Source organism: Carassius gibelio, chromosome A7, assembly GCF_023724105.1.
Source record: "Carassius gibelio isolate Cgi1373 ecotype wild population from Czech Republic chromosome A7, carGib1.2-hapl.c, whole genome shotgun sequence".
In the NCBI taxonomy this organism is placed as follows: domain Eukaryota; kingdom Metazoa; phylum Chordata; class Actinopteri; order Cypriniformes; family Cyprinidae; genus Carassius; species Carassius gibelio.
The window spans coordinates 17116314-17186528 of record NC_068377.1 but is presented as its reverse complement, the minus strand read 5'-3'; the positions used below and the strand labels follow the sequence as shown (position 1 = coordinate 17186528).

General features: G+C 37.7%; 8 protein-coding genes and 1 long non-coding RNA gene across 10 annotated transcripts; 5 read left to right on the top strand and 4 right to left on the bottom strand.

The window, feature by feature from the left end:
- Positions 1–19023: 19023 nt before the first annotated feature.
- On the bottom strand, positions 19024–37514 carry LOC128016680 (SHC SH2 domain-binding protein 1). Its single transcript, XM_052601373.1, has 13 exons — positions 37172–37514; positions 36721–36933; positions 36522–36637; positions 36197–36405; positions 34281–34376; positions 33601–33831; positions 33138–33315; positions 32534–32654; positions 29877–30008; positions 28948–29066; positions 28604–28690; positions 27774–27915; positions 19024–19864 (listed from the first exon to the last, which is right to left on the bottom strand). The coding sequence occupies exons 1-13, from the start codon at positions 37365–37367 to the stop codon at positions 19521–19523; spliced, it is 2184 nt and encodes a 727-aa protein (XP_052457333.1). The 5' UTR covers positions 37368–37514; the 3' UTR covers positions 19024–19520.
- A 332-nt stretch (positions 37515–37846) lies between these two features.
- Positions 37847–41064, top strand: LOC128016685 (ribonuclease P protein subunit p29). The gene is made up of 7 exons (XM_052601378.1): positions 37847–38158; positions 38361–38413; positions 38639–38862; positions 39007–39084; positions 39179–39240; positions 39376–39477; positions 40210–41064. The coding sequence occupies exons 1-7, from the start codon at positions 38152–38154 to the stop codon at positions 40344–40346; spliced, it is 663 nt and encodes a 220-aa protein (XP_052457338.1). The 5' UTR covers positions 37847–38151; the 3' UTR covers positions 40347–41064.
- A 1020-nt stretch (positions 41065–42084) lies between these two features.
- LOC128016683 (pleckstrin homology domain-containing family F member 2) lies at positions 42085–44062 on the top strand. Its single transcript, XM_052601375.1, has 2 exons — positions 42085–42628; positions 42793–44062. Exons 1-2 carry the CDS (start codon positions 42598–42600, stop codon positions 43686–43688), a joined length of 927 nt encoding a protein of 308 aa, XP_052457335.1. The 5' UTR covers positions 42085–42597; the 3' UTR covers positions 43689–44062.
- Positions 44063–47287: 3225 nt separating this feature from the next.
- On the bottom strand, positions 47288–49468 carry LOC128016687 (protein C19orf12 homolog). Its single transcript, XM_052601380.1, has 3 exons — positions 49309–49468; positions 48779–49048; positions 47288–48729 (listed from the first exon to the last, which is right to left on the bottom strand). Exons 1-2 carry the CDS (start codon positions 49466–49468, stop codon positions 48780–48782), a joined length of 429 nt encoding a protein of 142 aa, XP_052457340.1. The 3' UTR covers positions 47288–48729; position 48779.
- LOC128016692 (uncharacterized) lies at positions 49392–51301 on the top strand. Of its 2 annotated transcripts, none has more exons than XR_008184252.1 (2): positions 49392–49537; positions 50365–51301. It is a non-coding gene; the product is annotated as an uncharacterized LOC128016692 (long non-coding RNA). The 2 variants fall into 2 exon arrangements; XR_008184253.1 differs by having other exon boundaries at positions 50067–51301.
- Positions 51302–51659: 358 nt separating this feature from the next.
- LOC128016688 (protein C19orf12 homolog) lies at positions 51660–53028 on the bottom strand. Its single transcript, XM_052601381.1, has 3 exons — positions 52885–53028; positions 52531–52708; positions 51660–52432 (listed from the first exon to the last, which is right to left on the bottom strand). Exons 2-3 carry the CDS (start codon positions 52688–52690, stop codon positions 52167–52169), a joined length of 426 nt encoding a protein of 141 aa, XP_052457341.1. The 5' UTR covers positions 52691–52708; positions 52885–53028; the 3' UTR covers positions 51660–52166.
- A 306-nt stretch (positions 53029–53334) lies between these two features.
- LOC128016689 (protein C19orf12 homolog) lies at positions 53335–55476 on the bottom strand. The gene is made up of 3 exons (XM_052601382.1): positions 55000–55476; positions 54426–54603; positions 53335–53967 (listed from the first exon to the last, which is right to left on the bottom strand). The coding sequence occupies exons 2-3, from the start codon at positions 54583–54585 to the stop codon at positions 53702–53704; spliced, it is 426 nt and encodes a 141-aa protein (XP_052457342.1). The 5' UTR covers positions 54586–54603; positions 55000–55476; the 3' UTR covers positions 53335–53701.
- Positions 55477–55920: 444 nt separating this feature from the next.
- Positions 55921–59671, top strand: LOC128016686 (tumor protein p53-inducible nuclear protein 1). Its single transcript, XM_052601379.1, has 4 exons — positions 55921–56076; positions 57203–57361; positions 58042–58177; positions 58859–59671. Exons 2-4 carry the CDS (start codon positions 57232–57234, stop codon positions 59085–59087), a joined length of 495 nt encoding a protein of 164 aa, XP_052457339.1. The 5' UTR covers positions 55921–56076; positions 57203–57231; the 3' UTR covers positions 59088–59671.
- Positions 59672–62778: 3107 nt separating this feature from the next.
- Positions 62779–69464, top strand: LOC128016682 (G1/S-specific cyclin-E1-like). Its single transcript, XM_052601374.1, has 12 exons — positions 62779–63213; positions 63690–63743; positions 63887–63974; positions 64070–64132; positions 65120–65283; positions 65605–65740; positions 66631–66777; positions 66933–67028; positions 67164–67298; positions 68084–68195; positions 68304–68461; positions 68729–69464. The coding sequence occupies exons 2-12, from the start codon at positions 63727–63729 to the stop codon at positions 68843–68845; spliced, it is 1233 nt and encodes a 410-aa protein (XP_052457334.1). The 5' UTR covers positions 62779–63213; positions 63690–63726; the 3' UTR covers positions 68846–69464.
- Positions 69465–70215: the final 751 nt, after the last annotated feature.

The window sequence follows — 70215 nt, the reverse complement described above, 5'->3', positions numbered from 1 at the left end:
TTAAAAAGTAAAACAAAAACATCTAAATTAAATTACATTGTTTTAATGTATTTATCGTTTATCATTATTAGCATAACTTTTTGAATAATTAAATCATTTTAAAAACAATTTTTATAAAAAAAAATATATGATTATTATTATTATTATTATTATTCAGTGATTTAATGTTGCCATGAAACCTCAAATCACTTTGTCTTTTTAAATGCATGTTATAGATTTTACTGTGAATGATTTATCTATGTATATGTTTTTTATTTAAAAAAATGTTTTGATCTCATAATGGTTAATCGTTGATGTCATTGATCCAGTCACTGGATGTCAGCTGGTTCTTACTGTGAGAATGACTTCTCTCTGGTGATGTGTAAAGTAATTTTATGTCCACTCAAATGCCACCACATCAAGCTCATATTTGTTTGCCTTAACTTTTAATCAACAATAAATGCATAGATCTAAGTACACCCTCCATGTTTTTCTTTTTTTTTCGAGAATTTGTTTGACTCCTATTTGTCACAATATGGAAGAAAATATCTGTGGTTACTTTTGTTTCATCACAACTTTAAAAGTCAAAGCGGGTTTCAGAATTTCGCTGGTATTTGTACATGCTGGTGAAATTTTGGTACCGTGACAACATTACGTCCCACTAAATGATTAGCAAACCCCCTCTTTTTTCATGCCTAAATATTTCCCCAACATAAGCAGATGACATAAGTAATAGGAAGACCTTCAGCTGCACTTGACAGCACCCCGATTGAGAAGAGATTGCCAAGATTTATTCAAATGTCCTTGACAATGTAAAGAATGTCAGACTGATGGGAGCCAGAGGCCGAGAAAAACAAACAGAGGCTCGGACTGTGCCTTTCGGTCATCTCACAGTCTCTAGTGTCGATCAACCATGTTCAAACACCGCTGTGGGCCTATGGAGACACGCAGAGTGATAGGTAAAGAGATAAGGAGTGACACATAATGTGTATGGCATATTCATCATGCCAGAGTCCCATCCATCTCTGCCCATATCCACCCGTGGAGCGTGAATAAGTGACCTTGCTAAAAATAGACTGCTTGAGAAATAACAATCTGAAACTACAATGAAATAACAGGTGTCTATTTACTGGAACGATTTGTTTCACTTTTAGCTGCTAGGCCTCAGACGTGTAAGAATCGGTCAAAGTTCTGTTTCCTGCTGACTCAGAAATATGTTGCATTACTTACTTGTTTCAGGTTACAAGAAGACTAGAGACTGCAGTTTGAATTTTTTTTACTGCTATGCTTCTCGTTGCTGATGTCCATAATCTGACACAAGCATTCTTGACCCAGACAGCAAGCAGTTTCGGCCCAGGTCTGGCCCACATCTGGCCCACATGGATTTCATGCAGGCCAGATGTGGGCCGGATCTGGGCCAACACTATGTTGCTGTCTGGGGAACTTAATACATAACACTTACTTTTATGATTTTTTTTTATATATCAAATTTAGCTGAAGCATTTCTGGGTTAACAACAGAGTGTATGCTAAAACATTAAGGCCCTGATGTACTTCAAGCTAAATCAAAGAACTAACTGGTGGTGTTACGTCATTTCAAACAAAATTAGTGCAACAAAAAGTTTTTTGGAGTTTGTTTTTAGGAGTTAGGAGTGCCAAAAGAAGCTTTCTGGAAAAGATTACTCTGGCTGGTAAACATTTTCTAACTAAAATAGTTTTGTGGTTAGTTGTGGTCTGGGACTCCATCTTCTTTGACATGGAAACTTTTCCAGTTAATATCTTCTGTTCAGTTCACTGACTTCTGTCATCCATGAGTAAAAATACAAAACACACTTGAGAGCTGCTTTATAGTAGAAATTAAAGTTGTAATTCTAATTAAAAACAACACTGACACTGATTTTTCATGTTTAATACTGTAAAGCTGCTTACTTAAAAGCAATCTATCTATTTTCCGCATAAGAATGGCTGCAGCTATTTGTATGTTTATTGTGTCAATCACATCTATCTATTTTTAGCAGTACATAACAGCTCATAATGCTGCTGACTGGCGTCTTACTGTGTTATTTTAACGTCTGAATTATAAACTTCTACTTAAAAAAATATGGTAGATAGAGTGCTATATAAATAAATGTAATGTGACTTGACTGGAGTGTTGAATTGCACAGCTGGTGCAAACACATTTTCATCGCTAGATCAGATGCTTTCCTATCTGCTATTTTCTCACCATAATTTCTGGTGTGTTCATTTTGTTATTGAGAGGAAACACATAACATATTTTTATGCTTTCAGCAGATGTTTGCTAATAATATACCACTGTTTGCGTATTTCAAACTTATTTTCATCCTGAGCAAAGAATAAAACTGAACTTTGCCATGAGTATATAGAGTCCTTTATGCTTCAAACAGACCATGAAATGAGGTTCAGAATGACTGTGGATTTTATAATGCATCTTAGAAATTTAAGCTATGGTGAATCAAATGCAAAATCATGTGCATCTTCACCCGCCTCACGTACACACACACACACACTCGACATGCAGCGGCTGATCTTTGAAGTCCCCTGCCTCCATTCGCTTCTTCTCTGTAATTCCAATTAACATTGCAGTGAGTAATGAGTCTTAGAAGATTAAGCATCTTTATCCCCCTCACACTCACAGAAGAGTAATTATCTGAGAAGTACAGTGATACGTTATCTTCAGAAGTGACAAGAAAACAAATAAGCCCACGCACGGCTGTGCGGTTGCACACACAGACGAGAGATATTGGCGAATGGTCTCTCGCTTGTTTCTGAATGGACTTCCCCTGGTATCATCAGGGACCTGCTGACCACAGAGCCTCTTCCGAAGGATCGCCTCGGCCGGCGGTATCTAATGAATTCATTAAGGAGATAAGATTGTGCTTGTAAAATGCTAAGCATACAAGATCTGTGCACGTTGAATGATAATTTATTTTCAAAAGAAGATGGATGGAGGGGAATAACTATTATTAACAGATACAAGAACCTAACAATCGTTCTCACAGACAAATCTCTCACCATTTCAGATTTGTCAATAATATTACACTGTCATTTGACCATAATTTGAGGAGTTGATCTGAATTCAAGCCTTTTTGCCTCCTGCTGCTACCAAAAGAGGCTATAAAATCTATTTTAGTAGTGTCTGGGTAAACAGGAAAATGGAGGGAAAGAGACAGGACAGCATTCATTTTAAATCAGCTTGCTCTTAGCCTTGTGCTATTTTTCATTGGGCAAAAAGTGGTTTTGAGGCATATTAAAGTTGGACGTTTGGATAATGGATTTCACTTTTATGCTTCCTGCTGTTTTGGAGTACCATGGCCATTTCTAAAATTATGATGCACAATTTTCTTGGTTACTTTTCTTTAGCAGAGTTTGTCACATGCTGGTGTAATGATGAAGTGGGCTTCCAGAACTTTAATTCAAATAAAGCACAACATAACATAATTTCAGTAATAACTTTAATTTGCTTTTTTAATTGCATTACATTAAATGGCTTCCATTTTGACAGCTCTCCTACTTCCTTTAAAAGTTGTTTCAGAGTTTTCTTCCCTCTCTTCTGCCTTAGCACGATGTCTACATTTGCATCTCTGAAACAGAACTCTCTCTGGCTCCCCTCTTTCCTTCTGCATGTGTTCTTTCCCAGCTTCCTTTACAAAAAGCCGCCATCTCAGCTGGAGCTTTCCTCCATGCATACAGAGTCTGATGCTCCTGCAGGGAAGGAGAATTCTCCTCCCCACTGCCACAACAGAGAAGCCACATCAAATGGCAAACACCACCACAGGCTGCCTAAGCTTCAGACTGAGAGATATGAGCAGGAAAAAGAGGGAGCGAGATATAGGGAAGAAGAGAGCGGGAAGCATGTTGTTGTGATAAACTGCGCCCCAGTGCAAGCTTGTTTCTGCTAACTTATGTCTGTGCACTGCTGACAGATGTAAAAACCGATGCGCTTAGTTTAGCTCTATAGGTGGATATGTGTGTGCCGCTCCATCATTTTTAGACTCAGAAAAACATTTGAGTTTAATGCACTAAATATTCTTTGCTTTGTAATTATCTAATTATTGTTTCTCTAAACTGCTGTCAAAATTCAATTTAAAGATTGCAAATAATTTTCATATATATATATATATATATATATATATATATATATATATATATATATATATATATATATATATATATATATATATATATATATATATAATTTTTTTTTCTTTTTTTTTACAAAATTTGATTTATTCACTAAAACATTAAATAATCCAGACTGATATGATTTCCAATACCACAGGAAGAAATTGACACAACATTAACAGCCTAAAATTTGAAAAGGATATTAACAGATTAATAATAATAAAACCCTCAAACTTTTATTTTTGCAGAAAACTGCGGGGAAGTTTAGAAGTTTCTTAAATTTCCTTTTATTTATTTATTTAGCCAGGAGAATCACAATGAGATATTTATATCGCTTCTTCCAGTGAGACCCTGTCAAGATGTGTTGACCAGTTGACCACGTGTTTTAAGTGTCTGTGCCAACAATACGAATGATTTTCATATCACTCTATTAAAATAATGGAATCATATGTCCCAAAAAAAATGGTGGAACTGTATTAACGTGAAAGTGTAACTGGCACACTTTGCATTCTAAATTTAAGTTAAACTTAAGTATTCATACATTTTTTATATTTCAGTGTCAATATAAATAAAATATGTTTTTTTTTTTTTTTTTTTGTAATGTAGTGCATTTTATAAATTAAAATAAAATGTAGTGCATAATTAACTGCATTAAAGAGTGTCAAATTAACATTTATTGTTAGGTTAAAGTGATCATTTGAAAGTTGACACTAATGTCATATACTGTATCCATCAGTTTTGGATTTGTGACTAAAATCTCATGTCAGCTGGAAAAACTACTTCTATACAAAGATGACACAACGCCTGACATCTTTGATTATTATAAGACCTGTCAAAAGAGGTTTGTCATAAACAGACAATATAGTTTGAAGAGCAACCCTCCATGTGTGTTTTTACAATCCTGACCTGAAAAGGAATTAGCTAGCAGCATCAAAAACCCTGTCTTGAGCAGAACAGAATAGTGAAGCCTGTGGTGTGATGCCTGGCATGTCCAACAGCACGGCACGTGTCAAAAGAGCTCTCTTTATTGCCAGATACATGTGTCAGAAGTAACCACATGTTCATAATGAAAATCACAACTTTCACAGTACCACACGTCTCATCAAATCTGTGTTCTTCCCACTCAGAGTACATTCAGAGTACACAGAGGTAAGAGAAGAGTAGACTGAGATAAGACCAGCATGAAGGTTAACAGTAAAGCTAATTAATGCAGGTAGCCTGTATTCACTCGCTGGCTGCTCAACATGGTGTTTGACCACCCACTATTAATAAGCTGTGAAAGAAGGAAGACATCTGCCCTGGATTCACTGGGGCTAGGAAAGACAAGTGGAATATTTAAACAGACACCAAGCCACAGTCTGCTCAGTCTGGCAGATGAGAATATGTGAAACTTCATCCAAAGAAAGTTTCATCACTCCAAACTGTTCACAGACTCCCAACAGCATGGGAAATCACTTACATGAAAACATTTGCTATTAAAATCATGTAAATAATGCCACAGTCATCTGAACTTTATAATCTTTGCATAACAAAGCCAGTATTGCCGAAAGACAACAATTTGTATTGCATGTATTGATGCAATTATAACTTGTACATGCATGTTAACTTTAAAAAGCTACGAATATCTAACTGTGTTATCAGCAAGAAGTCACAAGGTAATGGAATTAGTGACAGATCTTTTATTCTTTGTTGTGATGTATATCCAAGTGTAACAGATTATTGGGAAAAAATGTAGTATGTTGAATTTGCTGTTCGTTGTTTGGATGAAAGGAGATCTGAATGCAAGTGAATTTTAAGAAAGCGGTGGCTTTATGCGAATGAAATGATTGGAGAAGTCTGGTGTACGTCATCAGAAAGAAGAAATATTACAAGGTCTAAATAAATAAATGTGCATGGATGAATAATTCTATATATTCATTAGGAAATACACAACGTTTTATGTGCTCAAAAGCAGCACTAAAAGAGTTGAACTGGAACTGGAAAAGACCATGCATTTATGCATACAGTCATTTTAATGTGCACCGTTCTTGTTGATTTGGGTCTATATCATTTGGGCATGGTTTCTGGTGAGAAATTTGCTCACAGTTTAATTTTTCTGGCTATTTAAAGGCAGGGTAGGTAAAAAATGTATAAAGAAACTTTCTTCCAAATTCGTTTAAACTTTCTATATATATCAATGCATAATTAAAATGTAAGTACTCTGATAAAAAGAGTATAAAAATTGAGTGACTCTAGACCGTTTAATCTGTATTAAACACAGCTCATTATTTCCATTCGGGACGAAACATAGGATTGGCTTAGGCGACTGTCACTCTCTCGCAACCATGGCAACCACACTTTTGCCACACATGACCTGCCCACTTGCGCGCATACGTTTGATTTGAGGAATTCAAGAGGCACGGATCCTAGGAATACCAAAACAATTGTAGAGAAACAGCAAGCAAAATTCACAGTACCGGCCTATGCAGTTAGTGAAGGCAAACCAGGCAAAAAAAGGAAGACAGTAACAGTACAAGAAAAGGCAATGAACAAAAAGTCTTTGGATAAACAAAGAAATAAAACGTGAGTTAATATCGGCGTGGCTTTTCAGCGATGCGAGAACTGAGGGAACTCAAGGGGCTGAAAAGTGACTCCTTGATGGCTTTATTTCTGCTGGACAGGTAAATCTTTATTTTTGTATTTTGATCATACATATTTTTTTGTTTATTTTTTCATGAAGCATGTGTCATTAGCACACGTAGCTGCATAATATAGCTAACATAACATTACTTAGCGAGCCGTAGTAGAGACGATAAATAATCTATAGGCCTAGCTCAAGATGATAGCTATAGCATGGCTTTGGAAGGAGCCCAGAAGGGAGGGGGTGGAGTGAATGGAAATAATGAGCTGTCTTTAAAACAGTCGTGAGAGGTCTGCAGACACTCGATTTTTATACTTTCTTTTTCAGAGTACTTACTTTTTAATTATGTATTGATATATAAATAAAGTTTAAACAAATTTGGAAAAAAAGTTTTTTATATATTTTTTACCTACCCTGCCTTTAAGGTGGACCTCTGGGAGTAAAAAGAAAATCCTTTTAGAATTTGCTTAACAATCTTTCTGGAAAAAATGCCAAACTGAATGTTATTTGTTACTCCTTGCATTACTTCTAGATGCAATTACTATTAGCCCTAGAAATTCTTACTAGTAAAATATATCTAAAATATATTCCCATTCATATTCAATTTTGATTATGAACATGAAATTATCCAGCTATATGGCTTCCTGTTTCACAGAAATATAAATACTAGGGAAACAAATGCCAAATTCCAAATTAATCACACAACACAAAGATAAAAACCAAAGAACATATTTCTGTTTTGTATTTTAAGAAAAGAGCTAGAGTAGTGAAAATTTTCTTTTCCAACATCAGGGCAATAATTAAGAGGTTCCAATCAACAGAACATTTTATGAATCTGCCTTGAAGAGGACATGGGTCTATATCATCCTAATGCACGGAGAGGAGGAAAGTTTGAGTGGCCAAAGACTCTTTGAGGATCACAGCTGGGAGAACTGCAGGAAAAGGCTGAGTTTCGGGGTCAGAAAACCTTAAAAAAATATATATAAAACTGCACATACACCTGCCTGCCTATACATATATACCCCGGCCTGAACCATCACAATTCTATACGAATTAAATACAAAGAAAATACACTGAACCAAACATCAGCGGCCTGTCTCTGTGTCACCATTGGAACTGAAGTGCACAGTCTATAATTTACTTAATAAGTAATGTTAACAGTTTAGCATTCAGATAAGTTACATCGCAATTATGGAAATATTATGGAATATTTGGATTTGTGCCGAGGTAGGATACAGTTGAATGCACAAGCCTTTAAAGGATATGTCTTTGCCAGTCTGTTAGAGACGCGTTCAGAATCAGCACATGGTCACTGTCTAGAGGGCTTGGTTTGTTTTGCAGGCATCCAGACAGGAAATATGTTTTAGGCTTACAATCAGGGTTAGGTGCTTCTACACCCTTGTAAATCAGCTATCACTTCCCAATGATTTTAGGAATAAATTATGGTTAGGGTTAGGTTAAGGGGTGCGGATTGGGTTAAGTCTATATTTTTGGACAATACTAAAATTGATGTTGATCCAGGTACATGTTTCAAAATCATGGTGACCCACCGAATCGAGATGCCCGTACAGTGATGGTTCGATATGAATACATATATCATTCATATGTATGTATGTGTGTGTTAGTACATGTATATGCATATATATATATATATATATATATATATATATATATATATATATATATATATATATATATATATATATATATATATATATATATATATATATATATATATATATGCATATACATGTACTAACACACACATATATATTGGCAAACGTTTTAGGGCGTCTGTCTTTACATGCACATGATCTTTAATGACATCCCATTCTTAATCTGTAGGGTTTAATATGGAGTAGGTCCGCCCTTTTCAGTTATAACAACTTAAACTCTTCTAGAAAGGCTTTCCATAAGGTTTAAGAATGTGTCTATTTGAATACTTGAGCATTCTTCTTGAAACGCATTTGTGAGGTCAGGCAATGATGTTGGACAGGAAGGCCTGGCTTGCACTCTCCACTTTAATTCATCCCAAAGGTGCTCTATCAGGTGGCGGTCAGGACTCTGTGCAGGCCAGTCAAGTTCCTCCACACCAAACTCGCTCATCCATGTCTTTATGCTTCATGTTGGAACAGTAAGGGACCATCCCCAACCTGTTCCCATAATGTTGGGAGCATGAAATTGTCCAAAATGACCACTCTGCTTGTTAATATGTGTACCAAAAGTTTTTACAAGAGGTGAGAAAGAGCCTTACTTTTAAAGAGCACAAAATGTATCAGAACGTGCTGTAACAAATTGGTGAGCACACTGAAGTTAAAAATAATTTCTATAAGGCTCATATTTCAGTGTTCTGTCTGGGAGCATGTCCAAACAGAAGGTGATGGTTTTCTGACCGCAGAAGGGACTGTGGCTGTCAGCCACCTTGGGCCTTTAAGTCTAGATCCAGCAGATGGTAAAGGGCTCGGGATGCTGAAACCTTAATGAGGGTAAATGGAAGAAAGAAACAGTGGCCAAGAGACAATCTGCAACAAACAGAACTGAGAGAACCGGGAATAGTAATTGTGCTGCAATGAACCCTGCTTGGGGACAATTTGTATATATATATTAAAAAAAAAAGAATACAAAAATATTGGTAGAAAATGTGCAAGATTAACATATTTCTTATTCCATAAATAACTAAGCTATTAACTTTACAGTTGAAGATATTCAAGAGTTTATAAGTTTACATGTTCTAAGAGATAACAGATGAAATAATAGTAATGCGGCAACTTTGTAAAAACAGTCGTAGTAGCACAATCCTGAAGCTGTTGTATAGTAATGCTGAATATGGTCTAAGAAAAAAAAGAGGCCAACAATAAGTCACACATAATAAGAATTCCATGGCTCACTGCTTCCCCACACCACCTGTTGTGGCCAAACTCCAAAAATACAAACACTCAACCTGTTCCTTAACTCTGCATTGTATACATGACTATAAAAGTTTATTTCAACCTGTCCCTTAACTCCGCATTGTATACGTCTATAAAAGTTTATTTCAACAGATTTATTATAAACAAACATTAATTGAGGTACAATATATGCACAAAAAAGTCCTCAGTGAAAACTGATTTTGTTCAAGTAAACACATCAAATCAGGTAAAGAAAAAAAAAAGTTAACTATTTACAAAGACCTAAAGAGCATATCTTTGCAAAAAGGTTTACTTGCAAACAGAGATGTATAAAGTACTAGAGAACCATACTTGAGTAAAAGTACAAGTGCTCTATCAAAAAAGTGACTTGAGTAGAAGTAGAAGTGCTCTTTAAGCACCACACTTAAGTAGAAGTACTAAAGTATTCAAAATTTTTTGTACTTAACTATTGCAAGTAGTCTATTTTAAAATTTACTACTCAAGTACTGAAAGTAAAAGTAGAAGTATTGTGTTATGTAGCTATTAAAGAAAATAGTCAAAAGTTTGAACATATTGTTTTTACTATTTCAAATGATTAACCTAAAGGACAATAACAATTCCTTTGACTGTAACTTCTTGTAAACAAAAAACAGTTACTAGGGTTAGTTAGCCCAATTTGCAAAATTATGTCATTAATAACTTACCCTCATGCTGTTTCAAACCCGTAAGACATCAGAGGGTCATTTAGAATTTTTTGAAGCATCGAAAATACATTTTGGTCCAAAAATAGCAAAAACTACGACTTTATTCAGCATTGTCTTCTCTTCCATGTCTGTTGTAAGACAGTTAAAAACAAAGCAGTTTGTGATATCTGGTTCGCGAACGAATCATTCGATGTAACCGGATCTTTTTGAAACAGTCCACCAAATCGAACTGAATCGTTTTAAACAGTTCGCGTCTCCAATACGCAACAATCCATTAATGTGCTCTCTGGATGTCACCACTCTTGTGGGTTATGTGTGAAATGTGTGCCATTCTGCTGGGTTTGTTATCGGATTAATTATTCATGTGAACCATGTGGCAGAGCAAAACCAGAGCAATCTCATTCAGTGCACAACAATTTATTCACTTCATGGAAGTCGATGTTGAATACATGACATCAGATGTGTAATTCTAAAAGTAAATGAAAAAATTGTAATATAAATGTTAATAAATGTATTTTATATGCAAAAGTGAAACTATAGGTCTGGGTCATGGCACACACACACATATATACACATACTATATATATACACATACTATATATATATATATATATATATATATATATATATATATATATATATATATATACATATATATATATATATATATATATATATATATATATATATATATATATATATATATATATATATACTATAACTACATAAATGTGCTATGCAAATAGAATACATCTATGACAGGTCTGTTCTATGGAGGTAAACATTCGGTGATCCAGGAAGCATTATTTCTCAAGCAAATTATTAATGAGCTTATATCCTGCAATCATGAAACGGTGTGAATTAGTCTCAGCAAATCATGTCTTACACACTGCCATAACTCCTAGATAGTGTGGAATAAAAATGAGCTTGTTGTACACCAGTCAATGTCCTAGACGTGCTAAATGTTATGCACAAAATCATTTTTGTGGCACCTTTACATAAAACAAAGCTAAATAAAATATATGACCATTATTACATGATGAAATTAATTTGAGCCTTGTGTTTTAGTTCTGATATTCTTTCTAAATTTAATGAACCTGGCAAAAATGGTGCAACGGAGAGGCCAGATTTTCAAAGAGTTTGAAACACAAAATTGTTTTGATATGTGTCAAAAATCATATTTGGGTTCTTGGGGCTGACAGCAAAGGAGGAATAAGAATGAAATAATTTCATAAGGCTATGGGATGAATGAAGATAAAGGGCAAGTGTTTCAGTTTGGTTAGGTGTATAACATCCAAAATCGAATAAAAAGGTTTCGTCTTCACATCTCCCTCGACTGTTATTCAAGATTCTTATATTCTTATATAAAATTATGTTATTCCTATGCAGAATTTATTAATTATTTGACATTTCAATCAAATATATTTTTGACAGACTGAAAACTGTAAGTACAACTTTGTTTAGCAAGTAAAAACGCTGTGGATCTTTGTATGTAGGCATGTGTTTACTTGATAAATCACAATTTTGTGGGTTCTTTAACCAGGTCTGGTGTTTCAACTTAAATTTTTTAAAGGTGCAGCTTAGCAGCATCTAGCGATGATGTCACAAATTGCAATTAACGGACTACATGAATTACTCCGGGATATTGGTTTGTTTGAACTCAGAGGGAGTGTCAGCCACATTAAAAAAGTTAACAGCTTAAGTCATTTGTGGATTAATGTGTATTGGAGACGGAACCGTTTAAAACGATTCAGTTCAATTTGGTGAACTGGTTCAAAAAGATCCGGTTACATTAAATGACTCGTTTGCGAACCGGATATAACAAGCTGCTTTGATTTGAACTCTCTCACAACAGACACGGAAGAGAATACAATGCTGAATAAAGTCGTAGTTTTTGCTATTTTTAGACCAAAATGTATTTTCGATGCTTCAAAATATTCTAACTGACCCTCTGATGACACATAGACTACTTTGTGTGTACGGTCTACTGTCCATGTCCAGAAAGGTAAGAAAAACATCATCAGTTTCAATGGAGGGACTGAGAGCTCTCCGACTAAATCTAAAATATCTTAAACTCTGTTCCGAAGATAAATGGAGGTCTTACTGGTTTGGAACAACATGAGAGTGATTTATTAAAGACATAATTTTCATTTTTGGGTGAACTGACGCTTTAACCATGGAGGGGGACCAGCAGTATATGTAGATAGAATGAAAGATAGTATGTAAATAGAAATGGCTTATTCTAAGGTAATTAAAACAAAACAGTGAATTTTGTAAGGTATTTATACACCACTGAAAACATAGATTTGTATGTTACATTGAATTTCTGTAAACAGATTTTAAAAAAGTTACGCATTGCACCTTTAAAATACTGAAATATTAGATCACAATATCAGTGCCTCTCACAAATGGTCAAGTCTATAATTATAAATGCGTGAGGCATTGAATCTCTCCGGATCCCCTCAATATTCTTGTCAAATTTTCACCAGACACTGACTATAAGACGATACTGACTTGACAGAAAATCTGTGAAAGATAAGTTTCACAAGAACTCTTCATTACAAAAATATTAGGACCCAGAATTTGACAGATTGACAAAGTAATCTACTTCAGAAAACCTTTAAAATGGGTCAGGCTGAAGAAATGTAGAAATTTATAGCACTCAAGACAGCATTTAAAGGGGAAAAAAATGTAATTTGTGACAGGATGGGTACTGTAGATTCCAGAGCCAAACTCATTGAACTCACAGCGTGAGCGGTGATGGAAGTATACTCATTTTTCCGCCATCCCTGGCTGCTATACCTCCTCGGAGATGATGAAGAGGGGGCTGATAGAGAAAGGTGGTGTTGAGGGGGTGTGCATGTCGATAGCATCCAAAACACACTGGCAAGAAACGCAGAATATGAGCTGACAATTACAGCCTTTAATCCTGAACAACAGAATTGGACCCCCCACCTCGTCCCGCGCAGAGTGACAGATGGTGTGAGATATTGCAGTCAGTGAAGCTTGGAGACTCTGTCAAAGTGATTCTCCAAGTGTGCGCAGACTTCATTCATCCGAGCGCGTGCAACACGTTCAGCCTCGTAACCTTACACCTGACCCCCCTGAACTAATAATAGAGAGCTGTGATGAAGGGCATGAGAGAGGAGCAATTTGAGCCTCTCATGAAGGAATCGATTTAGTATTATCTCTTGCTGTTCGCATTTCTAGCTGGAAATGTATTATATTCAGATTTGTGCCAGTGATGGCTGGTGGATTAGGGTGTCGATGAGAGGTTTTTATTTTTTATTTCCTTTTACTCTGACTCCTAATAATTGAGATAAGTCACTTATCTTGAGTGGCTCCTTTACAGATTTGGCAATAACAGTCTGCTGATTGGACGCTCGAGTCAATATGAAGATTTAAATGAAGAGGTCCATTGAGGACTCAAGCCACTCATCAACTTTGGCCTGGAGATAATGGGACGCCATCTGTGACAGGTTTTCTCAGAACAAGCTCAAGCACACATTGCATGAGGAACTGATTCTCCGTTCTATTTCAGATGTACTCTATGTGCTTGTACCACTTCTGTCAGCAGAGCAAATGGATTTGGAACTTTTGCTTTGACCAGTGTAGACAGCCTTAAGCTGTTAAGGCACAAAGCAGAGTGACATAACAATGGTCACATCCGGTATAGACATGCCCTGCTTCCAAATATATCCACTTATCTAATATAAAGTAGATGCATTCATTGATCGTGGTTGATCTTTATTCTCAATGAAGCCCGACTTGGAGCAGCATTCCAGAAGTTATGCTGCATTCACGCCATGTTGTAATTACTGGACAAAACATGATGTTCTACTTGGAGCCATTCACACCTTTGGACTCTAAACTATCACATAATCAATGCCTAAATATGAATCTAAACACAAATACCACCTGAATCTGAGGTGGTCAGGCGGTTCAAGTTGTAGCACCCAGAAAACTCTCACTACACAAGTTGTAATTACAAGTTCTACGAGGAACACTTTTTAGTATGGTATCTCATAATGCCCGTAATTATGATATGGCGTGAACGCACCTTTATTTTCAAGGATGTGCATGGAAAAAAACAGAGAACCAAATAGTCTGGAACCCAGCATAATTATGCATCTGATAGAAAATTCACTGTCCCAGAAGAGGACTTATGATGTGATGCGAATGACACCACAAGTCACATGATAACATAACAGATGTTGCTCTCCAACAAATGCAGTAAATCAGAAAGTATGCAATTTTGTGCTATGCATGCTTATTTTGTGCTGATTTTTCTATAGTGAATGCAATTGTTCTGCTATTAAAGTATGAATGAAATGGGGAGATTTGTATCAGTCTCGCAGGAGTCACACTGGCAGAGTGCTGTTGTTTCAAATATTATTTGTCCATCTGCAAAAGTCCAAAAGTTATTAGAGCCATACAGATGAGCAGCTGAATCACAAGTGTGATAAATTACACAACAGTTCAATAAACAATAGATTCATACGGAGTAACTTTTTTTGACACGATATCCCGGATTACTTTGTCTACTTTTGATCTGCCAAACGAAATAAATCCAAAGATAGACACAGCAGGAGCAACATGTATTAGCGATTTATTACTGAATTAATTAGTATATTTGAATAAATCAAATGAGTAAACAATCCAGTGTCACATGATTCAATGACTGAATGCTCAAATATAGACAAAGCTGGGTGAATGAAAAGTTGAACAATGAAAAGTTCCTGCACAGCATTTCAAATTTCAGGACCCTAATACTTGTTTGAAATTATTACTACTCCATACTAACAATGTTTCTGTTTCATATAACACTACTACTAAAAAGACTCAATTAAATTGTCTGAGAAATTATAATTTCCAGTCATTGTTAAAGGTCAGGCAACTACTCAAAACAATTTTATTCCTGACATTATAATTGCTGTCACTACATTTCCTTAGATCTCTCCTATTCAATAAATTTGTCCAGTTTTAATCGAGTTCAGCATAGAGCTAGACCAACAACCCTTTATTTCTGTCAAACCTTTATAAAACACATTCTCTTTCTAATTCCACTAAGACGTTTTAAATAGCAGTTCATCCTAAAAAAGTCCAATCTCAAGAGAAGGACGATGCTCCCTGACATTTAATTAACAGACAGCATTGCTAATTAACAAGACCATATTCACTGCCATGCTGTATTTAAAGAGAATTTACTACTCCAGAATTCATATCCAGCATCACAAACTTTGGAAGGTGAAGCCCTCATTGTCACAAATTAATGAGCACTGGTAGATACTGTAGGTCACCTCAGTATCGAGACAGAAGACAAGGGAGAAAAACAAGCAGAGGGTGGTGATGTTTACAATTTTAGAGGACACGCTGAAACTAACTGCACCCTCACCTTCAGTCACCCTTACCTGGAACAATGGATGCCACTATTGCTCCCCAGACTGCTCGCTGATCTGAAGGACACCACTTTAAAATGGGACACTTTTTAAGAGTATTCCATGGCTGCAAGCTCTTGCTTTAGTCTGTCCAGACTGTGACACCCTTTTGAAGATAAAACAACTGGCACAGAAGAAGCCTGTCACTTATTTCCCCCTCCATTTTTTTTTTTTTTTTTTGTTGCAACTAAAATATGCCAGAAAAATCAGCAGAAGAAAAAAAGAAATCAATAATACCTAGGTCCTGTATCCCCACTTCAAAAAGGAAGGTGTATACAATATGTATTTATATATATTTTTATCATTGATTCCACTCAAAGACTTTGACCTATACAACAAACAGACATCCTGTGAAACGGAGAAGAACTTATGAGAGGGTAATAAATGGGAAGAAAATTATTTCCCATTTGTCTCCTTTAAAAGACAATGGGGCTTCCCATCACACATTTCGAAGTGTTGCAATTTTTAGACAGTGGTTAAAAGTGACTGTAAACATGCTAGTACCAAGTCTAAAAAGGCACATTCATTAATTTCCATGAATGAATTTGGTATAAAACTGTATTTGACATGGTGCTAGAGGCAGAGATGTATAGTAACGAAGTAGAACTACTTCACTACTGTACCAAAAGGCGGTATCTGTACTTTACTAGAGTATTATTTTTTTCCCCTACTTCCAATTTTACTTCAGTACATATTTTCGATGAGTTTAATACTTTTACTCCGTTATTTTTGTTATGTGCTGCATCGTTACTCGTTACCCACATTACCACTGCCAGAACTGTAGATGGCAGGTTTTATGAAGCTGGCGCATCATTGAGCGAATCAAGCGATTAAGAAGACTGCGCGTGCTGACTGAACTGCTGTGAAGAGAGAGATGAACACCGAGCCGAACCAGATAATGACTCGTTCACGAGTGAAGAACTGGTTGCATCGGTGTTCGGATCACCAGTAGTTCTTTCTGACAGTTCGATTCAATAAACCGGTTGAAGAAAACAGTTCACCGGTTCTTTTGCGCTCGACGTAATGACGTCATTGTCGATGATTGCAAGCCTTCAGTTTACCTGGGCTCATAACATTAGCACAGAATCAGTTCAGAATCAATCACCAAAAGAATCAGTTCGGTCCAGCGCTCTGTATGTCGGTTTGCTTCACGCTGAATCACACATGCGCAGTATCATCCGCTCCTCGGTTCTCGAATCGGACACGAATTCGTAAACGGTTCTTGACCAGGGGGCAAGGAACTCGACCGGAAGTTGAAGTCGGGTGGGGGCTGCCATCTTTTAGCAGAACTTCACTTGCGTTAACATTCCCATTGACTCCCATTCATTTTGGCATCACTTTGACAGCGAATAACTTTACATCTGAGGCGTTTAAAGACTCCGTTTGTCCATTATTTATTTCTAAAGATACACAACAATGTATAAAGGGCTCCATTACCTTCTATGTTACATTATGGCCCTGTATAAACAGTTTTTGTAAAAAAATAGGCTAACGATTGTGTCATAACCACTCGTCTCTCTGTCGCATTACCGTACAGACAGGAGAAGAAGCTCGCAGGCAATTAACTTAATATGGCGTACTGGCGTTACATTTTAAAATACTATACAAAATAATGAATCAGAATACTTACTCCTGCTCACTCCCGACAAAGAACTCCCCGCTCAAGTTCACCGTCTCTGCAAGATTAACGATGGCAGTTTGCACCCACAGCCACTTAGAAGATTTACATCTGTCAGACAGGTTGCTGACGTCGTCAAGCTTCGTTTGAGTCTGCGCGTCAGAAAAGGAAGTGCTAAAAAACGCTAAAAATGGGCTTCACTTGTCTCAATTGAGTTCCAATGGGGTCGCTGTGTCCATTTCTTTTACTGTCTATGTTCTCGACTCGTGAACGAGTCAGTCTTTTGTTCATTATCTGGCTCGGCTCGGTGTTCATCTACAGTTCTCTCTTCACATCAGTTCAGTACTGTTTTAGACTTTGAGTGCATGCATTACTCAGCGATATTGGCTTGTTTTAACTCAGAGGGAGTGTCAGCCATATTAAAAAAGTTAACAGCTTAAGTCATTTGTGCATTAATGCGTATTGGAGACGCAAACCGTTTAAAACGATTCAGTTTGATTTGGTGAACTGTTTAAAAAAGATCCGGTTACATCTAATGATTCGTTCACGAACCGGATATCACAAACTGCTTTGTTTTGAACTGTCTAACAACAGACACTGAAGAGAAGACAACGCTGAATAAAGTCGTAGTTTTTGCTATTTTTTATATTTAACTGACCCTCTGATGTCACATGGACTACTTTGATGATGTTTTTCTTACCTTTCTGGACATGGACAGTATACCATACACACAGCTTCAATGGAGGGACTGAGAGCTCTCAGACTAAATCTAAAAGATCTTAAACTGTGTTCCAAAGATAAACGGAGGTCTTACATGCTTGAAACAACATGAAGGTAAGTTATTAATGACATAATTTTGCAAATTGGGCGAAATAACCCTTTAATCTGTTTTTTGTTTACAAAAAGTCAGTCAAAGGAATTGTGATTGTCCTTTAGGTTAATCATTTGATATAGTAAAAACAATGTTCAAACTTTTGACTACTTTCTTTAAAAACTACATAACACAATACTTGTACTTTTACTTTCAGTACTTGATAAGTAAATTTTAAAATAGACTACTTGCAATACTAAAGTACAAAAAATGTTGAATACTTTAGTACTTCTACTTAAGTGTGGTGCTTAAAGAGCACTTCTACTTCTACTCAAGTCACTTTTTTGATAGAGCACTTGTACTTTTACTCAAGTATGGGTCTCTAGTACTTTATGCATCTCTGGCTAGAGGAGGTGTAATGAACTCAGAACAGACAAACCAATAACAGTCTTAATTGTTCTTCATCTCATTTCTGTCAATGAATTTGAATCGTAAAATTCCACATTAAGGTACTTCAGAGATCTTGCACTGCCTATTTGATGTTCATTTATTCCCACCTAAAATGAAAGCCTCACAGCTGGCTCTTGCAAGTATGGCTAATTCAAACGACATCTTAAAGCAGACAAAACATTTTTTTTTTTTTTTTTAGATAGCATGCTGGATTATGAAATTAATCAAACAGTCTTCATTATAAAGAAGTGTAACTTCAATTTTCTGGGAATTAATCAAAGATAAATTAATAAATGTGATTCACATAATGGACGCACAACCTATAACTCTTACTCTTCCATGCTTTTTTGTTTATAGAGTAAACTACATAAAGCAGATTTTATTTCCATTTATTCAGTAAACGACAAAGCAGATTTTTTTCTCATTTGGAAGAATAAAACATTTTTATTTTTTACAAAATATCGTGAGACAATTATGAAAAAAAAAAGCCTGCTTCTGCTTTTTAGTGACTATATTAACCATCAAGCTAGAGTGTGGACAAATTATGAACTGTGTGAACTCGAGGAAAAAAAAAAAAAAAAAAAAAAAAGTGTGAACAACATATCCAAGATGCTAGTCTTTTGTGTTAATACATGTACAAGTGATTCTGTTTAAAAACTTTTTGATAAACAAAAACTAAATTCAAAAAGTCATAGGATAAAAATAGACAGTTTAAAAGGCTACACATTTTAGCACATTTAATTCATTTGTCATTTCACTCACATAGTAATTAATGAAAGCTCACAAAATGAATGAAGCAAAATTGAAGAAACACACAATAAATAATTAAACACTAAAGTGTGTCTGTGCATGCTTAAGGTTAAAAAGCCTTCAGTACAGAAAGGTGCCAAAGCTTCCCTTTCCATTGTGCTTGAACTGATTTCCATGAATGGAAATGAACATTTCCTGTGAGAGCAGATTCTCATCAGCCTGCATGGCCCCTAGTGCTTTCATCCGGCTCTTCTGGAGCCTGTGTTTCTTGGCCGATGTGGCAACCAACTCTTGTTTGATGGCATCATTTCCCTCAGCGAAGTCTGGAGAGACTGTGTGGCCATGTTTGATGGCTGGGCACTCTTCCTCCACAACAATGACAGGCACATCATCATCACCACCATCACCATTTATGTCTGTCTCTGATTTTACTCCTGTGTCCTCAGATTCTTCCTCTTTCTCATCTGACAAAACAGAAGAGGCACACAACAGGCTTCAGATTAGATTAGATATTGGCATTTTTAATCTAAAACCCCAAACCTTAAACAAAACAGTTAATCATAACTAGAGAGGTCTACTGTAAATATAATTTGAACAAATAAATTAATCTCAGTTGTGACGCAGGAACAGTTCAGAAACAGTCGTACTGGTTTGAAACAACACGAGGATGAGTAAATGACACAATTTTCATTTTTGAGTGAATATTTCCAGACTAGAAAGCAGGAAGCACAGACTCCTGCATCTACACAAACGTCTCAGGCTATGCATATAACCATGGTTCGCCAAGAGGGAACGAGATGTTGCGTCCTCTGGCGGACACTATGGGGAATGAAATGCCAACTATGCCATGCCATGACACATGGTAAGAGAGCACCAAGGATCGACATACACCTAACCTTTCCTCAGAAAGGGGGTAAGCTACTGATGCCCCGGGCCACTCATACAGGTGGCTGAAATGGGAAACCCAGATTCAGATGAAATGTGAACATCCACATCAAGTTAAGAAAACAGCTACCCTCAGATAGCTATGTTATATGAGAAACACCATAGCATGATAATACAAGGAACACAGATAGAGGCTACCTACTTAGAAAACCTAGCTCGGAGATAGCACAGTCTAAATAAGGGCTCCAGGGGACCACTAATTAAAGGGGGGGTGAAATGCTATTTCATGTATACTGAGTTTTTTACACTGTTAAAGAGTTGGATTCCCATGCTAAACATGGACAAAGTTTAAAAAATTAAGTTGTACGTTTGAAGGAGTATTTTTGTTCCAAAAAAACCTCTTCAGGTTTGTCACAAGTTTCGGAAAGTTTTTTTCGAGTATGCTCTGTGTGACGTTAGATGGAGCAGAATTTCCTTATATGGGTCCTAAGTGCGCGCTCTTCTGCCACATCAAGTAAACAACATGTGATGTTGTCATCAAACTGCACTTTCCACATGTACAGCTTAAAAAAAAAAAAAAAAAAAAAAAAAAAAGACGACAAAGAGGAACTTAGTCATTTTCCAAAACCGCTAAGCAAATATATACAGTTTCAGTACATACCACATAGCATACCGCCTTTGCTGAAGCTGCTCTTGTTAAATTTCAGCCTCTGGATCTGTGTCACAGCTTCCACATGCTCTCAACTCAAAAGCCTACTGGCGCTCGTGATTCTTTAGCTCCGCCCACACGTCACGCCTCTAGGCGCTCGTGTTTTTCCGGGAAAAATCGGTACAGACAATCTTTCTCTTATAAATATAATAAAAATAAAGACTTTTTGGAGTTATGAAGGATGCAGTACTACTCTATAGGTACTCAAGATTAACAGGATATTGAGTGAAAACGAGCATTTCACCCCCCCTTTAAGGATAAGAAATTTAGAGATTTTGAGATTTAACCTCGTCTAAGCAAGATGATAGAGCTATCATGCCCAATGGATCATTCTTCTTAAAAGGTCAATAGATTTGCTTGTTGTCGGCATGAAGATGAATTGACACCCAAGGTTTTCTAAAAATGGAACCCAGAGGTAGCATAAACAGGTGCAATAATAAATAAGAATTTCAGTAATTCAACACAAATTGTGAAACTTGTGTATTAAATCAATTCAATGCACACAGACTGAAGTAGTATAAGTCTTGGGTTCTTGTAATTGTGATTATTTGGCTCAAACTTAACAAAAACCCACCAATTCACTATCTCAACAAAATAGAATATGGCGGTATGCCAATCAGCTTAAAACAGGTTTTCTGAGCCTTCAAAATGGTCTCTCAGTTCGGTTCACTAGGCTACACAATCATGGGGAAGACTGCTAATCTGACAGGTACAAATAAAGTGGAGGCCAAAATAGAGCCTTGCAGAAGGCCACAGAGAAGAGAAGCAGTAAATGAGGAAAATGCTCCTAGTCTAAACACATATTTTCTGTTGGATAAAAATGACTGGAACCACTTTAAAACTGTGCCAGAGAGACCCACCCAAGATTTAGTATATCGACTCATATAGAATGGTTAATAAGTGTCAAAGGCTGCTGATAAATCTAAAAGAAAGAGGATAACAGAGTTACCCATATCAGTACCTAAAAAATATGTGGTTTAGTACTCGGGCAGATTCAGTGCTGTGGCCAGCCTTAAAACCAGATTGAAAGTGCTCAAACAGACTATTGAAAGCAAGAAAAGACTGAACTTGGGGAGAACACAATCTTTTCCAAAACCTTAGAAATAAATGGTAAAATAGAGAAAGGGCAATGACTTTTTAAAACAACAGGTAGAGTGAAGGCTTCTTAAGGAGAGGTGTGATACTTTCAGATAAGCAGGAACTACACCAGTTGAAAAGACACTTAGTAAAGGGGTCATCGGATGCTACATGCACTTTTACAAGTTGTTTGAACTAAAATGTGTGTGTTGGCAGTGTGTGTACAAAACCACCCACAACTCAATGTCTATTGCCGTCATCAAATAGTTTCACATGCTTTCTGATTTGAGTGATCCATCTGTATCAAGCTATAGCTAAATATGTTTAATATGTTAATTCTTGCTAAATATGCAGTTACCTACCAAAAGACTGATTCCTAAGGTTTTGGCCTGTGATCGCCATAAAAATTCCTTAGGGCCACTAGATGCAGCAGCAGTGGGTGAAACAAAGAGATCACAAGGTCCATCCAAATCCATTCATAACTATGTTCTTAAACCTTAAACTGATACAACACTCACATCTTATACTTATTCAGAGAAATATGTACTCTCAGTGAAAGCGATGTCTAGTGCATCATCTTACACAAACACAGCTGTTAATGGACAAATTAATACTTGCATAAAAGTTAAATATTTTTCCATCATGTTTGTAGCACATCCATCAGATGCAGCACATCCTGAGTCTCCATCCTAGAGAGACAAAGCGGATCAGCGGAAGCTGTGGCCTAATGGTTAGAGACTTGGATTAGTTACCCAAAGGTCACCGGTTCGAGTCTCTGTGCTGGTGGGAGTTTTAGGTGGGAGGGAGAATGAACAGCGCTCACTTCCACCCTCAATACCCATGGCTGAAGTGCCCTTGAGCAAGGCACTGAACCCCCAGAGCATCCCCAGGCGCTGGGTCTATAGCTGCCCACTGCTCCGGGTGCATGTTCATGGTGTCACTTCTCGCTACTGTGTGTGTGTGCACTTGGATGGGTTAAATGCAGAGCACCAATTCCAAATATGGGTTACCATACTTGGCAAATGTCACTACTTTCACAAGTTCTGAGTCTCTAGCCCAGAGAGGAAGAAGAAGCTCCGGCGAGCAAACCTTCACTCCAAGGTCTCTTTGATTGTGTGTTCCAGGCTAAGCACCATCTGCACCTACTCCAGAGCCACATCTGCGTGTTCCAGATTATAGGACCCTTTGGTGCTCGAGGAGATTAGAATCCTCCAGGACTTCGTGTTCCCCACAACTGGACTGCTCACTCAACCACAGAGAACATAATCACTTCCAAACCTCTTCCAGAGACCATGGCATTGTTAGATATTATCAGTATATGATTTTTCTAATTTACATTAGATATTATATAGCTGATTGCAGTTTTTTCAAATCTTTCATGTATTTGTTGGATGCATAATAGGGTTCTTCACCTTATTTCTTTCAGAGTAGCAACAGTTTAACTTTCCAGATAACATAGCTCTGACATTGCAACACCCAACATAATCTCTTGCATTTTAAACATTATTTCCATTTCATTTATGGTATTTATTTATTAGTTGTTGATCACTTGTCTTCCTTTTGTTAATAAAATCTATTTTATTACACTTGCGTACTTGTGTTGATACAGAAAGAGGTTCTACAAGTTAGAGATCCCACCGATCTGTACTTATAACCACACCTTAAGTGACACGTGATCCAAATATCAGGATGTCATTGGTGACGTGAGTACCCATCACTACACTATTTCGCCTCCATGGTTGGCGAAAGCAAAAATCACTACACAGTGAAATTTAAGCCCGCTGGTATATAATTTTTTTATTTATTTTTTGGCCTGATGCCAAACTTACTAACCAACCCCTATTGTACAGGGATAGCCTTTTTTAATTATTATTATTTGTATCGATTGTCAGTGCCGAAATCCACTTATCTTTTATTGAAACTTCCGTGTCGTCATGGAGACTGCAGCTCATGGTTGCTTAGCAATGGAAGACCCAACGAGAGCGCAAGCTCTCAAGAGTTTGGAAAGAAGAAGAACGCGGTACAGCTAGTGCTTTCCATGCATTTTTAAGTGCGATATGCGAACATCCCCATATACATCAGGGTGCCCACTTGTGATGTCACAGGCTACGTGGGGCAATACGATTCGATTTGTTTCACACATGCTTTAAACACCGGTCCTGTTGGCGCCAGTCCCCATAGGGTCCTTTAGAGGACGCAGCATGACTTTACTAGAAGGGGAAACGCTCTCATTCACCCTTCCAGCAGGGAGCAATATGAAGGGTTATAGCCAGATTGAAAATGAAAGGGTGCAATAAAAGGATGGGTTTGAAACATCTAAGACTCTGCCCTAAATGCATGGCCTCTGCACTAAAACTAAACCCTGCTGTTCCTGGCAAACAAAGCCATTAATGGCAAAAAACAATAATACTAGACCTAAAATTTCCTATATTCTACGAAAAGGCATCTTTAGGAAAGTCAGTAGTTATAGGCCTACACACCATACTATAAAATTGTTCCTCAATCCTATGAGATGTGCAAGGAAGAACTATAACATAACCTACATTTTCTTTACAATACACTCACCTAAAGTATTATTAGGAACACCTGTTAAATTTCGCAATGCAATTATCTAATCAACCAATCACATGGAAGTTGCTTCAATGCATTTATGGGTGTGGTCCTGGTCAAGACAATCTCCTGAACTCCAAACTGAATCTCAGAATGGGAAAGAAAGGTGATTTAAGCAATTTTGAGCGTGGCATGGTTGTTGGTGCCAGACGGGCCGGTCTAAGTATTTCACAATCTGCTCAGTTACTGGGATTTTCACACACAGCCATTTCTAGGGTTTACAAAGAATGGTGTGAAAAGGGAAAAACATCCTGTATGCGACAGTCCTGTGGGTGAAAATGTCTTGTTGATGCTAGAGGTCAGAGGAGAATTGATTTAAGCTGATAGAAGAGCAACTTTGACAGAAATAACCACTCGTTACAACAGAGGTATGCAGCAAAGCATTTGTGAAACCACAACACGCACAACCTTGAGGCGGATGGGCTACAACAGCAGAAGAGGCTACAATTTGCACGAGCTCACCAAAATCGGACAGTTGAAGATTGGAAAAATGTTGCCTGGTCTGATGATTCTCGATTTCTGTTGAGACACTCAGATGGTAGAGTCAGAATTTGGCGTAAACAGAATTAGAACATGGATCCATCATGCCTTGTTACCACTGTGCAGGCTGGTGGTGGTGGTGTAATGGTGTGAGGGATGTTTTCTTGGCACACTTTAGGCCCCTTAGTGCCAATTGGGCATCGTTTAAATGCCACGGCCTACCTGAGCACTGTTTCTGACCATGTCCATCCCTTAATGACCACCATGTACCCATCCTCTGATGGCTACTTCCAGCAGCATAATGCACCATGTCACAAAGCACAAATCATTTCAAATTGGTTTCTTGAACATGGCCATGAGTTCACTGTACTAAAATGGCCCGCACAGTCACCAGATCTCAACCCAATAGAGCATCTTTGGGATGTGGTGGAACGGGAGCTTCGTGCCCTGGATGTGCATCTCACAATTTTCCATCAACTGCAAGATGCTGTCCTATCAATATGGGCCAACATTTCTAAAGAATGCTTTCAGCACCTTATTGAATCAATGCCACGTAGAATTGAGGCAGTTCTGAAGGCGAAAGGGGGTCAAACACCGTATTAGTATGGTGTTCCTAATAATCCTTTAGGTGAGTGTATTATATTTAATTCAAATGGATTCATCTGAATACAATGAGATTTGTGATCTAAATAACTAAATCTTCTATACTTTCTGCACATAAAAAGGAGCAACCTATGCTTATCTTGCCAGCTTAATAATAATAATAATAAATCATACCATTCTTTATTTGACAGACAATAAACATTCTGAATTCTCGTAACAAACACCCAAACAAATCATGCACATATCCCAACTGAAACTATTTAAATTGCCCTTCCTTTTCATGTAAGAGAGGTATTTCAATGTGGAACAGAAAGTCACTATTCCAATACAGTGCAATACAATGCCCAGACAAAGGCAGACGGTGAGATGCAGAAACATAAAAGGAACCCAAGGGAAAAGTAGGGTCTACTCTTATTTTGAAGACAAGATGCCTTCTGCTGAGCATAATTCAGAAATGAAGCACACTGAATTCACAGTTGCCTTTCATTGAATGTAAAGCGCATTTCCGTTCTTTCCTTTTCTCAAAATGGAGCTGGCTTAGAAAAGGGAAAAAAGCTGATCCTGCTGAAGAAAAGTACCGTGGGGATGACAGTCACTACAGACAAGCCTTCCAACAGACCCAGAAGGGCATTTTGAGCAAAAAAGAATTATGCAAGGGAATATATTTTTATAGATATTACAGCAGGAGAAAGATAACTTTTCACATTGTCAGACTGAGACCTGCGGGTTCCTTCACAGGCTATATAGATGTTTGGCATGTGTACAGAACCATTTACAGTAATGAGGAGGCTGGTCGTGGCCGGTTTAATTTGCGGCAAAGAAGATAAGATGTATGAAAGCGAAATCAGCAAGGTTACACAAGAAACCAAGGACAAAAAAAGAAAGAAAGAATTATCAGCTATAACATGGAGGCCCTTGATACACATAAATGTATTATTTATGTACTGTATTATTTGTGAGCTCCAGCACAATGTTAAATGATCTACTTTTACAATCAAGTATAGTATTCTATATAATAGAATATTCTATATATTAAAATAGAATAACTATTCTACTACATATATTTTAATAAGTAGACCATACAACGACTCACGAGTCATCTCTGAAGACGTTCTCTGAGTCATCTCTGAACTGACTGACTGACAGCAAGATTATCAGTAAATGACTATTTAAATGCATTATTTTGCAAAATCTGTTTCATACTGATAATTATGTTAAGGCTGTTAACGGATACATTTGGGGATCACTAAGCCCTTGGGGTTAGTGAGGGAACTGCAGGGGGTTTGTGATTTGATGAATACTAGGGTCACATGACTATTAATTGACACCTGTAAACCACTTAAATTTACTTAATTTATTAAAATATCAGGGGGTACTTCAAGAAAACATGGTTCAAAGGTCCGATCAAAAGTATGGTCCGATATTAAAAATACTTATTTTAAAGGGGTGCTATAATGCTTTTTCAACTTTAGTTAATCTGTAAAGTTGCTGTTTGAGCATAAGTTACAAAGCTCAAAAGGAGATATTTTATTTAACAGAAATCACTTTTCAAAAACTACAATGAAAGACTTGTTTGGACTATAATGCATATTTTCCAGGATTTTAGGGAGAGAGGTGTTGTAATAATGTAAAATATGTGAAGTATAATATGTTTTTTGAACAACCTATTATGAGAGCCTGTTCTAGTATACCCCCAAAACAAAATCAAGACTTTGTAAAAGAGCATAATAGGATCCCTTTAACATATTATTAATTAGCATTTTTAAATATTACACATTATTACACAGATATAACAAGTAACTTTTTTTTTTTTGGGTGAATAATCCCTATAATGCATGCGGCATATTTGTCTGCACAAAACGTAGAGATGTTAGGATTTCTACTTTTTTTTTAATTTATTTTTTATATAAGATAAGCGCCCTTAATGAACTAGCTGGTGTTAATTTGAGAATAGCACCTCAGTTCACCATCAGCTGGGCAGAGAAGCAGAAAGAAGAAGAAAAGGGCACCTGCGGCATTAAGCTCTGCGGGAAGATCCTCCACGGCAGCATCACCTGGCTTGACCAAGATAACACCATAGCCCTGATTGTTGTGGATCACATTATTCACCATGGTGATTTTAGGCATGGCGTCCAACTCGTCTGCAAAATCCTGCCAAAGGGGAAGCAGGGGGTGGTAAACATGCAGCATGCCTACACAAATGAACATGTGCACGCACACTCTCACATCTCTTTCTGGCCTAAACAAAGTGAGGAAGAATAAAAGACAGCCTAGGAAGGCGCAGCTTGTACACAAATGCACAAAGCTTTAGGAAGGAAGGTAGATCAAATTCAATTATTCCGCTAGAGTTAATTACGGAAAAATCCTTTTGGGATGCTGCTACCTGTGTGAGAATCTAATTTGCTCTCAGGTGAAAGACTAACACTGACTTGAGCCTAAGTATTATGTGATGACTTTCTCAAGACACACTTTCTCAAATGAAGCCAACTGGTAAAATGTTCCATAAAGATTTGTGTCTACAACTCCAGGCTGCTCACTGGCTCTTCTAAGACTTCCTCTGAAGTGAGTGAGCGTACTGACCTCTGGTGACACAATTTAAAGCGATTACCATCAAAGACGCCCTACGGTGGCCAGTGAAGTCCCACTCCACTAACACACTAAAGGGGTCTTCTAAATGCATTAATTGACTAGATCATTAATAGGATACGAAGACAGCTCTTAAGTGTGGCTCTGTCGGGTCAGATAAGATACTTGCTGTTGCTTGGGCAACGATTAGCAGTAACCAGAAGCCAGACGAGTTAGGGGTTTAGAAGAGCCGAAGCCCATCCATCTTCCTCACCTTAATCAGGATCCCCTCCTTGCAGTGATGGATGCCGTTGCCCACCAGACTGCACACACTCCCAGGGTAGATCTCCACACCGGCACCCTGAAGAACAGAGCACACAGCGACCATCAGAATGATAATGGTATTGGTCAATGAAGGAGGGCTGTTAAGTGAAACGGCTGGTGGTAAATCAGTCTAAGAATGCCTCTGGCAAGACCTTACTCATCTGTGTTTCATACTGTAAGAACAACTGCAAAGAACAGATGACAGAGCAATACATTCAAATGATAATACTCATTTCAAGAGTAAAGAAGTCATCATATAATTTAAGTGAGGTACTGTGTGCTAGTGCAGCTTACCTTGGAGCCGTACAGGTCGCACATGTTCATGCCGAGCTGGGCCGCCGATCGCACAATCACACCTGTGGTCTCACACTGCATCACACAATTTTCCATTTCCAGCTTCCCCTGGCGAACACCTGATGAAAGATAAAGGGTGGCAAATCGAAAAAACATTGGAGGACAGTGAGAGGACATTCAAGGAGGAAAGGTCACATATAAAGATATAGACTAGAGCTACACTATATTGAATATTCGCAATACAAATTAAATAACATTAGCAGTATTACAATGATTTTTATTTGAATACTGTTTCCAAAATTAGATCAGTCATCCAGATTTCTGGATATGTAGGCATTAAACAGATAATATATTTAATTTAAAGTTGTATTCACATTTGTGAAGCGCTTCAAACCGTTTTAATAGTCCCTTTCACACAGAGATTCAGGAAATGTTTGTTCAGTAACATGTAACATTTTTTTTTTTTAAATGAGATAAATAACAGCAAATAGAATTATTTTGTAACAATGTGAAATAATTGCTGTCCCTTTTAAATATTTAATTCAACCTTGCTGAATTAAAATATAATTTTCTTTTAAATAAAGAAATAATTTGGCTACAATGACTAGTCGAAATGGTGATTAAAAGTCAATTTCACAAAAACAAATTCACATAATGACATGCGCATATATATATATATATATATATATAGTCTATTGTCTTGACATAATACAGTAAGGAACATATTGGGAACAATGAAATGACAAGGAAAACATCAGGAGTCTAGTTACTGTTTTGTTGTGAGGACAAATGAATGTCTGAGCAAAAGCAGCATGTCAGCTCTCTGTTGAATATACTGCTGTCCATTCAACAGCAGCAGACCCTCAAGACTCTTTGATAAAGAGCTGGAAAGGGGAGAAAGAGGCGGGACAATTTTCTTTGAAACTCACACAAGATGCCTTCAATGGCGTCGTGCTGTATGAACTTTAGATTCGAGAGTTTGACATTTGCCCCTGTTGACTCCACAAAAGCGTCACCCTTGTTACGCTTCTCGATCACCACCTCGTCCGGCAGACCGTATCCTGAGGAAAGACAGGAGAGAAATGCCTCTAGTAAAAAGTGCTTTCATGACCAACCCTCACATATCTGACAAACATTTTTTTTTTCAAAGCAACTAAAAAAATAAAAAATAAAAGAAGCATTGCATGGATGATTAATCCTGTTTTTAACACGCAAACTCTAAAAATAACCTTGTTATAAAACTGTATAGTTTCACCAGTAACAAGAACCCGTTAAAATTGGACTCTTTGAATAAAACATTTCCTGAACCTGCACGACAAAAAAGGCTGAAGGGAAATTGACAGGCCCTTAATCCTGATGGATCGCTGTCATTTACCACTAGGCCTACCATCCAGCAAAAACATCTCATTACAGAAAAAGCCTCTCCATAAAGGACCTAATTCTCTATGGAAATTAGACCGTCTCTCAGTCTAGACGCATTGGTTTCCAAGAAACAATGAGGCAAAATGACCATCAAAAAGTGTGTTGAGTTTATAGCAGCTGGCAGACAGATGACTAAGAGGTCAGCTTAGCAGCATCTCGGTTTGAGATAGCGGTGGCAGGTCAGAAAGTGCAGCGGTTCAAAGTTTGACAGCATGGCTTCATTACACACTGCTCTTTGACAGATGGTCCTGAGGCAGGTTTCTCCCAGAGTTTTCGAACAATGGTCAGCTCTCACACACATCGTTCAAATGCCAAAAGGCTGAATATAGACCAATAAGGTCACAGCACCATCCTCACTTCTACGTCTGCAGGTAACAAGACTGGATTTGCTGGAAGATCTCATCGTAATTGACAGCAGTGGGATGCTTTGAACTGGAAAAACAATCACAAACCGTACTTCCTGCACTCCAAAATGGAAAAACAAAACATGCGAAATGATTTAAAGTTGGCGATAGAGCTGTAGCCTGAGACAGAGGCATGTCTGACGTTCTGGCTAAATAATATCAAAGGCCTTTAGCGGGGGGAGCAGAGTTCCTTTATGGTAATCTGGCAGTGGTCTAATTGAGTTGCTCTTCTCCTGTAGTAGAGCCAGCAGCCGCATGTGCGTTATCTCCTCTTTCAGGGCTTCCCTGACGCTGCAGGAGGGACTGCCAAGCACGCAAAACCTCCATATTTAAACAACATCCTCCAGGCCTTCTTTCCTCTTCCTCATTTGACTTCATCGCTATCTGACTTTGCAGGTCGTCCATTTGCATAAAGAGGATCGACCCTGACCCCGTGCTCTCTCTGCTTGCCTGCCTCCACATTTCTCATGCATTAATTTCCGCCCCCCCATTATTGTAAGGTGGTTATTGCGCCATCGAGCTCAATTACCGCGGCAGGCTTTCTAATATCAGACACTGATTGCGGTGTTCGTTTTATACATGTCCAGGGAACCGTTTTGACAAAAAGACCCAGTGCCAGATTACTGGATTAGTGTTATTGGCATGCTGTATCGCAAAGTGTTATTAAATGGATAAAGAATAGGACAAAATACAGTTGATTTCCTCTGAGATTTAGATAGAGGTGGATGAAATAAATAAGCACCTTCCAAATCAATCGAATGATAAAGGTCAAGGTCTCTAAATCACCGCAGCTAAAACTGGCCAAACCATTTAGAAAACTCTAATGTCACCAGTGTTTTAAAAGTTACACATTACAATATTGCATTGCTCCATAAACAAAAGAAACTAGTTGAGTTACTAGATACTCTTCATGGAAACTATGCATTATGTTACATTTGCATTACTTTTTATCATCTGGCCTGGGGTTGTTTATTTGTTTCTAAATAACAAAACCCCAATAGTTATACTTTTTTAATTAATAATTAATAAGCCTCCGGCTAAAGGAAGTATCTCTGCCTCTGCACCTCACTCCTCATTTCTCTAAACATGAGGACATGAGAGGTGTCAGTGGACAAATGGGAAAACAAAGAAACTTGTGTTATTTATTTGAAGTAGCTCAATGTATTTTGTTGTAAATTTCAAAGTAACGCGTTGCGTTACTTGAAAAAAAAAAAAAAAAAAATTGTCCGATTAACGTTACCTCCCAATACTGAAGGTCACTAACTTTAAAAGGTATAGTTCATTCATAAATTAATTTTTTCATTGTCACGGTTCTCACACACGGCAAATCATATGGATTTGAAATATTCATAATCATAAGAATCACTCTAATAATTAGAATTTTTTTAGAGAAGAAAGAAAGTCATACAGGTTTTGTAATGATTTTAATTTTAACCTTCCTGCTGTTAAAAAAAAAAATAAATAAATAAAAAAAAAAGTGCTTCGTTTGTGTTAGGATTCAAACTGACCCCACAAAATTAAATACACAGACAAAAAAAATTGAAATAAAATTAATAATAATAATAATTTAACCTTCCTCTTTTCTGTTTTTCAAAATGATTTCTATTATGGAAACCAATGAGGATCAATTTGAGCCCTAACTTTACTGTAGGCACAGTGTTATGAATCCTATGACACTAACTCTGCATGTCAACAATTGTCCGGTCAAAAGAAGGCCAGTTCAGATATAAGTGCACACAATGAGTCATGTTATACATTACCTTCAACCTCGATGGAGTCAACAATACTGATGGAGCTGGTGATGTTGTAAAGGCCAGGGCATACGATGACCACGTCCCCTTCATAACACGCACTGACCGCAAGCACTGGGTCACTGTGAAACTGGGATCAAAACACACACCACATTAGTACAACTCAAATCAGCTTTTCATGAAGTAAAAGCAACAAAAACTGAATGTCAAATCACAGTGAGTGAAAAAACAAAAAAGTGAATGCGTCTCAGTGGGGTTGATTAGAGGCATCTGATCACACACATCAAGTACTTGAGGTATAGACTGGCTTACAGAACAAGAGAGATCAAACATGAACTAGTGCATGAACACAGTGCTTTAACAAACCTTTACAAATCCTGCATTACAGTACCTTGACACACTAGTGTTCAGACCGTCCCAACAACTTTCCGCAACTTTCACCTTTCTCTTTAAACTTACCAAACCAACAGAAGATGAAGCAGAAACCGAGCACATGTGAGATTTTACTGGCAAAAATTTACAAAGCCAGAACAGTTCAAAACAAGACCATTATCCTGAAAAGACAATTACATGCAGCTGAGACATAAAAAAAAGAGAAGGGTTAAACACACACCTGCACTTCGAACTCTTCACTTGAATAGTGGGGCATCAGTTTATCAGTTATCAAGCTTTGAAGCTGGTGAACTGTGACCGAGGCAGATACCAAGTGAACTACTCGGCCGCCAGCGGGACGTGGCCCCTTTGCCCTGCATGACTGCTGACCGGAGTTCACCTTGTAGCCCAGAACGTACCTGCAAAGAACACGCAGGTGGAATGGGTGAACAAACCACAGAACTCAAACACAACTGTTCACACTGACACAGTAACTAGGAAAGACTGATGATTAATTATGGAGCAGTGCATATTGATCCAGAGGTTTGGAAAATGTAAATATTTCAAGAAGTGTGAACGCCTGGTTGCAATATTAATCACATGTATACTCATTATGTTGCTTTTCTGTTTAACTCATCGTTGAGGACTAAAGCCACGTATACAAACACCACTCAATCTCAAACGCACGCAGCAGTAATAATCACCTGAGCAGAGGGTTTTCAAAAATACGCAGCTTGCGCTTAAGTGCTTCCAGCTGCTCATACAGGCGCAGTCCTTCCACCATGGATACGTTGTCTTGCTCAGACTCGGAGTCGCTGTCCAGGCCACTTCTCAGGCTTGAAAACTCCTGAAACTTCTCAGAGCAGAGTGCCAGTGTCGAGTGATACTCAGCTACAAGACCAGCTGGAACGCGATCCTCCAAGATATCATAGTACCTGTGGAAAATACATGAAGGGGGAGATGAATACAGCTCTGAGCAGGCAGAAAATCCTGCACTTATTAAAAGTGACAGTGTAATTTCTGCATCATTACTGGCAACAACAAAAAAACAGCAATTAAACTTAGAAAAAAAAAAAAGATGATAATTTTTAAGTTTCAGATAAATTAATTCATTTGTCTGACGTTTCCATTGTTGTTCATGCTAATGTGAGTTTAAAACTATATCCTATGCTTAAATCAAGTAGGTTACATATTGACTGTAAATTTATTTGTATTACTCAGTCACATAATGAACTGCTCATTACTGAGTACACACTGCCACCTGGTGGTCGGAGCTTCTTTTTCAAGCTACCACAGGGCTGCTGGGAGAGATAGCACTTGGATTTATTCAGTGTTATGTGGCCGAGCTTCAGGAGAAGAGACAGGACACACGGAGGACACTTACAGCCTAAGACGAGGCTCCACACACCGAACAAAGTAATCAAAGTCATCGTCCTCATCTTCCTCATCCCACTTCCTCCAGATATGCTTATAGAAAAATCTGTGGGGAATAGACAAATGTAAAAGAGTGAATGATGGAAGGGGGAGCGGGAGAAAGACGGTGTGGGGGGGAGACATAGTGAGAGTGACAGGAAAACCTGCTTAACCAGTCAGATCAGTATAATAGGGGAACCTCCATTAGAATCACAAACAGTTTACAACTGTCCATTCACATCATTCTTTTTTTTTACATACTACGGAGCCCCGCACATGACATGCAAGAAAAAATAAATTGTGTGCAAAATTTACTAATTTATTCCCTCAATGTACTAAAACTTGCACACGATTACTATTGCGTTCACACGTTTTAGTACACTGAGGGAACGAATTAGTAAATCATGCACACAATCTAGCCAATTATTTTTTCCTGCATAGGGGTGTGACGGTTAGTATATAACCGTGAGACCGGCAGTCAATTAAAACCGTGTCATTAAAATATTTTTTACAAAAAATTTTTTATCAAAAATTATTTTCATTTTTTAGATAGGATCATAAGATGCGCAATATATCGGGAGACATGGTCTTTACCACTTAATGAAGTTTTGTAAATCGTCAGACATGATATTTACTTCATTAAATTTTGCTTTGTAGAAAACCTTTTTTAAAAACGAATTTCGTTTTGAACAAATTTTATCTTAATTTTAATAAATGTTTCATCAACCAATTGCATGTATTTTAATAAATAAAAAGCAAATATAGCAGAAAATGATAACCATGACATGGAAGCGCTAGCGCGCCGCGTTCACTTGCACTGCACTGTGAACTAGAGCGCATCTCATTGTAAATGAAACTCAGTGTAGGCCTATGCCTCATACATTAGCATTAAATATCTTTGCTGCATCCTTTCTAGAACAGACAATGTTTTTTTTTTTTTTTTTGCGGCTCGCATCAGCAAAGCATTGCATCGCCATAGACCGCAAAACAGTCAGTCATCTAATCAGCGGTTGGCGGGCGCCTGCGGCTTTGAAATTTGCTCAGAATACTCTGGCGCGGATGATGAGTTTTGTGACAGATCTCATAAACGGAGGTCTGAAATCTGTGCCCCTTAATTTACCGATCAGACCGCGCGCTGACACGGAGTTAACCCGCTATCTCCAAGATCAACCAATTGACTCTACGGCAGATCCACTAGCATGGGGTCGAGACAATATGAAACAAAATGAAACACACTATCCACTACCTATTCCTGCATGCTATGTGCGGTGTTCCGTAACATCCATATATAAAGAATTTGATATTTTATTCAGCCATGGATGATAAATAAAATGTAGTGAAGATATTTAGAAAGTTATAAACTAGTTATATTTTTAACACAAAGTTCAAATGATCTGCATTCAAAGAACATTGGGGGGGGGGGTGAAATGATCACAGCTTCCACAAAAAATGTTAACCTCTTTTAACATGCACCAAAAAAGACATGAAGAAATGTTTTCTGAGCATCAAATCAGCAGCATATTAAAATGATTTTTAAAGATCATGTGACACTGTAGACTGAAGTAATGGCTGCTGAAAATTCTGAAGAAAAGCTTAAATCACAAGAATAAATTACATTATAATAAAATAGATAACCCTTAAATTAAACTGCACATATATCACTGTTTTACTGTAGTGTATTTTAAGTCAAACAGAACTTTCAAATGTAGTACGTGTAAACATCATAGACTGTACATACATTTCAATCTAATTTGCAGATTTACTCATTTATAAATACAGCCGTTGTTCATTGTTATTTCATGTCCGTTGGACTACCAACAAAAAATGAACAGCATGGCTGCTTTAAAATAGAAAAAAAAGGTATGTTCCTTTAAATGGTTGACTAACCGAAGGTGTTCCAGGGCCAAAGCGGTCTGATCAAAGTCCCCGGATTCATCATAGACAACCGAGAGCTCCAGAAGAGGTACTTTATGAAGAGTAGCCTCGAGCAGGACCTTCATGGCCTCTTCAGTCAGATCACAGCCTCTGGTCTCACACTCCATCGGCAGCAGAAGCTCCACCTTTGCCTTCAGCGCCTTACAATCGACTTCAACAACCTGCAACAGCAACCCTCAGCTTTCTAAAGACTCCCTTGTGCAGCTGCTTCAATCGTAAGCATTAACGGTTCATGCTTTAACTGTAAAAACCCAAAAGCATGCTATGATGAACTCACTTCCACCAGCACATCAAACACATCCGTGTGCCATATGGCTTGCCAATCACACGGCTCCACGATCTTCTCCAGGTACTCCGCCGTGAAGGCTTCTACTTCAGACGTTTTACAGTCACCTGTCGAACAATGCAGGTTTATAAACGCACGTATTAACTCGTCTGCTGTGGTGGGTGTCTGTCAGAAGTGTTTGGGGGGTTACCAAGCATGTAATCTTGATATGCTTTGAATCTCTCGTAGTAGAGAAGATGGTCTGTCTGGAAGGTGTCCGGCAGTTTTCCGTTTCCTTGCCTCTCTGCTCGCTGTAGATTAGTACATGGTCTCACGTCACTATTCAGATAATGGGTGCCACTGTCATCGTCGTCATCATCATCTTCTTCTTCTTCTTCATCTTCTTCTTCAGTACGAAATACCTCTGAAAACAATACACATCAGCAATGCCAGCTCAATAAAGTGGCCTACAGACTTACATCCAGTGTTCAACCTAATGCGTTTTGGACATTTTAGTATTAAATTAATACATTTAATACAAAAAAAAGCAGTGTCAAAGTCAAAAGTGTGACATTGGATTGATATTTTTGTTTAAATGGGAGTTAACTTGATATGAAGAAAAGGGCCACACGTCAAATCATAAAGGCCTAAACATCACAAACCTTTAGAAACCAGACTGTGGTTTGGTCTGATCTCGTTGTTGGAGCTCTCTGTCTGTGCTTCTGTCTGCTGGTTGACATTATGGTCGTGGTCGCTCGGTGGATCTTCACTGGTCAGTTTGATGATGATTTCAACGCTGTTTTCCGTCTCGGCGTTTCTCGCCTCCTCTGGCACTGAACACACAAGCTCCCCAGACATCACTGAAGCTTAAAACGTAACTTTAGCTGAAGTAAACGAAGGACAGGTAAGTTATCAATAAAAAGTGTTTAGTTAACCGAGTTATCCACTAACTGTCGGTCTCCTCCCTTCACTTGTATTTTCAAATGCTGCCCGGGCGGAGCAGATGAGCCCAATAAAGTGAGGGGGCGGAGCAAACCGACACACTCTTAAAGGGACACTGCACACTTCTTGACAACCTCAAGATTTAATCAAAAATATGCTATAACTGGATCTTATCTCTTGTGGCAGATCTGTCGTTACCGTCTTTGCTTCGTCGTGACTTTATAGTGAATAGAGAGGGAGAAGTACAACATACTGCAACAAATATATTTTTGAATAAATGAACTATTTTAGCTAGTGAATCTGTGTGCACATTTAACCTTAGCATGAGGCAACATAAATGCATGTATCTGCATGCTTTATTATTATGCTCACATGGCAAGTCATTTACATAATCAATAGTGATTTAGAGAATCATACTTTTGCATTTGAACGCATTTCAAAACGTTGCTTAAATTTAGCTTTGTGAGTCTGTCTTAGGTTGCGGTTAGATTAAATTTGTATTTTCTTTAATTTTTCTTATAAGAAATAAACCACCTCAATGCTTAATTGTAATTTTAGCCTGTAAATCTGTGGTGAATGAAGCCGTGCTCGATTACTCCTGACTGACTGACTCTGAGTCTCTGTGATCAACTCGTCTGTCCTGTCGGCACGTGTGATTTCAGAGCAGCGGTGTTTTGTTGGATCGTCTGTGTTCTGAACTATGGAAAGTAAGTTTGATGAGGCTTTTGTATTGTTCGCAATCCGACTGATCTTATGTTGTTTAATAAGTTGTGTAGCGATCATCTTTGATCCTGTTTCCATGCTAAACTCAACATTAAGGTCATTTACTCACTGTTTGCCAAAAGAGAAGAAAATGAACAACATATGTATGGTTCCTAACACTATTTGAACTGTTTTTACTTTTCCCAGGTGTGGTGCAATCCCGAATCCCACCAGAGCAAAGCAAAATTTTGGGAGTTGAGGTGACTCACGTTGATTATCATTAAAACACGTTTCCGTTGTGTAGAAATATTAGTAATTATCTTAAATCTGCACGTATCTAGAGTTTTTCTGGGTCTATTTCTCTTTCTATGTGGGATCTTAGAAGTTTGAAGCTGAAGGTCTGCTTAGGGGCTCCCTGGATCTGTTAAGATTACTGAATGATGTACAGAAACTTCACAAACCTCTCAATATGTTGCTTTTCACAGTCTCAACATGGAGCAGCAGCGGATGCTTTTACCAAAGCATTCCTCAAGAACAGCCTTCCCCAAGTGAAGGATGAAGAAATCGAGGAAATTATGATGCGCAAGGCAGTGGTCCTGGAATATAAAAGACCGATGAAGAAGAAGGGAAAGACGAGAAAGGCCAAGGGACTGAATGCCAAAGGAAGAAGACAGCTTAAAATATTCCAGCTCAAACCTGAACATCAGAAGTATTTATTAGACGTTTCATTTCAAATCAACGTGTATACTCTCTTTCACACTGTAGTATTGTATCATGCACTATATCATGTCAGTAAAACTAGTGCTGATCAGTAAAATCCCTCATGCATCTTTGTCTGTGGTTATGATTGTAGATATGAACTCTTCTTGCCTCTGCATGAGCTCTGGAAACAGTACATCGTGGATCTATGTAACGGATTGAAACCAGGAAGGTAAGATGTGCGTCATCATAATTTCAGGAAGATGCTCTTCAGGGTTTCTGGCTAATACTCCGTGAATGTGCTGCCTGTTTTCTTTTGAACACAGCAACCCACAGATGATCCAGCAGAAGCTCTTGAAAGCTGATTTCCATGGTGCTGTCTTAACAGGTACAGCGTCGTGCACATTTGGAAATATCTGTGCACAAAAAAGGAACACATTTTTGCTTTCGCAGCAGTATATCCAGATTTTCTAAATTATGCTTGTAGTGGAACCTCATGTTCTCTCATCTGTTTTCCTTGTAGTTGTCCGATCAAAATGCCCCTCATATGTGGGTCTAACTGGCATCTTGGTACAGGAACTGAAGCACGTCTTCAAAATCATTACAAAGGAGGACAAACTAAAAGGTACATGTGTAAATATTCATTATTTTATGGGTTTCAGGTCATTTCACTGCGGTAAGTGAGTGTCTCAGTACTCCAAAATGCCAATCCAAGCTTTTGTCCATTAGACTAGAAGAAAGTGGAGCCAGTGAGTGCAAAAATAAAATAAAAATAAATGAAATATGATAAATTGGCAGTTAACTATAAAGTTTTTAATGTGGCTTCATGCATTGTGTTAATCATGTCTAAATAGCATTGTGTAAAATGTTATTCTTTTGTCCTTGTCCAGACTAGGGGTGTCGCAAAATATTAGTAGTGAGGGACAACCCTGATTCCCTAAACAGAGAGTTCATCCGAAAATGACAATTTACACATTCATTAAATTAACTCTTTGGTTGACATGTCAAAGATGAATTTGATTGACAGCATTCTATAGTTATCACGATAATATCATTATTGTGAATTTGTTGTTTGGCATGATAATAGTGCAGTGAAAACCTGATGTTGTGTCTAGTCCGCTCTAGTCCAAACTGAAAGTGAGTCCTCACCCTGTCACTAAAACACGTTTTCATCACAGTCATTAGCCACCTTTCAGAACCCCTTGTGCCAAATAGACCTGAGAACAAAGCCATGTCAGAATATATTGTGTTGATTCACTTTAACCCCTCAGACAGTGTTGCTCAGTCGTTGTAGAGCATAGGTTCTTCATGAATTCCCTTTGAATCTTGACATTTGCCCTACTCTCTTTTTCTTCAGTAATACCGAAGAGGAATAGTGTGTTCGGTGTGGAGATCGGGGATTTCGTAACGCACATCTATGGCAGCAAGTTTGAACTGCGCTCCAGTGAGCGTTCGGCAAAGAAATTTAAAGTGAAAGGAACTATTGACTTGTAATGGGAAGTCTTAAACCTCATGTCAGCTTTAACTGAGGGCTCATACTGGAGAATTAAGAGACAACATTTAATCATTATGGGTTTCTTAGCTTCTTCCTCTTATTGTTATTACTCCCTTTTTTATGCTTTGACTCTGCTCAGGCATGAAACTACAGTATATACTGCATTTAGGAAAAGTAGTAGTTTTTGATTGTCCACCAGAGGGAGCCCTTATGAAAGAGAAGGGAGGAAGAATGAATTTTAACCTCCTCAGTTCTCTCTCTCTCGCTCTCTTTAATCCCTGGTACCTGTCACTTAATTTTTATACAAGGTTCCCACAAACTCTTTATTTATATATTCAAGGGTATTCAGCACTGCTAATGCTAAAAATAAAAATATTACAAATGAACATCATACTTCCCTAAGAACATCATAAAAATATTTAGTTAATGTTATGTTACATGGTATGATAGTAGAGCCACAATAATAATTCAATAGTACAATGATTTCCTAAAGTCGGAGGTATTCAAGTCGGTTATATAATGTTTTTCATACAACTTTAAGCAAAGTGTTGTTAGAAGCAGTGTTTTCAGACTTGTTCTTGAACAAGCACCACTTCAGCTCTCTAGTTGAAATGGCACGAAGTAAAAACTGGAATAAGTTGTGTGGTTTTGTTTACTGAAGTATGTTGTAATATATGCCTGCTTACATAAAAGGGCCTCTATTTTCCCACAGTGAAACTGGGCCTGATACTTAGTCAAGGTTTTTTCCTTGTTAGGTGACTCAAACACCTCTTCCAGTAATTCCAGGGAATTCCATCCTTCCTATACGAGACACAGAACAGGTTTTCTAATTAAATGTGTAAGAGTTTCTTTAATAATTAATTATAGATTTATTGCTTAGTGCTAAATATCAAATAATGACCTTTTTTGAGGGTATATTACAGATTTAGAACAGTGTTTGATTGAAAGGAAGCTGAAACCAATTGACTGCTGAGATACGACAACCGTGGAGGTCCCCATTCTTGCAGTTACACAAAGTCTGTTCATCATTATGTCGTGCAATGTCTTTTATGAAGAAAGAGGTGCCGTTACGTTATATGTTGTCTCCTCTGAAATCACTGTGTTGCATCATATGGGCACTTCCTCTAAATCACTTTTTTATTTTTACAAAAACACATTATAGCCTATTAATTGTCACACATAAAGTTTCAGATTGTGCTGTGCATTAAACTGATAGACCTTGCTCATAAAACAAGTCTGTTTTTACAGTCACTTTGCAGAAATTTCTACCCAAAAACTTGTTTGGCTGGCTATGGCATCCAACTGGTTTAAAGGTCAAAGTTATTTAGTTGTTTTTGACACTATTGCTGCTTAATAAGTCAGATAATGGAGTTATGTGCTAGCCAATACTGTTTAGCAGAGAAACGACACATATATTTGAATATAAACTTAATTGTTCACATCACATCATTTGAAGTGTGTATGAATAAACTATTTATTTTTCCATATAATTATTTGAAAAAGGCTCTTAAAGTGAACCGCACTTACATTTGAGAATCAAAGAATGTAATGGGGAAAAATCTGAACGGGGATTTTAGAAGGAAAGAATCATGCTTCTAGGTGGCCACTACATTACATTTTTGCTTTATTCGTTTAAATGACATAGTTGGGCAACAGCATATATATATATATATATATATATATATATATATATGGTATATATGTGGTTTTTGTTGTTTGCTTTCATCATTTATGTGCTTTTTGTTTTCATTTTGATTTAATTGTAAAGTTTATTGCCAAGGCAACCTAATTTGTGAAATAAATTAGGTAGGTGTGCAAAAAAAAAAATGCAGCACTAATAATACCGGTATTATCATAATTATTACATTCAATTTGACGAACAAGTCGAGACAAAAAAAAAAACGTCTTGACAGCATGCATCATCTCTTCACTCAGGAGAATTAATCTGACATGACATCTGGTCAAAACATTTTATTTGGTACCTATATGTGTTCAATGTGTTTCTTAGTCAAGCACACGGAAGGTTACACCTCTAAAATAGTAAAGCCACTGCTGAGCACATCTGGAATTTCCCCTTTCAAACAGGAAAGACAAGCTCACGACGCTATAAAAGCACCGTCTCAAACAGCTCGTCCAGTGTGAGAAGAGATTTCTACTGCCGGACACTCAGAGAAACGATTTTTCGTAGCGATTTTTACTGGAGCTTGAAGGTCGAAGGGACTGTGAACAGATACAGAGTCTGTTCACCCAATGATATTTCACTGCTTTCCACAGCAATCAGGTATTGTTGAATCAATATTTAAGATGTTTAAACATTTATTTTGTGTCTGTATATTTGTGTAATTGTGTTAATCAGGATTGAAAGTCCTTTTAAAAGTGCTGCAAAAAATTTGTTTAAGTCCGTCAAAATCAACTCGACCTCATCATTGTTTTTACATTTTATAGGCAGCACCAAAATGGCAGAGCAAAAGACCTTTATTATTCAGAACCGTGAGCGGATCCAGGCAGTGGAGAACACCTTTGGCCACACCGGAAAGATGCTTCAAAAACCGGGACGTATTCTGGTGGGAGAGGGCTGCTTGTTAAAGCTGTGCAGACGTGGACCCAAACCCAAAGCGTTCTTCCTCTTCAATGACATGTTGGTCTACGGTAGCATCATGGTGCCCGGTCGCTGGAACAGTAATCAGAAGATCATTCCTTTGGAGGATGTGCAGCTGGAAAATCTGGAAGACGGAATGGCCATGCCCAACCAATGGCTCATCCGCACACCACGCAAGTCTTTCTACGTGTCTGCAGCCTCGCCTGAGGAAAAGAACGAGTGGATAGTGCATATCGAGCAGTACAAGTCCCTCTTAGTGCAAGCTAAGGGCCTCCCCACTGACAATGCTGAAGGGAACTTCGCTGCCGCCTGGATCCCTGACATGGCATCAGCCATCTGCATGCGCTGCTCCCAGCGATTCAACGTTGCCAACCGGAGGCACCACTGCCGGAGGTGCGGTTATATAGTATGTAGAGCTTGCTCAAAGAGCCGGGCCTTGCTGCCGAACATCTCCTCCAGGCCGGTGAGAATTTGCCGGGCCTGTGTGAGCAGCGTTCATGAGGGAAAAGAGCAAGGCCATAAGAGAGCTAAGGGAAAGCACTGGAAGAAGAACTCCATGGACGACACAGAAACAGTACCTGAGTTTGAGACGTCCAGTGATGAGGAGATCTGTGAGCAGGGGTACCAGGTGGCCACCAAGTGGTTCAAGAGCCCGGAGGATGAGGATTACTCCCCATACTGCTACTTAAAGCCCGAGCACATGAATCCTCCCGACAGTGGACTCTCAACTGGACAGATGTGAAAAAAGTATTATTATGAACTATGCTCAAACTCATCACGTGTTGCACCTGTTTAAAGAACAGAGACTGAGATGAATAGCAGTAATTATTAAGTATTTTGCAAAAACGTGTTCGAGTCAATTTTGCGACTTATGTTTTGCACTTGTATTTTTGTATTGGTATGTATGAATATTTGAATGTATGTATATCGAAATGTTTATATTATAGCTTATATATATATATTAAGGGACGAATGTGACTTGCAATCAGTACAATAAGCATTATTATAAAATACTTTGGTTAGTGTATTAAACACACATACACACACGCCATTCTCTGTGATTGTAAATGTTTATTTATAAACTGAAGAAATAATTAAAATGATTCTCAATTTCAACAGTGTGGTTCCTAAATTCTAATAATCTTCAACAGAAGTATTCTTTTACTTCTACCTATGGTAAGTCCAAGTTGCAGGACTGATCATGTTTCTTCCAATGGACCCTTTTTGAAGACTGTGCAGCCGCATTTCCACAATAATTAACTGCAAATTTTATTTAATCATAAAGTTTACTAAAGTAAAACTTTTACTGTCTTTTTACGCGTTGCATCGCTCCACGTAAACATAAAGCGTGTCTGCATTTGTGATCTAAGAAACAACAAACAGACTCAACACTGCTCAAAAGTCGCATTTGAATCATAGGTGGAAAATTCCTTTATATGTGTAAATGTACTTAGAGACTGTGAATCAGAACAGCCAGTATTGTAATCTACCCCCAGGATCAGGAAACAGTCCTCCATAAAATGCGGTGCACACATCTGAATATTTGGGATTAACTGTTCCAGAACAGTGTTGTAAATACAGCTTGACCACTCTTTGGGTTTGAAACTTGAGTCATTGCAACTTAATATATCTTATCTATTCACGAACCGCTTGTAACACTCAAAAGAGAAAGGAGAACTTGAAATTGCATCATATGACCCCGTAAATAGCTTATAATGCAATATATACTGTATATAGAGAGAGATGTGGACTCTATAAATGAGGAAACCCCAGGTTCATCATTTAGGTTCCTGGGCACCACTATCTCTCAGGACCTGATGTGGGTGGGACAATCACAGTGAGTCACAAAGGCCCGACAGAGATTGTACATTCTTTATCAAATGAGGAAGTTGAACCTGCCACAGGAGCTGTTTTTTTTTTTTTTTTTTTTTTTTTTTCAGCCATCATCGAGCTGTCAGCCATCATCGAGTCTGTCCTTTGCACTTCAGTAATGATCTGGTCTGGCTCAGCTTTAAAATCAGACATCAGAAGACTACAGAGGACGGGTTGGACTGCAGAAAGGATTAATTAACTGTGCTCCAATGCCCAGCCTTCAAGAACTATAGATCCAGAGCGAGGAAATGGGTTTAGAAAATCACTCTGGATCCCCTACTGTTTATTTAAAAATATGTGCCATACTTAATACTATCCTTTTCCATTCCTTGTAAATTCTATTCTATTCAATCTATATACCACGTGTGTTTTTTATTCACCTGTCTTTATTTCTTATTATCTATTTGTTGTTGTTGTCTCTGTGTACTGGAAGCTTCTGTCACCAGAACAAAGTCCTTGTACGTGCAAACACACTTGGCAATAAAGCTTTTCTGATTCTGATTCTGAGATCAGTGAGAGGAGAAGGGTGCCCGTTTGTGTTTAATGTCCACAATATAATTATTTTTGTTTAGGATACTTCCATATATGTTTCCAACAGTCTGTGACTTCAATTCCATTACTCAGGTGCACATTAGGAAACACAGCAGAACCATCTTGTTTTATAGTGTACTAACAACAGACTGGTTGAACAAGGCGAATTAACTGCGTGGCTTACATAAACAAAAAGAACATCTATCTCTGTTAAACAATCACTAGGCATTAACGTGCGATCAGCGTGATCAGATCAAGCAGATCGGATCATCAGTCAAACAGAACATGACGCGTTTAGCCTACACTTGGCAACATCAAGTGTATAGCGGTATAAGAGAGTAGAGAACTCTAAAACCTGTTCTGTTTTGCAAAAGCCCAGCGTAATTTCCTTGACAGAATTTTGGCACATTGTGTGGAACTAATAAAACCAGTTTTGCAGCTGAGATCAAGTTTCACATACTTCACTTGTTACTATTATTAGACAGATTAAATAGAGCAGGAAACCCACAAATTGTGTTAAAACGCAACCCACTTGATCAGAGACCCATTACCAAGGACAACTGTCAGCAAACTGAGACGTCACATTGTGAGTTTCAGTCAACTGCAGTGTCTTATGGAACATAAACTCCATCAGCTTGATTCTGGGAATTGGAGTGAAGTAAAGTTAATTCTAAAGTTGAAAGATTACTTGTCTCATGCTTAATGGAGTGGTGGTGAAAATCTGCATCTTACAAGCTTAATTTATTCGCATTACAGGCCGTAGGACAGGCATAACTTTAAATGCACAAATAATGTGACTAGAAATGCACAAGATATGAAAAAATGGTATTATGAGTTATTGTATTTAACACTGAAAAATAATTATGTTTTTATTGCCCATAAAGGCATAGTTATCAAATATATATAAATATATTTATATATAACATTGTTATTGTTTGCTCACCCTCATGTTGTCGCAAACCTGTTTGACTTTATTTCATCTGCAGAACAATACAGAAGCTATTTTGAGGAATGTTGGTAACCAAACTGTTTTGGTGAACACTGACTTAAATTGTATGGAAAACACACAAACACACACAGAGAGAGAGAGAGAGAGAGAGAGAGAGAGAGAGAGAGAAAGAGAGAATAAACAAGACATTTCTAGAAAAATATTTTATGTTCGGCAGAAGAAAGTTATTTGGGTTTGAAATGACATGAAAGTGGGTAAATCGTTGACAGATTTTTATTTTTTGGTGAAATATTTTTAGGGTCACCATTGAGTGCATATGTATCTGAAAAGTTTTTAAAGTCTTTTCATGTTTGCCGTCAGGAAACATGCAATGTTGTCCTATTCAGGGGAAAATAATAGCAAATGCATACACATCTTGAAATAAGGAAGCAGTTGTGTATTTCTTGACAAACAACTGACGTTATAAAACCTTGACAATCATCTGATAATTCTTCTTTTCACCGTGTGTTTGCACTTATATTTGTAGCGCACAGTGAATGTCTTCTGGTTTTTGTTCTCATGGTGTGCGTGAGTGTAGCTTATGACCTCAGACCGGCTGTTCTGAGAACAGTTTCCTGCTTTCTAAAAACCACAGAGTACACTGTATACAGAAAGAGTAAGACACTGTGGTTTAATGCCCAGCCGCTTCTCATTTTCAAAGAAATGTGACGAGAAAAATCTAGACAAAATGAAATCATCATCAGATTGATATTATCAATTTAGATTTATATTCGAATTTTCTAAACAAGAAAACATCCTCCATATCTTCCACACTCAACAAGCAATATTGCCAATATTGTTTTCTACAACATTATTAAGCTCAAATGATGATGTGATTCAATTTTGTGTGGCCCATCCAGTCCACACACCTCTTTATGTGAAAAGCATTTAGATTTGAAATAGTCCACATTAACCACTTGTAATCTCAATCTACATGACAAAACCTAACATTTCATCAGTGAGATTGAAGCTTTTATTCAGTAATGATGCATTCATATCGTTACATAAGACATTCATAATGTTACAACAGATTTCTGTTTCAAATAATCCCTCTTCTTTTGAGTTTTCTAATCATCATAGAATCCTGAAAAATGTATCATGTTTTCCATGTTTTCTTTCCATTTTCCAAAGAAATATTAAGCAGAACATCTGTTTCTTGAGCACCAAATCAGCACATTAGAATGATTTCTGAAGGATCATGTGTCAATAAAGACTGGAGTGATGACTGTGTGAATAAATACCATTTGAAATATATTAAAACTAATTTTTTATTTGTAATAACAATATTACTATGTTTTAATCAAATAAATGCAACACCGATGAGCATAAGATAATTAAAAAAAAATTAAAAACCATACCAACTCCAAAGTTTTGAACAGTAGTGCATATAGGGCGCCAGATAAACACGATTACAATAACGTGGTACATGTGTTAAGGGGTTATTCCTGCAATTATGAAATAACGCTGTGTCAATCATGTTAGAATTACAGATTCCACAGAAATTTGTGTAGTGTATGATGTCCATAGACTTTTTAGCTACGGATTATAAATCCATCTAGTCAGATGATATCAAACATGTTTGATATTTTTTGTGTAGTGTATGATGTCCATAGACTTTTTAGCTACGGATTATAAATCCATCTAGTCAGATGATATCAAACATGTTTGATATTTTGAGCCGGCTTTGTGATGATTTACAAAGTGGGTATACGTGTATAATGAAATTAAAAGTTGTGTAGTTTGTTGCAGCCTTAAAGAACAACAAAAATTCAAAGATGATTCTGATTCAGGTCAGCTAAATCCTATCCTATCCTAAGTTTTAAGAAAAAAAAAATTCAAATGAATATGAAAACAACACTTTTTTTTTTTTTACGGCTTAATATGCTTAACTAATTAATATGCTTTTTAAAATATGATTAATATGCTTAACTAATTATTATTAGATGTATTATTAACCAAAATTGATAAAATCATAATTTACTCACCCTCATGTTGTTCCAAACTTTTGTGTCAGTCTTACTTTTGTAGAACATACTTTTATATTATTGTAACTGTATATTATTTGGGCCATATAATGGAAAGTCAAATGACTGAATTTTCTTTTCTTTGTTTTTGTTTTAGGTAATATCCCTTTAACTGTACTGAAATGGCTCATGAGGTGGTCTTGATTTTACGTGTTTTAAAAAAAGATTATTGCTTATTTACTCGGATTTACTCACTTACTGATTACTTGAAAAGTATTTTAAGCATCTAAATATTAAAAAAATGTTGAGGTTTACAGTGAAACTCTGTGGCTCTGGTAAACTGGATTAAAATAGAAATATAGGAAAAGGAGTCGACCATAACACAAGGTATCTTTATGATAAAAAAAAAAAAAACGGAATTAAACAAGCTCTTCAGATAGTCAAACTTTGCTTAAACGTGGCTTTAGTGACTTTAACACTATTTTTGTTCATACTCCACTTTGGCTCCGAGCTCTTTTGTGGCAAAAGAGATTAAAGTAGTGAGTACTCGCATCTGTAGAGAGGAGTTACCCATCACCAGAAAAATGAGCTGAGCCAGATCAACCCAATCCAGTTTGCCCAGTACTGCCATGACCTCAGAGTACAGTTTCATCTTCTGTTGAGGAGGCATCTCCATTATGATCTGGTGAAGGGGACGGAATGTGCCACTGGTCATCCACCATCCCACGGCACCTCCCAAAGAACTACCTGCGGACCATAGCAGGAACTGGAGATCAAGCAGGAAAGAGAAACAAACTGCTAAAGATGCACTAGGGTCACTAAATAGGCTGTCTATTATTGTTAATCGATAAAATCATATGATAAAAAAAGTAAATACTAGCTTCAGAGAACACACCACCATACCATTGTTTATAGATGATATTATAGCGCCACTCTGTGGTTAAGAAGTGAAGTTGGTCAAAGTTTGTGGGTGACAACAAGAAATCAAAACACGCACGCATACGTACCAATAAATAAACCGGGTGGACCTCCGAGCAGCCCCCCAACAAAAGCCCCTCCAGCAGCAGCAGCAGCTCCTTTGGCTGAGTTCCGCACAGCCGCTTTAATCTGCCTGCTCTCGGAGAGCTTACAGCAGAGCGCCATCACGTCGTCTACTTGATGAATCATTGTATCGTGTTCAAACACTGCCTGAGGAGGGGAAACATGAAACAAACGAGCTGCTGACTGCTCCCAGATGTAAGATTTAACACCGCACACAATCGGAAACTCTTTGAACAAACTTAAAAACAAACTAAGCTAAACAAGTTATGAGACTAAGTTAGGTTACATAAAATATGTAAATATGTACAGCCTACGTCTGCCTTTGACAATATTTTGTTTTACATAGGCTACATTAGCGCTTTGATATAGCATAATTGTCAGACTTTAGCCTATCTCTGCTTTTGACAATATTTTGTTTTATATACTACATTAGCGCTTTGATATAGCATAATTGTCAGACTTTAGCCTATCTCTGCTTTTGACAATATTTTGTTTTATATACTACATTAGCGCTTTGATATAGCATAATTGTCAGACTTTAGCCTATCTCTGCTTTTGACAATATTTTGTTTTATATACTAAATTAGCGCTTTGATATAGCATAATTGTCAGACTTTAGCCTATCTCTGCTTTTGACAATATTTTGTTTTATATACTACATTAGCGCTTTGATATAGCATAATTGTCAGACTTTAGCCTACCTCTTTATTTTGTTGACTTTCAGTTTCTGCGAGTGACTCCCACTTCCGCTCCCTGTGCAGCTGGCCCTTTAACTGCTGCTATGCTTATAATATTTTGCATAATGTTTTTCATTTATTTCGGAGCATCACCTAAATGTAATGTAACTGTGCTGAGAAACTGTCAAACAACCTGTACGTAAAGTGTATATGCAGTACATTTTCCCAGTAGGCCCACCTGTTTGGACAAAACAGAAAATGCGTCCTGACAGAAATCACTGGCTTGCCCTTTCTAGTACTGGGTTGGACCCTCTTTAATTCTGCTTTAACTCTTTGTGGTATCAGTTCGACAAGGTGCTGGAGACATATGCATCAGAGATTTCTGTCCATAATGAGAAGATAGCATGTTCCTGCACATCCATGACGCAAATCTCCCATTCCTCCATCACCTCGGCTTGGGATCTAGTGACCATGGCATGGAGGCCATGATAGTGAACTCAGAATCATGTTGGACATGGACAGCTTTGTGACATGGCACATTATTTTTCAAATTGTAGCCTGGGTTTCCTGTTCAGCTGACAGGAGTGCCAATCGGTGTGGTATTCTGCAGCTTTACCCCATCTACTTCAAGTTTGAGCATTCAGAGATATTCTTCTGCATACCTGATCATACACAATATGTACTAATTAACAACTTAAATTCTGAAGCGATTAGGCTAACCACCGGGGTTCCTCAGGGCTCCGTATTTGGGCCCCTCTTATTTAGCCTTTATATCAATGACTTGCCTAATGCCTGGTCAGTGAGGGGTGCTACTGAATGGAATTTTATACCTGAGGAAGTAAGACAGCTCAACACTTACAGGGCCTTTACAAAAAAAAAAAATAATAATAATAAAAAAAATAAAAAAAAAATTGGCTCATTAACAATTATGTCTGCCAACATTAAAAGCCGAGCCTATTGAGCTGTATTATATATTTGATATACTATAGCCTTTTTGAAAATGTGTTTTTTGTGTGTATTATTATTGTAACGGGTACAGTGTACCTTAAGTTATTTTACAGTGTCATTTATATTGTAGTTATACTGTAGTCCATTTGCCATAGACTTGTAAATGTATTTTGTTGTTCGTATTTTAATACATTTTTTACATCTTGGCCAGGGGACTACAGATGAAAAATAGCCTTTTGGCTAATTCTGGCTTTTTTTAACCATGTTTGTTCATGTGTTTTATGAAATTGCACTGTCCCCTTTTAAATAAACCATTAAATCAAATCAAATCAAACCTTAATCATAAGTGGTTATTAGAGCTATTGTACCTTCATATCAGCTCGAACCAGTCTGGCCATTCTCCTGTGACAACAAGGCATTTTCACCCACAGAACACTCACATTTGATATTTTTCAGACCAAGAAAAAACATAACAGCATACACACACACACACACACACACACACACACTAACAAACACATACATACAAAGAAACAAACAAAAAATACATAACAGCGGCCTTGTATATGTATGAATGTGTATATATAGTTTGTTTTTCTTTATATTGGAACAATAATTTTTCTACTTTGGACTTTTGGCTTGGAATAAAAACACCTTTATACATCACCATTATGTATTTCTTTATTCATTCATGTCAACACGCAGTGATGCCTACATTATACATTTTGCATTGACCAATTAAAAGGATGATGAAAACATCTGCTTTGAATCATTTATGATCATGTCTATTTTTTCTGATATGTAAAATGTCTGGTCTAAACATGTAGGTCCAATATTTTTTACAAGTTCCACTTTATTACTTCTTAAGTCATAGTGTTTTATTGAAAAGTCAGATATATGACAGAAAGGCTGATTGTACAGGGGGCAACTTTCTGAGCAATGTTGCTATCAGCCGCCAACCAGGTGAGACACAGGTCCCACGACCAATCTAGAGTATCCAGAAACCATCTTCTTGTATAACCGATCTTCAATTGGAAAGTGCACAAAGAACAGTACTACCGGCAAATAGATCAAAAAGTTGCAGTGTATCGTTAGCCTTCTCATCAGCAAAATGCAAAATATAGTAGCAACTCGTCCATCTAGTTCTGTAAAAAATAAATTACCGAAACTAAACCAGTAATATTCACCCTCTCCAGCTGTCAGTCTTCATACTTCACTTCAGCTTTGAGTTGGTTTTTAGTAAAATTAAGTACAGCACCCAGCACCTGCTCATGTAGTGAGGCGTTCCCATTAACTTGAGCAATCAGCTGCACAACCTCAGTCCATTTCAGTGTACCCACTATGGCCATGACATCGGAGTACAGTTGCTCCTGCTGTTTAGGACTCATTTCCATGAGGATCTCAGGAAGAGGTTTGAACTGCCCGCTGGTCATCCATCCGCCCAGAGCACCCCCTACAGCAGCACCTGGAGTAATACAGATGAATACAACAATACTATAGCAACATCTTAAGAAGTCAACTAAACCGAAAGAAAACAAAATCACGGATTGAAGGAACACGTACCAACAGCTATCCCGGCAGGACCACCGAGCAGCCCTCCAAAAAAAGCAGTTCCTCCTGCAACGACGGCTCCTTTCGCGGAGTTTTTAAATGCTGCTTTAATCTTCTTATTTGCCGAGATTTCACAGCAGAGTTTCATTATATCATCTGTACGATTTGCCATTTTGATTTTTTACAATGCCTGGAGATAAAAAACGATAAACGATTGGTACACATAGAAAATAAAACGGGGGTTGGGGATCAGCCAACATTTCACCATTCATTTGGGGTTTCTGAGGTAGACTGCTACGTTTCATTAATGACGCGCTGTAGGCTAAATACCAAAAATAGACCTTAAACCAATTTCCCAGTTCTTACCTGATTGTTTTCGAACTTGAGCAGAGTTTTAGCAAGTTCAAGTTACTTTCGGTATCATTTTCATGAGCTTGATGTAGCATATTTGACGTGCACTTCCGTACTCAGATGCGTTCATAGGCGGCTTTAAAATAGTTGGACTGCATTTAGTCAGCAAAGATTTACGAGACATGTTTGATAAACTAGGAGAGGCCTATTTCGCCATTATAAAATAAAATTCACTTGACATGAATAGTAGCTACAAAAATGTAGCTGTGGATTTAAAAAAAAGAAACGGAACAAAATCATGCGACGTCATTTAACTTTTTTTTTTATACAAATGACATTCACTTCATTGATCAATAATATAAAAAAATATTAAATAAGCAATCTTTAAGTAAAAAAAATATATATATATATTGGTTTAAACTGCACCGCAAGAGGCTTTTACCTGAAAACCACCACAAAACAAGCAACAAATTAACCTGTTTTATTAGAATAACCTGTATTAAGCACAGAAATAGCAGAATGTCTTAATAAGGTTACAATGTTTTTGCTTAATAATAATAAGAAGATGATGATGAGTCTACACAGGAGCTGCAGAGAAACAGAAACACAAGTACAAAAACATTGCATTAGCAGTGCAAAAGGTTGTGGGTTCAATTCCCAGAACACACATACTAGTTAAAAAAAAAAAAAAAACAAAAAAAAAAAACCTGTATACCTGAATGCACTGTAAGTCGCTTTTGATAAAAATGTCTCATAAATGCATAAATGTAAATGTAAAAGCAACGGGATGCAGGATTGAGAACCACTGGTCGGTGACATCAACCCATAGGGGTCAGTTTCCAAACTGCACTTCAGCCTTGAGATCTTTTGTGGCGTAAGTGAGTATAGCAGCAAGCACTTGCTCTTGCAGAGTAGCACTGCCCATGACCAGAGCAATGAGGCCAGCCACGTCTGTCCAGTCTAGTGTGCCCAGTGCACCCATGACATCTGAGTACAGTTTCTCCTTATAGGTTGAAGGCAGCTCCTTGATGATCTCTGGAAGAGGCCTGAATTGGCCACTGGTCATCCAAGTTCCCAGAAGACCTCCCAAAGTACCACCTAGAGTAATATTAATACATTATTAGATGTGATTGAAGATGTGAAGAGTGATAAATTAGCTTTGTTTGTAAAGGTGAATAATTTTGTTATGCTTATTTCGTTAAAAGAATAGGCGCAAATTACAGTGTTGTGCTTTTTCAAACTTAAAAATAAAATATTAGGACTAAAGGTTTAAATAATAAAAAAACATGACTAAAATAATAAAAAAACAATCTTGTTAATGTTTGTTTATAGTATAGTAATAGCCCTACATATTTTAATTTAAGTTATAATGTTTAATAATATACATTTGTAATTTCTAGTAATATATCTTATTTGGTGTTGATGAATTAGTCTTACTGAAGACAAAAAAGGTTGAGAAACACTGCAGGCCATTTAGCATGATATCATAACACCACCCTGTGATGAAAGTAGATGAAAGTTCAAGTATTGCATGGAAAACAGAGGCAAGTTCTTACCAACAGCTATGCCGGCTGCGCCTCCAACCATTCCCCCAACAAAAGCACCTCCGCCAGCCGCTGCAGCTCCCTTTCCAGAGCTCTTCACAGCTGCTTTCATCTTCCTGCTGGCTGAGACCTCACAGCAAAGCTGCATAACATCATCCACTCGACTGCTCATTGTGATGTGAAGAGAAACCTGGAAATAAATGCTAATAGATTATTTGCCCTTTTACACGCAAATAAGTAGATCAGAAACGTACACTGATAAGCAAACACGGATGAAGTACTTTAATCAACCAGTTGCCTATTCACATGCAGCATCAATACACCAACTATTTTAAAATAATTTCATGATGTGCTAATTTTATTGCTCACAGTAATTCAGCCTTTATTTAGTTTTCCCTACATTATGCAAAATAAATAAGTAAAAAAAAATGTATAAAAAAATTAACATTATTTATTAAAAAATATGCTTTAAAAAACAATTAAAATACAAGCCATAGTTTTAAAACAAATAAAAAAACAGTATACTATCAGATAATTTTGTCATATTGGTATGATAAATATTAAAACTCATTTTTAAAAAGCTTACCTTTTCTTCTTTCAAGAGGAGCTAACAGTCGCCTGTTCCAGTCACTCTGGGTGAAATCACTGTGGGATTGCTCAAGTACTCTACATTTTGCACACTTCACAGTCTGTCCCCTAGCTTTAATTGACAATATTAATATGAAATACGAAAACGACAGAAAGCATCACTTACTCAGATCATTCATATTAGGTAGCCAGATTATATGCATCTCTTCAAGATTCTGTCATTCCAGCCTATTAAATGTAATTAGGAGATGTTTCTCTTTAATTGCTCATCTGTTATTTTGATAGATATAATCTGTTATTATCATAGATAATATGATAGAAATAAAGAACTGGCATTGTCTCAGGTTATTCAGAATACTACCCCACATTAAGTTTGTGTGGTGCACGTCACAACACCATCCTTCAAGATGATAGAAAGAAAGAAAGAAAGAAAAAGATAAATTAAGAAAGAAAGAAAGAAAGAAAGAAAGAAAGAAAGAAAGGGAAATATTTAGGCTATACAGAGGCAACAAAAAACTGGTTTTAGTCTATACTTTAACTGATTTTTGTAATTTGAACAGTATTTTACTGTAATATGTACAGTAAGATACTGTAAAGTATTCTTAAATGTTCTCAATAGCCTTTTAAAAGTGCAATTCTGATGTAATTTGATAGAACCCTTTGAAAGGGGTTTGTCTTGAACGTTTCTTTATCTAGTTGTACTAACTGTCTTCGTTATCTATATCAGAAGTTGTTTTTTTAGGAGTGTCCAACAGATAGGGTTGGAGTGTCAGGTTCATCAAAATGCAAGTATACTTATCCGTCGTGTCTTATTTGTCAGTTTGTCAACAAATGAACCATATGGAGCGCCTTAAACAACAGCATCTGCATGTGCGAATACAACCGAATACCACTGACGCACCGCCTCCTGGGCGGAGCCTGTCGACGTCAGGTTGAGTACAGTCAAGAACAGGGAGGAGGAGCCTCGCGTACATAAACAAGTCCAGACTGTACATCGACGGGAGCGGCTGCGACACAATAAAGACAATAGAGGCATTTTAGGCTGGAAAAAAAAGCAAAGCTGACAGCTTACAAGGTGGGCAAAACTTAAACGTAGTTTCACCGCATCTTTCTGAAATGTCAAATTTCTTTACAATTTAAAGTAGGCGTAACCTATATGTGTTGTTTTCTCGAAAACACTGCGCCGATCTTAGTTCAATCAAGCTGATTGTTTTGTAATTAAACACTCAAATGTGTTTAGACACCTTTTATTAATTTATGAATATGCTCCATTCAAACTTTTTGAAGGACAAGATCGACAAAAGCAGCTACTCTTATTTTGTTGTTCATTAATGTCATTAGTTTCTTCGATAATCCGCCTATTTCATTATTGTCGAGATTATATGCTAGAAAGGCTATTTCAGTAGCAATGTTACATTCAGACCTTGACTGTAAACATGATTAACAGCTGATCACTCCTTCCTGTCCCACTTACTGACGTATAGTGGAGATCATTTTAGACTAGGCTATTAATTATAAACACAACAGTGTTTAGTTTCTTATTGATTACAAAAACGACCGTAAAGAAAAGTAAATGAACCAGTTGATAAAGTCAAGCGGATGTCTTCATCACCAATATTTCAAATAAACTTAAATGGTAAAAGGGTCTTACAAAGTGCATATTTGTTCAACGTTACCCTGGTTTAAGTCACAGGATGTGATGTGTACGAATAAGTTAGCTTTGTAAGGAAAATGCTATTCTTTAAAAAAGTAGCAAAGTTTAGCAGAGTAGGATGAGATGCCTACACATATATGATCCTGTAGAGGATTATGGATGATCATTCTGATTCACATATGATTTTAGTCTAAAATCAAGCTAAATTTAGAAAGAGATTCCAGACAATGTTAAAAATAAGCCGTCTGTGGAAGGGAACAGCATGTCCAGGTCAACCAGCTGATGTGTGCCAAGTGCATCAGTTGTACCAGGCCAGCAGAAAATGACCTTACATTTAATATTTCGTTAAGCTGTCTACAGTGTCTGATGTGACACCTGAAACATTTTGCACGTTGCTTTCCATCAACAACTTTAGCAACAGAAAGAAACACTTGCATGCAAAATTTGCTCATTTCAAAAGGGAAAATATTGCCTTGGTGGTCGAGTCCACTAGAGGGCAACATAACTCTTTACTGATTTTTTTTTTTTTTTTTTTCTTTTTATACAGATAACAGTCTGACAAAGCCATAACAGAAAATGATCAGTAGAATACTTGCACAGCTGCTGGGAAGCGAAGAGAAAGACAGTGATAATGCAGAAGAAACTGATAACTGTGCGAACCTCCTCGAGTTTGATGAAGGAGAATGGGTTGTTATAAAGATACATGGTAAGTTATTTTGGTTATATTGCTCAAATGTGACCGATTTTTACACTAAAATAATCCTTAGGTTTATTGATGTAAATAATAATCAACTCTTATCAGGCTTAAAGTGTGAGTGTCATTACCTTCATTTCTAGCTTCTGTGTATGTTATAGTTGAAATATAAAGGAAACCAGGGCAGTTCACTAGACATATGAAGGCCAATTTATACAATGAAAAAAACATCTAAGTAACTGTGATGTACACTAGTGACATACTGTAATACAGTACATAAATGGGTAACATTTCAAAATGTGACAAAAGCGTGCTGGTGAAAATAAATAAATAACTTGTGCTGAGTAGGTAAAAACAACCCTCACTATCTTGTCTGAATGTATCTGATGTGGTTTCATTGCATTCACTTATCTAACACTTGTTTATCTCTATAGTCTAAAACTTAAAACAGTTATCATCCTTGGCAAACACCTGTTTGACAACTACCCCTGGTATCCATTATATTGTAGCTTAATCATTGGGCCTATATATAAAAAAAGGGAAATAAATTGTCCCATGAATTCAAGCGTCAACGTTGCTCTGACATCCCTTATTGGAACTGGACCTGAATTTGTGTTCCCCTATGGATTTCTCTCATTACCATCGACCTAAGTAATGTTTTTAAACTCAAGTAATATATGCTTCCTGTGCAGAGAATCTGTCACTTGGTTCCGCAGACACAAACAGTCTTGAGAACCTGTTGATCGAGCACCCCAGCATGTCTGTATACCAGATGAATCCTGATCAGGAAGAGCTCGGCTCAGATGAAGAAACAGAGGACAAGCCTAGGTACATTTAAGGACAACAAGACCACTATCATTTGCAATGCTCATCTCTAATGAGCTAATATTTATTAATTAAACGACTTAAAATGACGTTATATGTTTCATATACACTATATACTATTCAAATATTTGGGGTCAGTAAGATTTGTTTTATATACCGTATTTTTGAAAGAAGTTTCATGCTCACCAAGGTTGTACTTGGTTAAAAATATAGTAAAACAGTCATTTTATTAGATATTACAATAAAATAAAAATTAAAAAAACTTCTCTATTTTAAAAATATATTTTAAAATGTAATTCATTCCTGTGTTGGCAAAGCTGAATTTTCAGCAGCCATTGCTCCAGTCTTCAGTGTCCTTCAAAAATCATGCTAATATGCTGATTTGGAAAAGATTATTATTAATGTTGAAAACAGGTTTGCTTAATATAGGCAGTTGTGCTTAATATTTTTGTGGAAATTGTGACTTTCATTATTATTATTATTATTAATAGAAGGGCTAAAAGATCTGCACTTATTGAAATATTTGTCTTCACATTCACTTTTAATTTAATTCATCCTTACCCCAACTTTTGAATGGCAGTTAAAATAATATGAAATAATTAAGTCTATTGATGTCACACTTATATGTATCCTATATTTCCATGTTTTAACTGTTGACTTGTGATTCGTCAACTATCCCTTTAGGCCTGTGCCAATCAGACGTCACGTTTCTTGGCGGTTAGCTGCATGGGGCAGCCCTTTACCCTGCAGCACCATTCTGCTCTCAGTGCAGCGTGCCAGAGCCTATAATGAGCACAGAAAACTGACCCGTGGTGCCCTCAACAGACAAAACCTCACAAGAACACGCTACTCACCTTCAGAGCGCAGCTATGGCTACTACAAACAGCCCACTCAGCGTCTGCACAACTATTGAGAAAAATCATTTGCATCTGAAACCACTGAACAACCAGCCTTGTGATGAATTAATAGTCGCTTTTAGGGGGTTTGTTTGCAAATCATGCCATGAAACCATTCCCCTTTGAGACCAGTATGTATTACGAAAAACCATTTTATTAAATGCAGTGTGGTATTTTATTAAGGAGAAAGTTTTACTGATAGTCTGACACTGAAATAAGTACGAAAAGCATGTGTTTAAAAAGCATTATTAGTTTAGGATTTTAACGTTTTTAAACCGTGTAATGATGTTTGTATGCATCTATTTTAGCTTAGCTGTGACCGGTGCATGAATATTAACTGAAAGAAAAAAAAAAACATTCAGTTTTGAAGCCTACAATAACTTGAAGACTGTACTGTACAAGGCAATGCATTTTTTTTACACCAAATATTAAGGTGACTTAATGTTACTCACATGACAAAGCGTTGTGCTGTGATTTACTGCCTACAAATGTTTTGACTTTGTATGTTTAAATGCCTTTTTGGTTTTGCTTTATTTTTTATCTTCAAGAATATCTTTGATAAAACCTTTTAAAAGTGAAAAAAATAAATATTTTATGTTCACATTGCTCATATTTCTTTTTTTTTTTTTTTACAATTTGAATAACAACAGTTACTCCTGAAGTTCATGCATCTTCCCCTGAAAAAGGGTCAGAAAAATATGAGTATGAGAACCTCTCTCTGCTACATGCATGCATAAAAATACAAAAACATGTTGTTCCTTCATTGTAATGAGGATTCTGGCAGACTGTGGCTCATCCTCCATCTGACAGCTTCCCCAGTCCAATGGATCAGAACTAAGGGAGGCAATAGGCACAAGTCCAAAGGCGGCAGCAGGGCAGTGGCAGACTAGGCTGGGCCTGGTTTTCATGCCTATGTTTACAGCCTTCCATGATCACCAGCCATCTGGAAGTGGGATTTAAAATAGCTGGCAGGGCTGATGTTAGCCCATATCATAGAGACATCATTTCTGCCCAAAGGACACCACTGTTTTTAAGGACTTAAACACATAGCTGTTGGGCTCCATTATAAATGGATTAACCCCTAAATTAACAGATTAATCTCTGAATGGGACTGAACACTGAGAGTGTGTCACAAAAGTGCTTTAGTGTTAAAGCTGTAGAGCTTTGCTCACCAGTGATGCATTTATATATTAATACAGCAAAAGCAGTAATATTGTACAATTATGAACAATTCAAAATAATTGTTTAATATTTTTATGTACAGTTGTGGCCAAACGTCTTGGCAGTGACATACATTTTGTGTTAAGCTGTTGTGTTGTTTATTCTAATTGTTTCTAGATTATTATGTAGCGTGATCAGATTGATTTTAAATAATTGCTAAAAGCTTTATTGCCCCCCCCCCCCCCCCCATTTACTTTAAAAAAAAAGGAAGTAGATTTACAGTCTTTTGATCCTGACACAAAATGACCAGCTAACATTAATTGGCTAATAATATCAGCAGTACGTGTGGAAGTGTGAATGAGTACTAGTCAGGTAGAATCACTATCATATGAAACATATTGTGAGAGCAGACTGATTGCTATAAAGGGATGGAAGAATCTCTTTTTGTTGTTCTTGTTAGCAATGTTATCTCCAAAGAAACACATGCACCGTAGCTTTGCATCAAAACGGCCTCACATGCAAGGAAATTGCTAAGAATAATATTGCACCTGAAAAAAACATTTACTGGATCATCAAGAACTTCAAGGGGAGAGGTTCGACTTCAAGAAAAAGTCTTCAGGACGTCCCAGAGTGTCCAGCAAGCTCCAGAACCGTCTCCTCCTGAGGAATCAGCAGAATCGTGTCAACACCAGTCCAGCGCTTGCTCAGGAAAGGCAGCAGGTTGGTGTGAGTGCATCTGCAAACACAAAGAGGCCAAGACTTTTGGACAATGGCCTGGTGTCAAGAAGGGCAGCAAAGAATCTTCTTCTCTCCAAGAAAAACCTCAAGGACAGACTGAAATTCTGCAGGAAGTACAAGGATTGGAAAGCAGAAGACTGGAGCAAAGTTATTTTCTTTATTTTTTATTTATCTGGAAAATCTATTTTTCAGAGAAGAAAAGGTGAACACTACATGAGTCCTGTGTTGTGCCAACAGTGGAGCATCCTGAGACATCCATGTGTGGGGTTGTTTTTTATCCAAGGGACTGGGCTCTTATAATTCTGCCCAAAAACATGGCCAGGAATTTGGTAATGATCCGTGCATTTTCCAGCATGATTGAGCACCATGTCATAAAGCAAGAGTGATAAGAACTGTCTCGAAGATCATTAAATTGAAATTTTGAATCCATGGCCAGGCAACTCCCCAGATCTCAATCCCATAGAGAACCTGTGGTCAGTCCTCAAAAGGTGAGTGGACAAGCAGAAGCCCACAAAGTGTGATCAACTCCGAGAAATAATTAAGGAGAGAATGGATCGCCATCAGTCAGGATTTGGTCAGCTAATATCCAGTGTGCCAGAGCGAATTGCAGAGATTATGAAGAACAAGGATGAACACTGTAAATATTGACTCATTATAATTTTGCCAATAAAAGCCTTTAAAACTTGAAGAAAAAACAGAAGTCATGATATTTAGACCTGGCAACACCTATGACCCCATTGACGTAGATTTCAGTTTTATAAAATCATTGGATAAACAGATTTATTCAGTAAATAAAAAAAAATCAGTTGAGGCAATTATCAAGAGTCAAGATTTTTAATGATTTTGAAAGGGTCATTCATGCTTTTATCTTGACCAGTCTTGTCTTGACTATTGTAATAGCCTCTATGTAAGTATCAATCAGGCCTCCCTCAAACAATTTACTTCTCTTCATTGGATTCCTGTTCGTTTTAGAATTGATTTTAAGGTTTTAGTTTTAGTTTATAAGTCATTAAATGGGCTGACACCAAGTTACCTTTCTGATTTAATGCAGCCACATGATCCATCAAGAGCACTTAGTTCAGCTGACCATTTACTCTTGGTTGTACCTCGAACAACACTGAAAAGCAGGGGTGACCGGGCTTTTGCTGTCGCATGTCCAAAACTTCGGAATAGGTTGCCCCTGTATGTTAGGCCATCCCAAACACTTGCTGTTTCTAAATCCAGTCTTAAAACGTATTTTATACTCTGGAATTTAACTGCTGTTCTATGAATTTTGTTAGTGTTAATATCTGTTTTTTGTTGTTGTTGTTTTTTGCTGTGTGTAAAAAAAAAAGTAGTTTTTTGTTTTGTTTTAAGTTCTCTATACATAAACGGTTTGATTTGATTTTAAAGCTTATGATATGCGTATCATTGTTTTTCAGTATAGCCTACCATAGGAACATGGAAAAATAATCTACAAATACAGAAGCAGCAAACTTTGCAAAACACAAAATTTATGTCACTTACACGCTAGTGAAAACTTTTGACCATGACTGTAGTATATAATGCATTTATAAGGGGGCGCCAGTCAATAAAGTGACACTGGTTTGCCTGCGAAACCCAATAGCAGCAACTGGACCAAAAAAAAAAACGCGCTACAAGACCATGACATCTCAAACGGTCAACCCAGCACAGCCACAACATCGCATTTCATACATCACTAACATAATAGCGTGATAAAAACCAACTTTTTAACCCAAACACTCGGATTGTTTACTTCTTGAGCCTGCTAGCCATGTGCTCGACGTACTTCCGCTACCGCAATACCGCCTCCCGCGTGACGTCACCAAACACACGCCTCATTTTGCCGGCAAAATGTTCATGTTTTCTAAACTTTGTTTTATTGACATTCAATATTTGAACTATAACGTCGGGATTTCACTCGCTCGCTTTGTGCTGGTGACAGTCCCCCAGCGGTACCGACCACAGTGCTTCTCTACCGTTACAGCAGAGCGGGGATTTTAAATGACCCGCGTTCACGGCCCCTTTTAACGACTGCTGGCGGGTTATAAGACAAGGCGTAAAGATACTGGCGCCAGCTCAGAGCGAGCGGACTGCGGAACACAGCACAGCTTAGCCATATGTCGCCTGCTTACGGAGTCTTGGAGCAGTTTTACTAAATTATGCCTTGTGTAACACCATCCTAACTCTTGCTTTCGAGGACATCCGTGGACAGAAGGCATTTTCGGAGAGCATCACAATAAGGTACGTGCATTGCACAATCGCGGGGATAATATTGAATCGGTAAAAGTAGCATTAAACTTGTAAGATCCATTAAAAGGGTTCGGGGAAGCAAATTTGGGAATATCGGTTTGCAGAGACTTTGATTTCTTACTCTAAGCTGTTGAGAGAGCGTGTTCTGTGAAATGAGGAATAATGATTGGCTCGGCCATTTTCTGACTCCCCTGGGTAGGGCAAAGCAAACGTGTAGTTTTGATAAAAACGTAAGAAATATGGGCATGCATTGGGGTTGCTTTGAAAATATAGACTGTGAAGTGCATATACCTGTGGTTTGGACGCGATCGGTGGCGTTTTTCGTGTAGTTTTGACCTCTTGAACATTGTGCCCAGCTCTACTTCCCCGCGCCCAAAGCGCTTTGTGAAGACTTACATGAGGAAGGGGGGTTGGGATTAAACGCCACAAATCGGACATTTTTATAAAGTAACACTTTTATATTTTAGGCTCTCGACACACAAGAAGGTCACACGCGAGGATATCATGCCAAGCAAGAAAGTGTAAGTTCGGTTTCTTGTCTTTTTAAGGCGGTTTTGACCATCGGTGTGCATGGAAAAGTTGCAGCTGCGAGTTAGCCCAGTTAGTCATTTGTACAGCGTTTCGGGCCAATGTGGAAATGTAACCATATCACTTTTCGATGCAGGCTACGAACAGAGCAGTTTAACACTACAGATGAAGCTCCTAAAACTATGTCAGTGCGTCCCAGGAAGAGAAAAGCAGACGTGGCTATTGTAAGGAAACGTGTTTTTCTTTCTTTTCTTCTTATACTACACTCCGATGAGAGAGAGAGAGCAAGTCTCTGACTGTTTTGGTTTTGAATCCACAGCATTTACAAGATCCAGATGAAGAGATCAGTGAGATGACAAGAAAGAAACCATGTGCATCCCAGGTATGGATGAGTCATGACTGGGTGTCCTTGGGCCTAACAAGGCATGGCATATCAGTGGCCTTAAACTCATTCCCACTTTTATCTTAGTCTCAAATGTAGATCTCAAAGAGATTAGTAATGACACTTATGGTCTAAAATGTACTTAAATCATTCAACTTTATTTGTGGTAAATGTATACATGCATGTTGTACCTAATATTAAGGCCATGACAATGTTTCAAATGTTTTTTTTTTTTTTGTTTAGTTTTTTTTGTGAGGAGCACTGAAGAGTTGAAGTTTTTGCTTAAAGGAATTAAATAGATTAAAGAGCATTTAAAGAAGAAATGAACAGTAAAATAATGTTTTTTTTTTATTGTAGTTTTTTTTTTAAAAAGTAAGCTAGATAAATATAAAAATGTAAAAGATGTGCACTCGTTTACTGTTATTAGTGATGAGTTACATGAATCGCATAATGATTCAACGTATATTTAAAAAAAAAACATGACATTTGAACTTGACTAGTTTGCGTCAATGGGATAAAAAAAAAAAAACTTTCTATTGTTAAACTGATAAATGTTTTAGCTACTTGCATCTTAAGTCTTTCACTGTTAAACTGAAGTGTCACACTGAAATTCATGTTTGATTTCTGTAAACTATGTCTACTTACAGAAACCAGTTTAAAAATGTAACCAGTTTAAAATGTAACTTTTTAAAACATTTTGTCAACAGAGCCGCGTCAAGTTTATCAAATGTCTATGTTGGTTACAGCCCTGTATAATAGTTGTCTTTGTTGCCTATGCCACCTTTGTATTGTGAGTGATTAGGGATGATGTCGTGGCTTGAGGTTGCATAGTAAGGCATTTTATGTCATGGAAGGTCCTTTTTAAAAAGCCTTTGAAGCCTGTCCTGGTTGCAGAGGGTAAGCTGTTGTATTTGTTTATATCCTTTAGAGCACTAACCTTTTTTTTCGTTTTGTTTTGTTCTTCTATCATCTTGTCCTCCTGCTCAGGCCTGCTGGAATCCCGACACAGGTTACACAAGCCCATGCAGGCGGATCCCCACACCTGATGAAGTTGAGGAACCGGTTGCTGTTGGAAGTGTGGGATTCGCACAGTATGCATCAGAAAACATTTTCGTCACTCCCACACGCTCTACCCCTCTGCCGGCCCTCTGGTGAGCGATTTCTGGATTATCAGACTTCTAGCTACCTTAGATTGCCACGTCTAAAGATTTGCCAGTGGAATATCTTTTCTGTCAAGACAAGGATCTGTGATGCAGTTTTGATGACTCTCGTCTGATATGCATGGGCTTACGTTCAAAAGTTAACTTTCTAGAGAATTGTCAACATATCAGAGCACTGATCTTCAGCCCAACACATTTGGAATTGGAGTTGATTTAGACACAGATTTAGACACCTATTAGATTTTGTTGGTTTTTGATCCATCATGTCAATGTGTGACTCAGTTGTGCTTTCAACTTTGTAATTTCTCACAGCTGGGCAAGCAGAGATGACGTGTGGAACAACCTGCTTCGAAAAGACAAACTCTACCTGCGAGATACACATGTTATGGAGAGACATCCACATCTTCAACCCAAAATGAGAGCGATTCTGCTGGATTGGCTAATAGAGGTTTGTAATCGTCGTTGAACCGTTCACACGTCTTTATCTGATCTCATTGAGAGGGGTTGGGACTAAACCTCAGATTGTTTACAACACCTGAGAACTTGGGTAACAGCCTTTTTTATATTTAAAACTAACTACAAGTACAACCCAAAGGAAACTTCAGCATGCATGATCAACACATGTGGACACGAACATTTCGTTATTGTCCATTGGGTGCGGTCCAGAAAATGACTAAAAATCTTTTGTGTGTAAAGTTGTGTATATCTTGGCATGGCTGTCTCCGTTTGTAGTAGTTTGTTGGTTTTCAGTGTCATCCCTTCATCTTCAGAAATTCAAGTCTGTGCTATTTGAAACGTGTACTGTGCCGATAGTGAAATCTGTCACAATGGGGGTTTAATGGTAGATGTATTCATACTGAAATCCTGTCGGATGGCTTGCCCTCCTATCAGAAGGGTCTTGCATTTGAGGCCCGTTTTCCTCAACGCATGATTTGCTTCATACCATGATGTCCTTATTGTTAAATGTTAGAAATCCACATAAATATTTCCTTCATGCATCAAGGCTGGTCCCGACAACAAGCAAGGCCCTGCTAAGATTCCCAAACTTCATTGAACAAAAGCGTCATAATGCACAATGATTCTGACTAAAATGTCTTTTGGTAAAACGTTGCATTCAAACGTTGAAGCACTTCAAATATCTTCTGTCATTTACATAATCAAAAACGGCAGTACAAGGAATGTGCCAGGTTTTTTTTCTTTGGTAACGTTACGTCATTGTACGCATATCCTAGCATAGACAAAAATGTTGACATTTTCTGGAAATGGATGGTTTTCTTTTTATGAGGACGGACATGTTGTATGGTGATTTGACACTCATTGACATCTCCTTTTTTTCAGGTTTGTGAGGTGTACAAGTTACACAGAGAGACGTTTTATTTGGGTCAAGATTACTTTGATCGTTTCATGGCCACCCAAGAGAATGTCCTCAAAACAACACTACAGCTTATAGGCATTTCCTGTCTCTTCATCGCTGCCAAAATGGAGGTAAGTTCACGATGCCCTTTTATTTCAACCTGAACTTTTGAGAGAGCTTGTAATATTTATTTAGTGTTATTTTGCATTTTAAGAAAAGTGCAGCTTTTGTCCGAATGTTGTGAACTTAACATGCAAGTGTTTTATTTTTATTTTACTTTTCAAAGGAAATCTATCCTCCTAAAGTGCATCAGTTTGCTTATGTTACTGATGGGGCCTGCACAGAGGATGACATTCTAAGCATGGAAATTATCATCATGAAGGTATGTCATCTTCATATCATCATTTGATAAGGGGAAGTCGTGGCCTAATGTTTAGAGAGTCAGACTCGCAATCGAAGGGTTGTGAGTTCGAGTCTCGGGCTGGAGTACTCCTTTACACCTTTTGTTGTGCTTTAGGAGTTGAATTGGAGTTTGAGTCCTTTAACCCCAGTGGCTTGGCTCAACATCTACATGCAGATGGCCTACCTGAAGGAGACCGCTCAAGTTCTTGTGGCCCAGTACCCACAGGCTACATTTGTGCAGATTGCAGAAGTAAGACGGCACAATTAATCATGTTATATTCTCAATATGGTGTGTGACTATATTTACTGCAAAAGGCTGTGATTCATTTAAAGTTATATTCTGCACATGGTGCGTTCCTCATTCAATTTGAAGGCCAGAAACCGTTCTGGTTTCCAATACACGCATATTCCTGTTTTACACGAGGATACTGCTTTTTGCTTTTTCAAATACTCCCAGTATATGAAAGCATCATACAAAGCCAGTCTCTGGAGCGGTGCTAAAAATGTGCTTTTAAGGCTTAATTAGAAACAAAAGTAATTTACTCATTCCAAATCTGCATTACTGACTGACTTATATGGAACATGAAAGATGTTTTGAGAAATGTATGGGTGTCCATACAATGGATATCACAGACTTGGGTGACTTGATTCTTACAGTGTTGAAATCACATGAGGGTGAGGAAACGTTGATACAATTCTCGTTTTTTTTGGGGGGGCTAACTGTCGTTTTAACTACAGATCTTTAAAAAAAGAAATTTTTTAAATCCGGACATGTTTCAGTACAATTTACTGTTACTTTATCAGAGGTGGAATGAGGAACCTATTAAAAACTTGTGAAGTACACACTGAAATTCCAAGGTCTTTTGTTAGTGTTTCTTCAAAAGTTAAACAAATTGGGAATATACAGCAAAAATGTTACCATGTTTGTAATAAAAAAAAAAAAAAAACTAAGTATTTAGACTTATTTAACTACCCAATAAAAGAATAAGATCCTTCTCTTATGGTTTACTCACTGTGGCTTTGACTTTTGTTTAGCTCTTGGATCTGTGCATACTGGATGCAAGAAGTCTGGAGTTCTCTTACAGCCTTCTTGCAGCTTCCGCACTCTTCCACTTCTCTTCTCTAGAGCTAGTGATGAAAGTTTCAGGTAGGATTTGAACAACTCTTCAGTGAATTTCTTCTCCACGGCTCTATATATTTGAGCATGTATATCACACATTGGCCTTTAGTGATTGGAAGCGACCTTTGGTTTCAGGGCTGAAGTGGTGTGACTTGGAGGAGTGTGTGAGATGGATGGTCCCTTTCGCCATGTCAATCCGTGAAGCCGGCAGCTCGTCTCTCAAGACATTCAAAGGAATCGCAGCAGATGATCTGCACAACATCCAGACCCACGTGCCTTACATGGAATGGCTGGTGGGTTTACTTGGCTTTGAACCTGGCCACGACTACTTTGTCTAGTTTGTCTTAAATTGGGTTTTAATCTCAGGCCAGTCCACTTCAATCTAAATATTATGCCTATATAATTTGTGTGTATACACGTACAAACGAAAATTGGGCTTAAACGGTAGCGGCTGTCTTGTTCTCAGTACAGGATTTTGCATAAATTTGCCCCGGCCACAACATTTGTTTCTTTCACTTCCTCTAGCCTAAAGTTTTCTTGTTTCTTTTCTTATTTTTCAGGGAAGGGTGAACTCCTACCAGCCAGTGGACATTGAGAGCAGTCAGACGTCTCCAGTTCCCTCTGGAGTGCTCACACCACCGCCAAGCAGTGAGAAGCCCGAGAGCGAAGTCTCCTGACTTCATGAAGTGTGGAATAGGACACAGCCCTGACAGATGAGTTTAAATGGAAAATCAACAAATCAATGGCATTACAGGACCAATCCAACCATCAGCATATGACTCGAACGACCAAAAAATGTCTCATGCTTCTTATTGTAATTTTTTTGTTTCTCACGAGAAGAAAGACATGAAATACTTTTTTAATGGTCCAAAGGTTTGGTGTTTTTATTTTTTTAGTTAATATAGACTACCTGCCAAAATCTCAGAGCTGTTACTGGCTCTGGTTGCTGCTAAAAGAGGGTGGGACTGGAGCAGATGGAAAGATGACCACAGAGATCCCCACACAAATATGGGCATGGGTTTCTGGGGCTCAGGTTGCCATTTGGACCAGTAATATCCTGACAGGTTGTCCTGGGGATTCGAGTCTCCGCTGCCAGAAAGGACCAGAGAAATCACCAGCTTCAGAAGCTAGGACTCAGATTTTATATTTAAGATTTTCCACTGGTCGCTTCCTGTGTGTTTGTAACCAAATTTGACCATTCGCTTTTTAAAGGTTTGTTTTTAAACAAGATGCTGCTACGTTTCTCTATATCATATGTCTAAATAAAGCCACTGTCTCAGACAGTTTTTAAGTATACTATGCTGAGTGGTTTCCTGATGTGTATGAATTACAAATAATTGTCAAGTTTTACTTCTGTGTTATAATATAAATAAGGGGGCTGTCGTGGCCTTGTAACCCAAAGGTTGCAGGCTCGAGTCTCAGGTCCGGCAGGAATTGTTGTGGGGTGAGTGAATAACCAGTGCTCTCTTCTACCTCAATACCATGACTGAGGTGAGACCCTTGAGCAAGGCAATGAACCCCCAACTGATCCAGGTGTGTGTTTGTGTGTGTGTGTGTACTATGTATTTGTGCTCTGCATTTAACCCATCCAAGAATGCACACAGTTTAGGTTTAACCATTTGCATTAAAAAATATATTTCCTTCGCCCAATTTGGTCGTTAATGGAACTGGAATAATTTAACTTATTAGTAGCCTTATATGTAAATTGGTCTGATTGTCAAAAAGCAATCCATGCAGATAGGAGAAGAAAAAAAAAGTGCACTTGCAGGCTGTTTTACAACACGAGTCAAAAACAGCAGATGCAGTCAAAAGATCATCATCTAGATATATGAAACGTCACAAAATGGTGAACATGGCCTGTAATGGCTGTCTTGTTCAAGCATCTACATACACAGTGCCCTCTGCTTGCAGTCCGAGAAGAGTGTTGCAGACAGACCCAGAACATGATCCACTAGATGTCAGTGTGATGCTTCGTCTGTCACGATCAGAAGGCTGGACTTGAGGTCTGTGAGCTCCTCAACAGCTGCTGCTGAGACAAGGGTAATTC

What these genes read in the sequence shown, in the direction of transcription:
- LOC128016682 (XM_052601374.1), top strand. An exon ending in TGCTGGATTGGCTAATAGAG is followed by an intron (nt 65,741 to 66,630) that starts GTTTGTAATCGT and finishes CCTTTTTTTCAG; the next exon opens with GTTTGTGAGGTGTACAAGTT. An exon ending in CATTTGTGCAGATTGCAGAA is followed by an intron (nt 67,299 to 68,083) that starts GTAAGACGGCAC and finishes ACTTTTGTTTAG; the next exon opens with CTCTTGGATCTGTGCATACT.
- LOC128016686 (XM_052601379.1), top strand. Translation starts at nt 57,232, where the DNA reads ATGATCAGTAGAATACTTGCACAGCTGCTGGGAAGCGAAGAGAAAGAC. An exon ending in GGTTGTTATAAAGATACATG is followed by an intron (nt 57,362 to 58,041) that starts GTAAGTTATTTT and finishes CTTCCTGTGCAG; the next exon opens with AGAATCTGTCACTTGGTTCC. An exon ending in GAAACAGAGGACAAGCCTAG is followed by an intron (nt 58,178 to 58,858) that starts GTACATTTAAGG and finishes CTATCCCTTTAG; the next exon opens with GCCTGTGCCAATCAGACGTC.
- LOC128016689 (XM_052601382.1), bottom strand. Translation starts at nt 54,585, where the DNA reads ATGAGCAGTCGAGTGGATGATGTTATGCAGCTTTGCTGTGAGGTCTCA. An exon ending in CGCAGCCGGCATAGCTGTTG is followed by an intron (nt 53,968 to 54,425) that starts GTAAGAACTTGC and finishes ATATTACTCTAG; the next exon opens with GTGGTACTTTGGGAGGTCTT.
- LOC128016688 (XM_052601381.1), bottom strand. Translation starts at nt 52,690, where the DNA reads ATGGCAAATCGTACAGATGATATAATGAAACTCTGCTGTGAAATCTCG. An exon ending in TCCTGCCGGGATAGCTGTTG is followed by an intron (nt 52,433 to 52,530) that starts GTACGTGTTCCT and finishes GTATTACTCCAG; the next exon opens with GTGCTGCTGTAGGGGGTGCT.
- LOC128016685 (XM_052601378.1), top strand. An exon ending in GCAAAATTTTGGGAGTTGAG is followed by an intron (nt 38,414 to 38,638) that starts GTGACTCACGTT and finishes TGCTTTTCACAG; the next exon opens with TCTCAACATGGAGCAGCAGC. An exon ending in AACGGATTGAAACCAGGAAG is followed by an intron (nt 39,085 to 39,178) that starts GTAAGATGTGCG and finishes TTTTGAACACAG; the next exon opens with CAACCCACAGATGATCCAGC.
- LOC128016680 (XM_052601373.1), bottom strand. Translation starts at nt 37,367, where the DNA reads ATGTCTGGGGAGCTTGTGTGTTCAGTGCCAGAGGAGGCGAGAAACGCC. An exon ending in GTGGAGCCTCGTCTTAGGCT is followed by an intron (nt 33,832 to 34,280) that starts GTAAGTGTCCTC and finishes TATTTTCCACAG; the next exon opens with GTACTATGATATCTTGGAGG. An exon ending in TTTGAAAACCCTCTGCTCAG is followed by an intron (nt 33,316 to 33,600) that starts GTGATTATTACT and finishes TGTTCTTTGCAG; the next exon opens with GTACGTTCTGGGCTACAAGG.
- LOC128016687 (XM_052601380.1), bottom strand. Translation starts at nt 49,468, where the DNA reads ATGATTCATCAAGTAGACGACGTGATGGCGCTCTGCTGTAAGCTCTCC. An exon ending in TCCACCCGGTTTATTTATTG is followed by an intron (nt 49,049 to 49,308) that starts GTACGTATGCGT and finishes TATGGTCCGCAG; the next exon opens with GTAGTTCTTTGGGAGGTGCC.
- LOC128016683 (XM_052601375.1), top strand. Translation starts at nt 42,598, where the DNA reads ATGATATTTCACTGCTTTCCACAGCAATCAG. An exon ending in CTGCTTTCCACAGCAATCAG is followed by an intron (nt 42,629 to 42,792) that starts GTATTGTTGAAT and finishes TACATTTTATAG; the next exon opens with GCAGCACCAAAATGGCAGAG.